The following is a 60,948-nucleotide window of genomic DNA, read 5'->3' as shown; positions in this document are numbered from 1 at the left end:
AAAACCAAACAATCTCTACATACGCAGGCAGGTGCATACCTTTTAAATAACTGATGCTCTGCTACAACCATGCCTCACTCAAAATCGTACACACACAATTTGCCAATTATTGACATATTGTGACTTTCAAACCAGCAATAAGGGTCATAGTTAAAGGAGGTGTGTTTGATAGGAAAAAATCAATGAGTTTCTGTTGGGGGAAAGGAGAGATGTCCAACTGCACATTAAGGTAGGCACCTGAGCAGGATGTCCAAAATTCAACAGATCTTAGTATGAAAGAGGAAACGCAGGATTTATTCATACATGGGCACCAAAATAAGTAAGATTTATCATAGCATAAAGCAGGCAAGTATATCTTTTGGGATCTAGAAAGACCGATTTATTTTTCATTTGTTTCTTCATGTTGCTTGCTTTCCTTGGGGATGGGTACAGAGGCAGGGGTCCAGAGTTTTTTCACCAAGAAAATTGCTCAAGTACTTGATGTTAATTGAGTAGGTCAAGAAAAACAAGAGCGATATACCCGCAATTTCTCATTTAAAGCTTCCTTTCCTAAAAAAGCTGGATTTGCTGTAGAATTTTTGGCCTAATGGCATGGGAAGTGCAGCTGTGCCAAATACAGATGGCTAGAATAAGACCTATTATAATCTGTTAATTCTAAATGCTTGACTCTGCCAAAAAATGTGTTGCCAAATTGGAACAAGAACAGCAATAAAATAGGGATTGAGGATTGTGTGTAAAACAAATTTATGCCAAACCTAGGCACTGCTTCATCTAGAGAAAGTAAGTGAGACGCTTTACCCGCATTTGTTTCGCTGTACAGGTTAATCAAGCGTATTTTGGGAAGCCTGGCATGTGACAGAATGCTGAGCAGAGGCCTTCTTTTATTCATTGTAATTCAGTGTCCTTGGCAAAGGGATTTTTTATCTCTAAAAATTTCCTAGTGCACTCAATGAATGAATTATCACTCAAATCAAAATGGGAGGCAGCCCATAATGTGCTCCTTTTAAAGGTTACATCACTGACTGAGTCTTCGAAACCCACAGGTCAGCAGAGCAGAAAATCCCCAATGATATACACATCCGATTCTGACATGCAGAAAAAGAAGGAAGAGTAGAATGGTTTGCTATCATGCTCAGTTTAAACATCAAAGACTGGCATTATTCAAATGGTGCACACTCCCAACTTCATTTACCTACCAACCCAGTGCAGCTGGATGTCTTTGTGGGAGCACCATTGGTCACCATGCTTTGAATAGCTGTGATTAGTGGTAAGCAGTGAAAAATGTATCATAAATTCCTTTTGTGAGAGCTAAATTGGATTTTCTGTTCTTTAAAGGGAATTAGTTGTTCTTGACAGAGTTAATAACCACAGTTTGAGTGGACAGAAATTCTCAGTTAACCTACACTATATAGAGGGACACTGCCCCCTAGTGCATGTAATCTGCAATACCTGACTGTTAAGCAGCATATTTTCTCTCTTCCTTTCTTAATTTGAGCCTCAACTCAGAATATAATATAAAACTTATTTTATACATTTTTTTTAATCAAACTATACTTATGCAGCAAAGGGTTTTTATTATAGCTCAGGCCCAATAAATGAGAAAAATGATGACACTACATTAGAAAGAAGCTGATGGGTTCACAGTGTTCTGGATGCTACACATTAATTGTAATCCTGGTGTACTCCAACATTATAGTATTGCAACTCCATAAAGCAACACATTAATATAAGCTCTGTCAAAATTTAAGCAGAGGCTGAGATATCCTTTGCTCTCTAGTATGGGCTGAGCACCTAAAACACTGGATACTACATCAGCCTTAATACAACTCAACTGCATCTTTGATTAAATAGATGCCCCTGCTTCTAGGATCTCCATTCCAAGCTTTACTGACCCTCATGACAACATTCTAAAAGTAAATAAACTGGACTTTTAACATTGGTGCAGAATAACATTAACAACACAAACTGGCAGTAACAGCTGTTGATTTATATATCTGTTGGAGTAAAAAAAAAAACAAGGGAGGAAAAGTCAATTTTGCAAGAAAAAAAATGTTTATTCCTTGTAAACCTCACAGAGCGAGAGCACAGCCAAGGTCAGACCTGGGGAGAAACAGCAGTGACTGTGGGCATAGAAAACAAAAAACAAACAAAACACTTTTTTTATACTTTCAACAACAATCAGTTGACCCAACAACTGAAAAAAACCTGTAATTTTAACATTTTTTTTCCCAGGAGCCAATGACAGCAATCGGAGCGCAAAAAGCTTCACCATTTAAAGTAGGTGAAAACCACACGCATAACAATGACCATTTCAGATGATGGTGAAACCACATCAGACTCAAGCGCTTTTCTCTCTGCAGGAAAATAACAATACCAGAAACAGGAAGTTAAGAAAACTGCTTTTAACAGCCACATGCCCAACAGATGTAAATACTGTAACATTCACAAAAGAAATTTGACTTTCTAGTCCTTTACTTTTAACTACACAGTCTACTACAAACAGGTGACCACTTCCTCTACCTGCTTAACATAAACTTCCATTAAGTGATATTCAACTGGATATTTGACTAACATGTTGGCCAATGTATTTGCAGTACATCCTTTAAAAACACAACTAGAGAAACAAGCATTTAAGTCTTGGCACATGAACTGAAGTTGAGGATCAATAAAAATTTTTTTATAAACTGCTATATTTAAATTGGCATTTCAAAAACCTTGTTTAAATTGCACAGTCTGTCTATACAGTTTTCCCTTTCAAACAGCTTGTGTTCTTCTACAGTGCAACTTTTAGTTGAAATTCAAAAAACAAAGGAGAGGGCAGCAGCTACACCTACAGATTTGGAGATAAACAACAGTAGATATGAGCTGTGAGTGGACATGTGATGAGTCGGAGACCTGTATGTAGTAGACTCTGTGGTGGCTAACATCACATCAACATACTGACAGTAGGCAAATACGATTATGGTGAAAAGTCCTCTTGTCCTTCTCAGCTTAGCCAGATGCTTCGCCACTCATTCAGAAGGGTTGGGCCAGCTGGATGTCATTATCAAACTCACTCTATGTCTTCAACTCAAGGCACTGTGATTATGACAACTAATGAAAGACTATGCAGAGCATCGTCAAGAAGCTGGTACACTACACAGACTTCTATTACTGCACTCTTTCAACTCAAAAACTAAAGTAGAAAATACAGATGGAGAAACCAAGCTTGTTTTCAATGATGGTGAACAATAGGAGCTGTTTGGGTTCATTTAAGTTAAAGGTCTATGTCTCTGCTTACAACACAAGATCATTTCAAACTTGTTGAAAAACAACACTTGAATCTTAAAGTGAACAGACTGAACCACACAAAAATCTTTCGGAACCAATTACACCCCCCCCCAAACTCCAAAGCAGTTGAGAGCTGGAGTAATTTGTCTTAAAATAGAAATTAAATATATCAGGGGTAAGAGTCTGTGCCAACTTTGCACTACATTCCTCATGTTGTTCAGATGTTGCCATATTACCTTTGGAGAAACAATCTGTCAAAGGAATTGGGGTACAAGTAAGGCTGTATGATAAATAATAACTTTGTTTTGCAATTGTTAGGAAGGGGGAAATAATTTACCTAAAGTAGTAACAGTTTCCCCAAGACATAAGAGCAGAGAACTGGTTTCAGGTGGTTGCAGTGGTGGCAGAAAGAGAGAGCAACACCCTTGAGATGAAGATACACACCCGATTCTGTGAGGTTTCACTAGACACTTAGGAGAAGAAAAAAACCTGGGACTTCCTAGTTGACATGTGATGTCCGACTTAAGTTTTTTTTGTCTTTTGTTTTAACTACAACAAATACAGTCACACAGTACAACATCCTTCTGACCTAGCGTGGAGAAAAATAAAAACCCAACAAAAACAACGTTCTCAGCTGCAGACATGCCGAGCAAAATGGAAGGTGGTGGGCCTGCAGGGGAAATAAAAATGACAGAAGGATGGGGGGAGGGGAGGGGAGGGGAGGGGAGGGGAGGGGCAGGACAACACGTTCACTTTTTGAGTGGCTGGTAAACAGAGGCATTGGGATCAAGGCCAGAGGGATTGGTGTCCATGAACTTGGAGGAGTAGTGGGGGGCCACGGGGGTCATGCTGCTGGTGTCAGCTGTGTAGGAGATGCTGGGCATAACGGCCATCACTTCAGCTATCTTCTGCTTCAGATCTTTTATCTCCTGGTCCTTTTGCAGAATCTGACCTGAAAACGCATATCAAAAGGTTAGTAAAAAAAAAACCAAGGTAACCTTATAGATATGGCAGAAATGTTTGGAGGTGTGCTTAAACTCATGTGTAAACATTTTTTTAAAAATGGAAATCATGCTGACCTTGTGCAATCTCCAGCTGTCTCTTGGCATCTCCCAGCGCAGAGAAGAGGTCCAATTTGATCCTGGTCTCTGCACTCAGGCTATTCTCCAGGTGCTGGGTCTTGTCCTGCATGGCTGACAGTGCTGACATCAGCACCTCTGTGTCTTTTTCATTTTCCTTATATTTATGAAGCTCCTGAGAGGTGGTGGAGAAGAGATACAGTGTGGGTCAAGTCAGGTTAGATTGGATGGTGTGTACATCAATTGTATTTGTTTTTGTAACAATCGTAGCTTGTCAGATGTAAGTGCAAGGCACAGACACAATGGGGCAACTTGATTTTTATTTGTTTTTTTCAAAACCTGCACAAAGAACACTTGGCAGAGTTTAAACATCCCTCCTGTTAGCAGTAAAGTGCCAATAACAATACTCAAATTGCTCAAATTGCACAACACAAATTGCGTTACCATTATATTCAGTAGCTCCTCTTATGTAGTCTACACAACCTTCAACTTTTACTTTACTGCCTTATTCATGAGCACATAGGCTGAATATTGTTTAGAATCCAGCAATTCTGACTGCTTTCTGACTAGAGATGTAACAAAAAACTGATTCTGTTATTTCAGCAGTCACATGTATTGTGAGACTACAGAGGTAAGGTAAACAAATTCTAAATATTTATTTTCTACGAAGTCATGAACACGTTTATGCACCCCAGCATTAACTCTTTCAGGGGCACTATCACTACAACAATGCTCCAAGAAATACTCTATCATGATAAAGATGTGGACATGTTACATTTTGCTGCCAAAAAAACTTTACCTGAACTTTCAATTCAAGCTCTCTGATCTGGTCCTCCTTTAGCTTTATGTCCATTGTTAGTTTTTTACACTCTGTTTCTAATTCAGTGATCCGACGCCGCAGCGTGTCTGTGCACTCCCCTCTGAAAAAAATACAGGGAAAAGGAAGAGGTGAAATTAGTGCTAATAAGAAATCGTTACTTGAGCAACAAGTTAGTACAATGGAGTAAAATGGTTAATGAAAGCTGCATTTCAAAGTCAGTTGTGCATCTACCTGGATGCTGCTGCTAGTGCTACTGCTCTTGCTGCTGTGGCCTCCTCTAACTTCTTTCGCTTCTTTTCCTCTGCAAGCTGTTTCTCTGCTGTGGCTCGAGCCTCCTGTTCTGCTTTGAGCCTCTTCTCCAGTTGGCCCACTGCCTGTTTGTCCTTTTGCTTTGCCTGCACAGCATTATGGAGCCTACAAGTGCACAGGCACACATATGATAGAACAACACAGTTACAACCAGGAAATACAGGACCGCAGGGTCAGTGTCTCTTACCTGTACTGAATCATCAATGTTATATTTATACAGAATTTAATAGAGTAGTGCATCCAATTGTTTAGTATTTAAAATATCACCATGTTGTTGTTTTTTTTGCATTTTAAGCGAAAGTGTAAATAGATCGGAAAGTTTGAACCCGTGTGTGTGTGTGTGTGGGTGGGGGGGGTTCGCAATTACTCGCAAGTTTTAATTCACAATCTACTTTAATCTGATCACTTTGCTTTAGTTCCCCAATACACCTGCACCTCTGTTCTCATCCGCAGTCTGTTCATTTAAGTTACAAAAGTTAAATATTTTCTCCCGCAGTTCAAAACATCATGTGAGCTGCGTGTGCACAAAGGACGTTATTAATGACGTGGCGATCAAAACGATCGATCGATCGATCGTTACCAAATGACATCGGCGAGCGACTGTATATTTGGAGCGGACATATTTGTCGTTTAATTGCAACTTCAGGACACGTTATAGAAATCTGAAGCAGCGGCAGCAATAATTTTGCTGCGGCAGCCCACAAAGTGTATGTAGCGGAAACACTGGCAAGTGTTAATTGGATGATTTTAATGGTTACAATTTCCCACATTGTAATTTGTACTGATGGATAGCAATGAACACACCAATGCCACAGGTATTAATGATCCTAAACAGTCAAGAGTATCACAAGTGTGACCCTGCTTTAACCAATTGAATGGTATCCTAACTTACTTGTTCTGCAGCAGCTCATTCTCCTGGCGCAGTTGGCCCAGCTCAGTGCGTATGGAGCGCTCGGCGCTGCCCAGCGAGCCAATCTGGCTGCGCAGGTCTTGCTCAACCTGCCGGCTGGCCTGCAGGTCTGCCTTTAACTTCTTAACGTCCTGCTCCAATCTGTCCCAGGTGGGAGAGTGAACAGAGAAGGGAAACACTTGTGACAAATAAACATGACTGTTAAAATGCAATAACATTCATTCTCAAACTCCATAGTTATACATTAGTATTGATGGAATTTAATGTTTAATAAATCAGTATACTTTTATGTTGGTCTACACTGAATAAACCAATGACAAATCAGATTAAGAACACACGCAGGAAGTTCACAATGATTCCTAAGCTTAACCTTAACTTAAATTTAACATAATCTGTTATTAAGTCAACATTATATAAACATAAAGACAAAATATTACATTTAACACCCTAAGTCCAATTAAAATCATATGTGCATGAGATCCTCTTAATGATCTTCTGTTAGTAATATGTGGTTTCACAGCTCATGGTGTCACAAAATGATCAGATTAGGGGATGATTATGTAATTTTTTTAAAGGACCTCTTTTTTTTTGCTTGCATAAAGCACAATCATTTTTTGCTCCAGGTGAATAAGCTGTAGGTTGTGCATTTCATAAAAACACTACAGCCTAAATCTGTATCATACTTTGAAGGTACAACTATGAAATAAAAGGTTTTTGAGTATTCTGTTCATGCTGTAGATAAGTGGTTGAGCAAATCATGTGTAAACCTTTCTGCCACATCCGTTCCACACCGACATTTCTCTGTTGACCAGAGATACACAAAATACAATAGAACTATTTGGTAAAAAACGACGCAGATTATATATAATTGTGCAGTGGAATTACAAAGGGGTAAAAATTACATTGAAAAGATGTATGACTAAATGGGTCTTGTTATCAGTATCAAAACTAAGGCAACAATGTCATCAGATCATCCCTAACCTCAACATATAACTCAGTATGGTTCAGCATGTGGCTTAAATTAACTCTAGTCTTGCAGGTTCCTATACACCATTCTTACTGGTCACTGGCTGCCTTGGACCTGTTTGACCCCAACTGCTTCAATTATTGTCATTAGTAATACTTACAGTAGCAATGCCAATAATAATGGTATTAAATGACTAATATTAGCTACAACAACTGTGGTTGTTTTTGTTGCTGTTCGTATGTCTTCTTGTCTGTTAACCGTTTGATTGTCTCTATCCGTCTCACTTTTCTGTCTCTACCTCTGTCCTACTTGGTCCATCATGTTGCAGCAGATAGCAGTTCCCCAATGAGTCTGGTTCTGCTTGTGGTTTCTGCCAGTTAAAAGTTTTTCCTTGCCAATGTTGCCAGTTGCTTGACCATGGTGTATCAATGTTGGGTGTCTTTAAATAATAGAAGAAAGTGCATGTTCTAGACCTGCTCTATATATATGGTGTTACGAAGTACTTTTTGTTGTGATATGGCATCTTTTATTTTGAGAACGTATCAATAAATTTTTATAGTCTATTTCATAATATGTGACCACAATTGTTTTTGTCAGTGTCGCGTATTTGTTACTACAGTAGTTCATAGTATAGTAATAAGTATAATCTTGATGAATACGTCCGTGTCTGAGCTCATGCTTCTTACCTAACAAGTGCTTCTGGCTTACTCAGCTGGTTGTTGGGGATACAGTTGTCGGTGGGATCCCTGTGGGAGCCACCTGAATTCCCCTTCCCCACTGCTAACTTGTGCTTCTTCTCGTTCTTCCCTGTGGAAGAGGAGGCCGATGATGTAGAGGAGGGCACGCTGCCGTTGGTAGCACTATGGCCGCGGGGTGAGGAGTTGAGCGTTGCGGCATTGCTGCTAGCATTTTTGTAGTTTTTGGAGGAGGAGGAGGATGAGGATGAGCAGGAGGAATTGCTGTCCTCTTTAAGCAACAGGTTCTCTGTACTGCCAAGCTCTGTTGTCAGTCTCTTGTTGTTCATATGGTTCTCCATATATTCCATCTCCTGGAGTTTAGAGTCCACTGATGATGGTAGGATGCTGTTGTGCTGCTTTTTAGCTTCCCCGCCTCCCTTTCCCTCTTTCCCTTTTTCCCTATACTCTAACTCCGGTATTGGTGCCGATGTCTTTTTATTTGCTGGGGCCCCATTCTGTGATACTGGAGGCGTGTCGACTTCAGATATTCCTTTAGCTGCTGCTGCTGCTGCTGCTGCTGCTGTATCAAAAAGAGGGAGGTGAAGAGGATAAATATGCAATAATATGACAAATGTCACGATAATACAGAGATTCTACAGTAAGCAATTTCTCTATCCTCCCTTAACAGAATGTAATTCTTCATTTTTTTGAAACATGACGTTAAGAACGAGTATGAGCAACGACATAGGATTCACAAGTGTTGGTTAGAAGATTTTTTTGTACAGCGGTGTTACATTTCATGTGATAATTGCCTTTTACTAAACAATTGGCTAGTGTCAAGATTGTAGCTAGCAAAGTATTTTTGCATTTTACACCAACTTCCCTCTCAAACCCTTGCCTTATAACACCCAATGGCCAGAGCCCCTTTTGATCATCATGTCATGGTGTGATTGCTTAAATTGTGAGACAGGTGTACATACAACCACAGACTTCAAATAGAGACGGGAAGTATTACGTTCAAAGGAATAATGTTGGCTTGTTTGACAAAAGAGATTTATGACAAACCAACCAGGACTAGTTAAAAGCCTGTTTGTTCCTAAAAAGATAGTTCTGTTTCAATGGTCCATATTTAGTGTCACCATCCATGAAATCACATGAACAGGACCAAACTCTCTTGGAAACTCTTTGCTACAAAGCTTAGCAAGCTCTTAACAAAGCTACAGATGGTTTGAATTTTAATGTAACCCAAAACAAAATTCAAAAACATACTCATCTGTATGTTCATGCCTTCATTTACCATACGAGTTGTAAAAAGGAATAGCACCAGAAGAAGAAGCTACCTCATATCTGTGTCAACAGTCTTGACTAACTGACCCAAGACTTATGGTACATCTTTAACTACTTAATCCATATATGTGCCATCACTGACTGTATGCATAGCAACAAGATAAAACTACATGCCAACTTGAAGAATTATCTTTTTTTGTGATTTTTACTATCTAATAAATCACATGATGCATGTGTATTTGAATCTCACCTTCTTCGGCCTCTCTCTCTTGCCTCTGAAGCATTTGTTGCTCTGGAGGCAGAGCCTGTTGCAGGAGCTGCATGTAAAACTCATTCTCCTTTTGCACCTCCTTCTGCTTCCGAAGGCGCATCTTATAGCTTACATAGCTCTTGAAGCCAAAGCCGAGTGTGACCACTGGATAGCCAATACTGCAGAGATGGACACAGGAAGTACACTCATATGTCAACACTTTGGTGGTAAAATAAAAAAAAAGTATCACCAATATCTTAAAATTACTCATAGTATGATAACAATCCATCTTTTCAACATAATAAAGGTTAGCACAACTGAAGTCCAGCTTGAAGGTCTTAAGTTAGGTTTCTATGATAAAATAGCAGACTTCTCTTAGCCTTACACAGTAGAAATTCTACCTTAAAATTCATTCAGGATGTTTCAGAAGTGTGCAGACTGTATAAGTCTCTACATAAGAGTCTTGGGGAAAATCCAAATGATACTTGGCCTTTTTTTGTTGTTGTGCTTTACACAGAAAACATCAACATTGTGATGACAATAGGGCATGTTCTAAGACAAATATTGAAGGTCTATTTTAGCTCTAACTTGCAGTTACTATGTCTTTCTGCTGGTATACCCGTTTTACAAAGTGCCTGTGTTTGTGATAACTTGTTTCTCCTACATCCCATGTTATTCTAAATGGCAGAGATGCTGTTCTTTTGCTGCCAATTTGACACCCAATTTATGTGGGGGTAGTAGCTGGAGCTTCATCCGACTGGCCAAACACTGCCTGCTCAAAAGGTTTTCCTTGCCACTGTTGCCAAGTGCTTGCTCTTGGTGGCTTAAGTTAAGTCTTTGTCAATATCAGTGTCATTAGATAACTTTTTTGTGATTTGGAACTATATAAATAACCAAAATCCTTCTCATCGGCACCAAATCCACCTTATCTAAAGTTGACAGTTTCTCACTCTCCATTGACGACACCCCTGTTTCCCCCTCCCCTCAGGTTAAGAGTCTGGGTGTCATCCTCGACAGTACTCTATCTTTCCAATCACACATCAATAACGTCACCCGGTCCGCTTACTTTCACTTACGTAATATCAACCGTCTCCGCCCCTCCCTCACTCCCCACACCTCTGCTATTCTTGTCCACAGCCTCGTCACCTCCCACCTTGACTACTGCAACTCCCTTCTCTTCGGCCTCCCCCAGAAAGCCCTCCATAAACTACAGCTTGTCCAGAACTCTGCTGCCCGGATCATCACCAGAACACCTTCTTCCCACCACATCACCCCCATCCTTCAGCAACTCCACTGGCTCCCAATCACCCAACGGATCACCTACAAAATCCTTCTGTATACTTTCAAATCTATTCACAACCTCGCCCCTCCTTACCTCTCCGACCTCCTGCACATTGCCACTCCATCCCGCACCCTCCGGTCTTCCTCCTCCATCCACCTCACCGTACCCCCTGCCCGCCTCAGCACCATGGGGGCCAGAGCTTTCAGCCGCTCTGCTCCCCAGCTCTGGAATTCCCTCCCACCCGACCTCCGAAACTGCACCACCCTCCCGATCTTTAAATCAAATCTCAAAACCCATCTGTTCCGCCTCACCTACTCTCCCCAACTCTAAGCACTGTCCCTCACCCACTCCTAATGTATTTTATCTGGTTTGTTTTACCCTTGTTGGTGTTTTTACTCTTGTTTGTGTGTTTTTTTTTGTACAGCGACCTTGAGTGTCCTGAAAGGCGCTTATAAATAAATGTATTATAAATAAAAAGTGAAATATTGATTGAAATTTTTTTTTTTTAATTATTATTATTATATTATATTATATAGGAAAGCTGAAGAGAGATAGGAAATGTGGGGAGTAGAGAGTGGGGGATGACATGCACCAAATGGATCGGCAGACCGTGAGTCAAACCTGCGATCAGTGCGTCGAGGACTGTGGCCTTTAGACATGGGGCGCCTGCTCTACCAACTGAACTATACCAGCGCCCCAATATTGATTGACTATTGATGTGAATGTGTTGCTTATGTATCCAGGGCTCTATCTGATATGTCAAATATTTCCATGCCGAGTGTGAGTACATGGAGCATATTCATAAATGTTTTTTGTATATTGCCAGTCTATTGTAATGTGCTTATCACACATCTTCAAATCAGGAGCACAAGGAAAATAACGTTTATTGTGCAACCCTAATCCAGACACATTCATATTCACTACTCAGCATAGAAATGCATTTCAAACAAAGCAGGTCTGTCAAGGACAATATTTCACTGCTCCTACTTAAAACATGTCCATGGCTCACCAGTGTGCAGCAAAGGGACGGCACAGGTCCACATGGAAGTTCTTCAGGTCTTTGAATCTGATGGCAGCCTCTATGTACACAAACAGTATCCATAGAGACACCGTGGGCAGACAGACTCCTCGCTCTGAAAAAACAAAAAGGACAAAGGTGTTATAAATGAGCAGTGAACATCAGTACTATGTGTACAGCTTGAATAGCACCCATAGCAATGAATGAGTTCCAAAAAGTAGCACAGAATACCTACTTCATGTTTACTAATTCTTTGATAGAATAATGCCTACATTGTTTTCTGTGCTGTGATCAGGCAAAGTTCTTATATGGCCGTCAGTGTTTCAAAATTGTGCCTGAGCTATTTTTTTGTCAGAAAAGAAAAATAATAATCATGAGTAACTTGACTTGAAGAGAGTTGATAAACACAAACCCGCCCTGACCCTCTCACAAATGGTTAGAAAAAAGAAACCCATCCTTTAAACAAACATTTATTACACTCAGTATATATGTCCATTGACACAGCACTATCACTAAAAACAGGATAAGTGGTCTGTATAAAGATACTACTCATTGTCTCCTTGGCTGCAATAAACTCAAGACCCTTTCATCACCATGCTGTGGAGTGGAACGAGATATTTATACTCATGTGACATCCAATGGATGTGAATGTCACTGGTGAGTAAAGTCGGAGGGCTCAGAAAGCAACCGGGGACCACTCTGTGTTACTCCCTCCCCCAACTCAGACTAGGATTTCAATCCAACCCCTGGCCTATGGTCAAGACAGGGGGATACAGATAAATCAGACTGACAACTAATCTGGTGAATGCAGCTCACTTACACACACCATGCCAAATTCTAAGAAGCAAGCTAACTATTAGTAAATATGATAACACAATGTGCATGGGTACTGCACAGACCTGCTTTTCCCTGAAGCACTAAGAGGAAAAACAGCGCTTGTTCTGAGCATTAGCATGATCTTCTTAAAATAATTATCTTATCTTAATAGTTAATGTTCAAATATATAAAAAGCTTCATCCTTACTTCCTTTGGATGGTTATGGTTTGCTAAACAGAATTCATGTAGACTGGAAGTGGGTAGGCATAAAGATTGTTTTTTGTTTTGTTTTTGTCTGATTTATGTATGAGCCATTTGCAAAACATCAGTCAAGTTAATAAGTGGCATATGCACATTTCTCATGTGAAGTATTGACAGCAACAATTTTTAAGACACCTTTAAACTGGAGAAATTACCTGTGTGCCAAACATACTGCACCCACACATAGGTACTGGCAGCAAAGAACAGCCATTGCACTGGGATGAAGAGGAGGCAAATGATGTCCGAGGTAAACGCAACACACACAAAGAATACTGAGAAGGCCTGTAAGGGAGGGGACAGTTGGTTACAATAAACCAGCAGCAAATGCAGAAAAGGCAAATTAAGACTGTTTGTCCCTGTTAGACAGTTCCCATCAAAAAAGCTGAAAACCAGCCTTAGGAACTTGGATGCCAGTTCATAGAGGAGTGAGCTGCCATATCTGGATTTATTCTAAAGGGAGCCATCTGATTCTATGTTATTTAGTTAAATATTAAATGTCACTAAATATTTAGCTTACAAAGCATTTCACTGATGAAAGTTAGACCATTTCATAAATCGAGAATACTAATATCTTTATATTTATATTCTATTAATATGAGAAAATTCATTTCCATGTTATCTCTTTCTGCATCTCTGCAACACCAACAAACAGAAACCTATATAATGCATTAGAATAACAACAAACTCCTGAGCATCAACAATGGTACCAGCCTCAATAAAACTATGAAAGATAAACATATACACATGTAAGCATATGAGACATGTGTACACATTTTGTAATGCTGGATGCGTTTATTCATATTTTAAAAATAGCCATTAAGGGCCCGATCAGACAGAGCGCGTTTTGCAGGCTGTAAAACGCCCTATTTGTTGAAGCCTACGGTTAAAAAAGGAGCAGCTTTTATTTTTTTAACTGTTGTTAAGGCAACCACCGAATTATTAGCTGTCATTAACTTTACCGTTATATTGTAAACTGACAGAAGGCCCGTCTCCCCTTTCATCCCATTGGATAGTGAGAAAAAATGGCCATAATGTCGGGTGCTTCTCTGCTTTGAGTTAAGTTTTTTTCAACTTGAAGCGTTCAGAGCATTTCCTCAAAACAAAATACGAGGCACTTTGCAACGAAAAAGCAGGGCGCAAAAAGTGTCCCTCTCATTGAAAACAACAAAAAATAAGCCGCCCCCAGCTGCTAAAATGCATTTTGTCTGAACAGGCCCTAATAGTTCTATTATAGCTTATAGTATTGCGACTTTTTCTTTTTAGTGGGTTTCAGGTTTAGTCAGATTTTTAAAAAGGAATTACTTGGGACACAAAGTTACCCCACATTGATCGCCAATAAAAATCTATCTTGGCGCATTAAGGCAAAAATAGCCTGGTCACTTAATCTCACACAAAATCTGTGACTGTAGCAGCAGTGCTATTGTGATAAAGACCTGCAAATCTCTACATCTTAATTGAAAGATTACAAAAGCTTGACAATACCTACAATTGTATTCCAAATTATTGTAAATGTCTGTCTTATAGAAACATGGTTGACAAGGTTGACTGCTGAATATAGAAAAACTGAAAATACAGTTTTGTCTAACACCGAGCTGTTTCTCCACCCTAATGAAAGCATAATCAGTAGCAGACATTGCCTTACCAGACCCTGGTATCGAAAGGAGTCGTACACACTCCGGATGAAGAGCCAGAACGGCCAGAGGTACTCAAACCTGAACTCCAGTACAAAGTCTGCCAGTAGCACCAATGCCCACACCACCAAGAACTTCAGGTACAGGAAGGTACTAAAGAAAAATAGGTAGAAATTTGATGACAAAAGATGCTTGGAACAAAATCTACAACATTAACTCTTTTAAATAATGGTGATTTGTTTTTAAAAAAAGAATGTTACTAAAATTAATCCTAAACAGTCAATATGTAGCAAAACATCAGTATATTCACCTTTATTAAGAGTGGAAGATATGGGACTCAAGCCTATGGCTGCTGTTTGCCAGATTAAATTCCTGTGTGTACTGCTCTTTTTCTAACCAACTTTGTGTTACAATTTGCAAATGGGCTTATATACAAAACATGTACATAGAAATTAAGAGATTCTGTAAAAACTTTATGTCTGCATTTTGGTATGTTCTTATGTGATGTTGCTTTAGACATCTGGACATAACATAACTGCCAAAGTGTAGTACATGTATCTATAAAGGGTTATGATATAATGCATATACACATAAAGTGGTAATTTGTTGCTGGTTTATTCCTAGTGCATATTCATATTAACTGAATAGAAGGATCTTGTATTTTTGTTCACAGTCAGCATTTTGATTATGTTAAAGCACTGTGACCCAGAAAGTAACACAGTATGGGTTCTCCTTGATCTCAAAGCTTGACTGTTTAGTGTTGGGGGGCATCTGTTCAATTATTCAGGAACTGCCCCATATTTCTTGGTCCAAGTGCCACGTGTGTTAGTGGTGCCCTTTAAAGTTTGGTTTATCAGATACATTGGACGTTACATAGGGGGAGGACCTGGCAGGTGAGGCTGGGAAGGACAACTTAGCTAACGTTATAAGCTGCCCAACTCCTAACAAAATCTGTCCAAACTTGCAACACAAGCCCTTCCTCAGTCGGATTTCATGACCACAATCGTATTAACTCCCACTCTGCTAAGTTAACATTAACGGTAACATTGACATTGTATGACTGGATAACTAAGGCGAGTGTAAATAAATTGGTAATGAGTAGACAAAGCTGCTTTAACTTACTGTTAGCTAACACAAGTTACCTTAGCTAGCTAACAGTAAAGCTGCTCATTTTGACACGGAAAACAGATGACAACTAAAGTGGGAAACGGTAGATAGTCACGGTTGTTTATTTAGTCATTAATTAATCACAACAACATGTTCCAAACAGTATCAGTGCTGTAAAATGAACGCTGTGGCATAGTTCAACACAGGCTGTTGTCGGGCCTAGCGCTACAGTTAGCTTAACGTCTAACGTTACTTGCTAATGTAGCTACAACGAAAACATACCACTAGCCTACATCTAGCTATTATTAGCAGCTTGCTAGGTTAATAAGCTAGCTTGCGGTAGCAGTTCATTGACATCAATGATAACATTAGGAAGTTTCACGTCCCGCGGCTTACAAGCCACAAGGATCCCCATTCAATGGCCCCCATGATTGTCGTGAGGAAGATCCCTTCTCCAGACTCCATGTAACTTACCTGCCGTAGATACCCTCAGTGATTCGGTTCCGTTTTAACGGCCGTCGGAGTTTGCTGCAGTCCGCATTGCGCCGCTTCATCCTCCACCCCTTGGCTTTGGCCTTCGAGTAACCACTGTAATCTTATCCAGTTTTCTTGTGTTTACGGACAAAGATAATGAATGAAGTGACTGTGGTATATGTCGCTGTTATTATTTTTTTCCCCACTGGAAACAAAGAAATAAATAAAGGACTGTATTCGGGGACCTCCTCCTTTTCTGTTAGCGCAGACTCAATAAGCCCTAACCGCACTGTATCTTAACGTCCGCTTGTCAGACAGTTGGTATATCCAATCAATCCATCCGCTGAGGTCTCTCTTGTTGACGGACACGGAGATTGGCCACTTATGTTGCACCCTGGCCGGTAGCTTCGCTCTCCTCCGCCAAAGACAACAAGGGAACAAGCGGAGGCGAGGGACACGCTGTGTGAAACGTCCTGCCGTTTGACCAATCAGATTTCTGTGGACTAATCGGGCATCGCTTATTGACCAATGAAATGATCACGAAGGCGGGGTTTTTTTTCTTAGAAGGTTTTGTCTTTTGTTTATCATGAAGAGAAAATATGTAGTCTTTGGGGCAAAATTCCCTTTGTGCCTGATACAAAACAGCCATTCCACCATATGGGGCTTATTTATATCAGTGCCTTTGTCATTGCTTCATGACAGACTCGCCCGAAGGCCTTTGATGCCGCTTTTGTTTCCAGGTTAATCATGTGTGCATAATGTACGTGTGCGTGTGTTAGACCAAAGAAAGTGTTGGGTGCCGTTATGGTTGACATAGATAAGCCAAAATACCCCTTCCTCACAGTTAAGCATTGTTAGAGCCATAACAAAGTGACGAGATGAAAATAGGCTAAAAAATGTTTAGACATTTGGGCTTATGAAAGCTGCAAAACAATGTAAGCTATAAATATTTGCCTTGCAGTCTCGAAAGTTATGCTATGACATGACATATATTATGGTGAAAATACTTTTTATTTTCATAGTCTTGATGTTGTCTCAATATGGTGACATTGTATAGGCTTCTTAAAGGGACTGAACAAAATGCAGCATGCGCAACAGCATCTACAAAAAGTGGCTTTATTGACTTCAATAAAATGTAAGATTTTTAGACACATTTTTTGTATAATATGATCTTAATCCTTTTGCAAAGTTGTATTACTGGAAATAATTGACTCTATAATTACTCATTCTTGTCCTGTAGTCGATACAAAGGAAATTACGCAGACTTGAGGTTTGCGCCCTCTTCAAAGCGTCGGGGCTATGCGTCAGTTGGCACAAAAGTGCGCGGGGTACTTCTGTAGGCTAATGGCTCCTCGGTACGCACCAAGTCTTCGCTCCCGTCTGGCGCCTTTGCTGTTTTTTCTGCAGCTAGGCTTATTAGTCATATATGGCAATTACATTGAGATCGAAAGCAATGTAAAAGTTCATGGGATTACCGTCAGCCACATTTACCCAGGTAAGTGGTGAGTTTGGAAGAAGGGGAGTATGTGAAACAGTGGGTGTTAAAAATGTAGACATTCCATGTTTCGTTTAAAAATAAAATCATAAATATAGGCTATTTACATTCTTAGCAACGATTTACAACGTTTAAAAAGTAAAATACATATACTACTTGAATCCAGGAGGAGGGGGACCCTGAAGTTATTACTGCTTGGTGTTGATAAGCTCGCACAGTTGCTGGAGCTTCAGGAGAAGATGACAGCAGTGACTATTTTAACGGACCTATGTTATTTGAACAAGGTGTATTTGAAAGTTAAAAGCAAAAAACTTTTTCTCTCTTGCAGATTTCCAGGATGTGAATGTGATGGTGTTTCTTGGTTTTGGATTCGTTTGCACTTTTCTAGTGCGTTATGGTTTCAGTGGCTCTGGGTTCAACCTTCTTGTAGCTATCATGGCCACCCAACTGGCTATCATACTCAATGGTATTGAGTCTTGGTATTATAGAGGGAAGATCAGAATAGATTTAAGAAGGTAGGATTTCAGTGCGATCATTTTGCAACCCCTTTATTTAATGACACACATCTATTGAACTTCTTAATCAGTTTCCTTACAGCAAAAGAAAATTACTGAACATAGATGTATCAAACAACAACAACAAAATCATGAAAATGTAACAAAATATAGGCTACCCAATCAAGTTCTAATTTATTCAAATGTTTTAATGTTTTAATATAGCATAGTTGTTGCAGAGATGTGCACAGCATCTGCCCTCATTTCAATTGGAGCCGTGCTGGGGAAGACTAACCCTGTCCACCTTGTCCTCATTGCCCTGCTGGAGGTGTCTGGATTTGTCCTGAATAAATGGCTGCTCCAGACTCTCCTGAAGGTCAGCGACCTTCAATGCTTTGTTTCTCTTTTTCAGGCCCATCATATTCACTTCATTCATATGCACCCACTATTTCTTAGTGGATTTTCTCATTTCTTAGACATGTGCTTACTATAATGCTTTGTTACTCCAGGTCCAACCTTTGAACAGCATCATGCTGCTTCATATCTTTGGGACCTTGTTTGGACTCATGCTGGCTTGGATGCTGTATCGGAAAGGATCTGAGCAACAATTTGAAAAAGAGAAATCTGATCGCAAAACCAGATTATTCTCCATGTTGGGTACATTTTCTTGATGTTGCTGCTAGATAGGGATTTTAATGGTGCAGCAACTGAAATGCCTCACCTTTAAATGGAGATTGAAGTTCAACCCATGCATTAGCAAAGCAGAATCTCAATGTGAATCCCTGTTCTTTAGGTTCTTTGTTTCTGTGGATGTTTTGGCCCAGTTTCAATACAGCACTTGTGGATGTTTCCACTCCTGGGAGGAAGTTGGCGGCTGTGTGCAGCACCTACCTAGCACTAGCTGTCAGTGCTGTAACAGCAGCTGCTCTTTCTGTCCTCTCCAGTCCCAACGGAAAACTCAACCCGGTATGATCTGAAACATGACATGTTTACTTAACATTGTGCTCTTATGAAGTTATCTTTTGCTGTTGTAGAGTCCTTGGAAGCCAACAAAAAAGCCTGATCAATCATTACTCTAAATGTCAGTAAGGTAGGATTTTTATTGGCCATATATCTGCACTCCTTCGTCAGAACCATATGCAGTCATGTATCATTGCTGGTGGCGTTGCTGTTGGGGTTTCCATGTCAGTGGTTCATCAGCCATGGGAGGCCATGACAATCGGATTTGCTGCTGCTGTCATCTCAACCATTGGATTCCGATATCTCAAGGTTTTGATCATCACATGGACTCATACATACTGTGATTAAATAACATAAAAATCACAACAGCTCATAAGCTCTTATTTTCCAGTTCCACATGCTCCTTGCATTTCAATGCCATGACACCTGTGCTGTCCTGAGCACACATGGACTTCCTGGTCTACTGGGATGGCTTGCACATCTCCTCCTGCAGCTTAAAGACTGTGATCATCACACAATGTAAGAATGCAATTTTCATGGGATAGACATTTCACTCACATAGACACACAAAATGTGTTGCACTCTCTGTAATCTGTCTTTTATTTCGCAGGGCAATCCGGTTTGCTGTTTTCCACATTTGCACACTCCTCATCACCATTGCTCTAAGTCTGTTCATGGGATTCATTACCGGTAAGTTTCTCTCTAGCAAGGTTTCCATTATCAAAACCCTGCCAGTCATACAGTCAGGCCATTTGATACAACATAATTATTTTGCTTTCAGCATTGGGGTCAACTCTTTTTACATTTTGCAAATATATACTTGTTAACAATCCCAGGTTAATATCAATACAGTACACCTGAAAGCAACCCTAATCCCTTTAATATATATCATCATTTAAAAGGGCTTTTACTCAAGTTGAACATCTGGAGACCAACCCAAGACAAGAAATGTTTTGATGATCAGGCTTTCTGGGAGGTAGGAAATCAAGACATTATCTTCTTACAGGCTAACAAATATGTAGCTGAAGACAATTGTATATCAGCGCCGAAAATAAGTAATAATAAACTACAGTGACACTTATTAGTTATGCACTTTTCATTATTAGGTTTTGCTATGCATACTATAAAAAGTAAACTAATAATGCCGTACTGGACACATTTTCATGTTTTGCAGTTTCCCCATCTTGCAGTGCGCAAGTAGAATGTGGAGAAAGAAGTTGACGGAGCCTGATCCTGGGAGTAAAAAATATTTCTGGTGTGCATTCATATCAATGAAAAAATATCTTTTTATGAGTGCAGAATAAATACATTGCAAGGATGAATCTTGAAAGCATGACTATAAGACTAATTTACTGCTCATTACGTTTATTCAACATAGTTGTCAGAAACTGATCTTATGTTTTGGATGGTAGCAAAGAAAATTGATAATTGTTTGCAGTTAAATACAATTTTCCAGTACACATACAATAGTGTAGAGGATTCAAACATTTGTTGAGTTGAGGTCAGCAGTTTGTGCCAATTAATATTCAACAAAAAATCTGGATGACTGCAAAGTTTCAGAGCTGACAGTGTTATTTCAAGCAAGATAAACAACCCCATATGCTTATATCCAGTTAATGTGTAAAGTAAAATGAAATATTGTCCTCAATGATATCTTATGCAACAATAATATATCTCCATAAGACAGATCTGAATTAAAGGATGTCATAGAAGGGAGTATACCAAATAATGCGGACAGCTAAGGGAATTAAAGCGCCCAATATATAAATGTATATTTCTTTTTTTTACAGGACTTGTTAAACATTATAACACCATGGCTACACATTCTGAGTGCAAAAAGACACATTTAAAGATGTGCCAAACTTAAAAAGGTTAAACTTCCAAAGAATCTATGAAAATTTGTGCTTAGTTATGATCTAGCCGTTTTAAAGCAAACAATATAAATTAAACATGTTAACTGGAAAGCTAAAAAAGTGTATATAAAGTGAATAACCACGAATGCACATTGTCTAATACAATGTAGAAAGCAAAGTGTATAAACTGTAGATGTGAAGAACCACTGAGTCTACTACTGCCAGAGATCCTCTGTTCGTCCAAACTTGAAGACCAAACCCCTTAATCAGAAGATGGGAAGACAGTGTAAGCAAAATATTTCAACACAATACTTGTACTTAAGTGTAATCATGGTTTAAAGTAAGGTACCGCAAGGAACATTAACTTACCCAAAGAAAATGAATGCATTTTGGAAGAAAATGGCAATACCAGGGTACACAACAGGTTTTTCTGCAAACAAAGATTTAGAGGTTACAAAATGAGCATTTATAATTTTATACAAGTACCATGATAATTAAAGCCGCAGCAGCTAAGGAGCTGTACATGATTGGAATGTTTGACATTCAGCTAACTTCATAAAGCAAATGACAATTAAGTTACTGTATCCTACTCTTTAACCTCAACAATTTTCAAGACACTCTTATGTTGCTCAATATAAACAATCAATGCCACACCCCAAAACTGACTACTGCACAGTCAGTGTTTGTTAACTTACAATGTGCTAATCAGAAAAACAGGACTTACGAGGCTGTACGAATCCTCCAAACAGACTCCACATGGAGGCAATGAGGGAGCCAAAAGCCAGCATGAAGCCAATGAAGAGCCACACTCGAGCGCCTGCAAACAGAGATAAGACAGTGTCAGTTAGTTGTTGACTCTACACAGAGCTTCTTTATGGATTTGTCTTTCACTGCATGTATCTTGTAATGCCAATACACAAAAACCCCTCTGAAATGGGGGCCTTAGTGCAGTAAAAACCAGAAGTGATGCCATTATAATATCCAGTAGAGAAACCATAATTTTAAATAGAAAATGGTTAAGTGCTTGTGGGTAAATGTACTCAGAATATTGAGAAGTTCATCATGTCCAATAATACACACCAGTCTGTCCCATACAGCCTTCACTGTAGCTGTCTCCTCTCACTTGGCCATTTGAAACAGCATTTATCCTAGATTGGTCGAATGAAATAAAAGAACATTAATTACAAACACATCAGAAGCTACAGAGAACGTAAATTTTACCTTATTGCTTATGGTGATAGATATTACAATAAGTATGAATCATGTCCATGAACAAGACATAGCATTATGGAGGTCTTAAACGAAAGAATCCAACTACTCAAGGGTCTAGCTTGTAAATAGCAGTATAACAAAAACTACCATCACAAGGTCGATTTCCTTGGTTTTTAATAAGCTTTCAGCCCCATGTCATGGCACTTCTCAACAGATAGGGTTGCTCAGTTGTTATGGAGACAGCTTAGTCATCTTGTGACCAAATTCCATACTTTGGTCACAACCCCCCGCCCCCTTTCCAATACACAAACACTAGTTATCATCCAAATGTCACTCAATATTTAGGTCACTTAATAAAGTTTTAATATCACCATGACTATTAAGGAAATGTCATATAGTGTGGGAGGTAAGGGAAAGGAGATGGGACTTTAAGCTTTAGCACCATCAAATAATTGAACAGTGTGAGTAAACTGTTTTGTCAAACTGAAGAATATCTCCCTTTACAGAAACAATTTTCAAAGGCTGTCTTACATGAGAAAGGCCACTGTAGCAATGACTCCACAAGTGTGATATGCATGATGAAACACTCCCGGATCAGGATATTTCACTGCTGCATCGATGATGATCCACCAACCAGTGAAGAACTGCAAAGATCCAGAGTTAGCACGAAGACTTCAATGAGTACTAAATATGAACCTGCGTGTCAATAAATTTGTAATAAATCTGCATCCTCAATATTTAAAACAGGAATCCACAGCTCTGACTAAGCATTGGTAACTAGAGGCAGATACAAACCAAGAACACAAATCAGAGAGGCCTAAATTGCTCTCTGTAATAGCAGACTATTCGCCCTAAACTGAGGAAAACCTGTGACTTACCAGAACTCCAGCAGCTATAGATGCGATGGTGTTTCTCCTCTCCCCCCAGTCCACATTGCACTCGCAGTCTCCGCACCGGATTCCGTCCAGAAAACCTGACATGACTTTAAGAAAAGGCGATAAGTTAAAAAACACGTAAAAGTGAAAGCAACATGAAAAACATTGTAGACACAGCCATCACGACGGCACAGTTATTCAGTATCCATACTTAACTCCTCCACAGACAAATATCAGAAGTGAAACGATGTATATGTTTATACGCTATCGGTGGGACGTTTATGTTAAGAATGCTCTCCCTGTCCTGTAGCACCAACAATCACAAAGTCGTGGTTGTTAAAATAAATCTCTGTGACTATTCGACAACAGTGTTTTTACACATGACGTGTATCCATACCGTAGATTAAAAAAAACATAGCAGTGTAGTCCGAGCCTATTGTCCATAGCTTCGGCACTAGCAAACATTTCCTTAAAGGTTTCTGCTTGATACGAAGACGCTAAAATAATACCATAACACAAACAACGTCATTACAAAGCAAAAAACTCAGTCCCTAAAAACATTAATAGAATTTATTGTCATTTTCAAAGGAATTCCTACCTTTTATTTTCAGTTTTTGATGTAGACCACTTTGATAAACCCGATTTAGCCTCTGAGAGAGCTCGATCATGCGCATGCGCAGTTAATCCACACCCATTTGGTGAGGGTGAGACGCTGTTGATATTGGTGCTTTCAGGTGTTGAAGACAAAATGGGAAAATGTTCGACACCGGTTCGACATAACAAGCATTCGAACTAGTCAAAAAGGAAGTCGTAAAGTAGGGCTATTAATACGATCGATTTATACGTGTGAAAAATATTTGATGTTTAAATAATCAGGTAGACGTGGGGAGTAGAGTAGCCCATTGTTACTAAGAGTAATGAAATAAAAAAACCCCCATCCCTATAAAAAGAACAAACCACACACTACTACACGGTATTTCGGCTCATTATTTCGGAAAAACGAGCTAATAATAGTTGATGAAGGAAGCACTTTAAGAAGGCATTAGACTCTAGGCTCTACCGGCCACAAATACCCAAATATATTGACCCATAATGTCACACTAGGCAAATAAAGAACAATAAAAACTTCGAAAAAAAACAACATGGATTTGTGCGATGGGATTGTGTCCTTTCTTTCCTATAGCCTACAAGCCTATTTGCATCAGTGATCCAGTGGTGTGGATTCAGAGCAGTTAAATAAATGCTTTAAATGTTTATTTAAAACATTCTGATAATTGAAATAGAGAGAAAATGTGATCTCAAACTAGACAATGTTCTTGAAATAATTAGCTGAACATTTTCATCTGTTATTCATTAAGATGTCCTTTACATAATATTTTTGTACCATTTCCTTTATACTCTGGATGGAGACTTGTGCCTGAAACATCATGTGTGAGTCACATGGGGCTTTGATGCCTGTTGCTGATCCTTTTAGCACTATAGAGAATATACTGGGCTGCAGTATTTATTTTATTTTTGATGATTACATGGAGTAGGCATTCACAACAAATATTGGAATACAACAAATATCAAGTTAGTGGTCCATACAATTATTAGCATCACAATTTGAAAAAAAGTATTACAAGTATTTTGCAACTTCTTTAAAGTTTTGCATTCAAAATATCATGCAAGCCAGTATAAATGAGTCAACCATTAAGTTAGATGGGAAAATACAACATGGCAATTCTTTAAAAGAATCCAAGCAACTGCAATGCTACAGATACAGACAGAATGATGACACCAAAGTATCCAATGTAGCCATAGGCACCATTCATCCTCTTGGCTGGATCTGAAATAAAACATAAAAAAGGACAATGCAAACTTTCAACAAAGCAGAATTCTAAGAAACAACAATAAATACACTGCAAACAATACAATGAATACTTAATTTTTTCCAAAGGGAATGTTTTTGCCTGACTATGAGAGTCTTAATAACTAACATTTTGCAGATAATGCATGAAATGACACTGAAGTGAGTAATCTGTTACATCCAATTAATTTCACCCTAATATAGACCTGTCAAACTTTAAATAACATTTCTTCTTCTTTAAATTATTAAACAAAACTTGATTAGAAGAAAAAAAGAACGCTTACGTAATCCTTTATAGCTGGACTGTATCCATTAGCCTTCTCATGAAAAAATATTATGAGGAATTATTAATGGAATTTGGACTTGAATTATTGTGAGAGCAAGTTCTTACAACACTGATAGGATCAAACTACACCGGTCAGTTCTGGAGTAATTTTATCATCTATGTAAGAACTAGCAGTGCAGTTGTAGATAAGATACCAAACACATTGTGACCTTCGGCCATTGATTGTTACGAAACAGATCAATCATCATTAAAAATGATGTTTTTTCTTCAGTGCTCCTATGCACCTTTGACCAATGTAGCTATTATTATATGATATCTAACACTAATTAAATAATATTGATGTCTGTTTTAAATGTATTAAGTTAGCCTGGGAATGTGTGTAAAAAACGTTTTTAATTATTAAAACAGTGGGTTAACTGACATTTAACTGGTATTTTGCCCTCCGTTAAATTCTTCTTTTACACTAACATGTCAGTCTTACCTCCTGTGTAGTAGCCCCAGGCGTATGAAAACCTGCTGGTCACCCAAATTGCACCCAACACAGATGCTGATAACTGAGATTATGCACAAAGAAAAAGAAAATTAGAAAATATGTAGATAACACAAGGATGCTACGGTCTATTAAAATATGCCTAATAATTGTGACACTGTCTCTTTGGTTTGACAGCGCCAGAGATCATGAGGCTTGCTTGCCCCTTCCACACGTCTGTTATCTGTGTCGTTACGATTTTACAAGCAACTAGCCCAACAAGTACAGCTAAACAATATAAAACAACACACACAAACATATAAATGTTTAAGTAAGTATAAATTAAAAACATACCGGGTAGGCAAGCGCTGCAATGGTCTGGAAAACAAGCCACTGTGGGTAAACCTCTAGGGTGTTCTGATGTGCTCTCTGGATACAGTTGAACACCTGCTCCTTGTCACTGTACATAGTAGGATACTGCAAAATAAAGTGGAGATCACACACAGGACAAATTAACCAGAGACAGACATTAAAAACGATTCGTATACACTTTTGAGCGTCCAGTATCGCCCAAATTCATACTCAACTACCTTAACATCGTACTTCTTCCTGGCACCCCCAACCTTAACTGCTAAATATCCCAGCATAATCCCGCTGTAGAGGTAGGTAAATATAACATATCCAAAGCTGGACGGCAATACAGTCAAAATGTCCATGTCTACTCGGTGTTCTTGTATGCGCTTCAGGATAAGAGAGATAGCGGCGAGTCTAAGACAAGTTTAGCAAGTTCATAGACCTCAACAGTGAAAACAGGAAGCAATAAACTAAATACTATTGGTTAGATAAAATATCGCGAGATTGCTGGACTACAAGGTTATATCATACTATTTTATAGCAGCATCTATTTCCTTACATTTAATGTATAGTCGCAATTACTGCAATGTAACCTATTTTCGTTGTTTAAAGTGGATTGTAGATGACGTGGGTCCACGAACTTCTGCTTCTCTACTGGTTTGCACTAATGATGAGATTCTTTTGAATGACAGAGTCTAAACGAGTTGATGCAGAAATAATTATTTGATAACAATGACACATGAGACAATGTCAGATTAAATTAATTAAATATATTGGGCAACAACAATAGGCAACTTTCGCCCAGCGTAAATTTACTCTTTCTGTTCCTACAATAAGTTTGGTTGGTTCCTACCAAACAGGACCGTTGAGCCGTTCTAAAGATTCAGATCGTCAGAACAACACGTGACCGGAATTTTCCAGGGGCTTGTAAACCCGTTGCACGACCAGCCTCGCTTTATTTGTGTGACGACGACGGAAGACTTGAAGGAGACAACGGTTACAGTTCCGTAATTATTTTTCCTCAAACCACCAAATCTGACCATTTGACTTCTGTAAGTTATTGCCTCGCGATACGTTTTTGAGGCAACTTTTATATGTATATATATTTTTTCTCGACGATATCGAAGGCTTCAAGCTGCAATTGACCTGGTAAGAATTAGCCTACTACGCCCTCTAGCATAGCTAACTTTGTTTTTCCAATCTGCAACGTTATGCATTTTCTTTTATCGGCTTTTGTCTTTTATCTTCATATTACGTCGTTATGTAAGTAACTGTTCGTGAAAGGGTGTTTTTTTTCAATTATATTTCATTAGCGAAGGACTAGGATATAAAGTCTTCTAAAGTGGTAACACGCTAGCCAAGCTAACTTTAGCTTGCGTCATAATGGAAATTTCCAGTTCTCTCCAGTCAGCCATTGCAGTTACACAACGTTGCCTTGATCGGTAGGGGCAGCACTGCTAAAACTGTTACACAACAACAACAACAACAACAACAACTATTTTAGGCTTACACATTTGACTGTGGCTGATAATTATTATTATTCAGGCATTGTTTTAAAAGATGTAATGACGCACCTTACTGCAACTATGACTAAAACTTGACTGATTTGTGTAAACAATTACGTTTCTAAACTACTGCACTTTTTGTCTCATTCCAGATTGTGATTTAAAACAACACTATGGCAAAAGGAAAATCCTCATACTCAGAAATGTCTAATGCCCGTCAGAGTGACGGCATCAATGTAATCTTTGACAAGAATAGCCCTGCCTCATCTCTTTCAAGCTCCGGATCAAGTGTCAGCTGTGCAAGCTACAGCTCTTCTGACTCTGAGCACTACAGGGGGCGTAGTAGCCATAGGAGACCATGCAGGGGTTCATCTTCCTCTTCTTCAAATTCATCTTCATCCACCAACAGGTCATCGTCTCGGTCTCGGTCCCGCTCTCACCCTCGTTGCCACAGACCTTCTTCACGCTGTTGCTGTGACAACCATCTCAATTATGGCCGTGGCAGGTACCCTCGCTCCCCACCACGCCGCCACAGGGCACAGTCTCGCTCCTACAGCAGGTCCCCTTCCCAAGACAAGTACTCCTGTCACAGACGATACAGGTCTCGTTCCAGGTCTCTCAGCCGTTCTATCAGGTATAGAAGGGCTGTGAGTCGGTTTGGATGCAAATCTTTCAAACCCTCATCCAGAACCTACAGGAGCCAGTCAAGGTCCAGATCCTCAGGAAGCTCTGTCAGTTTGAGTTTGGATGGTAAGTGAATTTAATGAAACAAGGGAATGGTAATCATCGTATATTTGTATTCATTACTTAGTGGATTTTGGAGTTGGTGAAACGCCTACAAAACCTTTTGTTTGTGTTCCCCAGATAAAAGGGAACTCCTCAAAGCTGCTAAAGCCAATGCTATGAAGATCCTAGGCGTGGAGAATCTGGACCTTCCTGAAAGTGTGCAACCAATCTTGTCAGAGCAGTCGGAATCCAAATGGGTGTCACCAGTGCCCAAAACAAGGGTTATACAACACCCCAAAAAAACTCTTTCACAGGTGGGTTTTACAATGTTAATATCAGCTTCACACTGAACACTTCGAACTCTTAAGATTAGGCTTTGTAACACTGTAATTAATAGCTTTTTTCTATCTTGAACTAGATGTAAGTACAGAACAAGGAGTTTTAGCATTTTATCAGAGTTTCAGTAGATATACACTGTGTTTCTACAGTTGAGGTCTATGTTATGTTGAATTTCCTATGTCTTGTGTCAACCTTTGGACCCCTGAGGGAACACACATACTCTCTGTATTTATTCCTGTCTTCATAGATAACATGACAGTGGTCTCCTTCACTCATCGGCACCTGGGATTAAAGGGCTGTCATGTGACTTGGGTGACGACAATATGTGTTTGCGTGAAAGGTTAATTGATAACTCTTAAAATGTTCAATGTGTTTAGTTTATCAACTCAAGGTTTGCAATTAAACACATGTAAATCCCCCACATTTAGACAAAATGCACACTTTCCATATAAATGTTTATCTTATATCTTATCATGATGTTGTATAATCAGTTCACATATTGTATTATGATGACTACTATTCACACAAAACAGTAAAATTCTGACATAACAAATGTATTCATGCTTGCAGTTGAATTGGGTCATTGTTATTTAGCAGAATCCTCCACTTGCTGATGGTGCGCAGGGGTGTGGACTACGTTATAGTGACTTTTCCTGTCAAGAGAGCTAAAAACAGATGAAGAACTCCTCTCCCTATGCCAAAGATAAGTTGGTACACGGGCCAAGAGCTGAGGGGTTGGGAAACTTACCTCGCCATCATTCTGCCGCTGTAGAAAGTGAAGGCATCCTTCTTTACTTGCATTTTTTTTGTTTTATTATGTTTCAAGGTCTGTCCTTGGAGCATTCTTGTAATGGTTGAGCCTAGCCTTTGACAACAGTGGGAAGAGGGGAAATATGCATGCGAGCTGCAGTTTGTTGAACATTTACATTGTAATATATGAAATAGAAGCTATCGACCATCTTATGAATTTCACAAACTGTAAAAGCTCACCTTAAGTTTCAGTAGTTTATCTGACTAGATCTGTTTTTTGTCTCCTTTTGAAACAGAACACTGAGGAGGAGCCTGATGATGTGCTAAGCCCAAAGCTTTCTCCAAAAGGGAAAATCTCTTTCAGCATTAACGTAAGTGACCTTAATTGTCTTCTCTTTCTGATTATCTAAACTGTTGATGTTAAAACCCAAATCAAACTCTGCTTTACCTTACTTCAAGTATGTATTGATATGTTCTTATATTTTTGTTTTTGTCTCCTATTCTTGTCCTCTCAGAATTCTGTGGTCAAACCAACAGTGGTAGCTTCATCTTGTGCTAAGGTGACTCCGAGAGTGGACAGCTATGAAAGCAGGAAGCCATATGGCCACTGGGTTCCAGTTAAAGCAGGCAGAATCTTCAACGCACGCAAACGCACTCTAGCCAAGTCACACTAGGGTGGCAAAATATATGGACCACTGTAAATACTGTAAATATGTTGTACATATGTTCAGTGATTTCATCGCCAATGTTTTCTTTCAGATGTTAAGAGTTAACTCGGGAGAAGTGAAGAATTCATTCAGGTTGGATTATTTTTCTCCACTTGTTTTCGTTATTTTCATGAATTTCAATAAAGATCTATTTGATCAAAAGCGTTGTAGTCTTGTTGATCTATTGTTTTTAGTCTCATAAATCACTGATATGCTCCTGGTTACTCTGTCTGGAGCAAACTGTTAGGGTATACTTTTATTTGCAATGCAACAGCAAGTTTCATATACTAAGATTGAATGAATGCTCCTTATTACTCACCTGTAACTTATTTGGGTACATAAATAATAATGCATGCATTAAAACACAACTGCTACTTGAATTTACCTAAAATAAGTATAAAATAGTTTTTCTGCTCAAAAAACACGACTTTGCTAACCCAGTGTTGAGCCAAAAGTCTCAGTAAGTGTCATGCACTTTAGTTTGTACTGGCCCTTGAAATGTCTGTAAAGGTGAGTACATGTACAAACAGCTGTTTGAGAGCAATCCGCCCAGTATTGAGAGGAACTTTTGTTCATTGGCCATCTCAGAGGTTCATCACAGTGCTAGCTGCATGTTTACCTTGTATATGTGATGCTGCAATTAATCTAAAGACCACATGGTGTCAGTGTCATCCCAGACTTGCAAACACTGACTACTTGTATGTTTGTATATAATGTTTTTATCATGGCATTTTTACGGCTTCTATCTATTTATAAGCTACTTAACAGTTGAGCAGTAATTATTCCTCAAACAATTCTACATTAGAGCGACATGGTTTCCCATGATTTGCAGTTAACTATACTCTGCCTAAAATTACACAGAAGCCTTTTTCCAACAAGGCATTTTTAAATGTCAATGTATGGTGTGCAAAGGTGTAAACTGTTTTTATGGCTGAATTCCATTTAGTTTCAGGGTCCAGTAAAGTGCATCAAGGGGCAGTCTGGGACTCTTGAAATTAACTTAGCCATCTTAAATTTTGTTTGTAAAGCTACGGTTTTTCTGCTGACAATTAAAAATGTCTGCTATGATAAGCTTTGCACTAAGGTATTAATCTCACAGACTCAAATTCACATAAACCTCCTGATGGGACTCAGATGATCACCTTCCACCATTCACCATGAGCTGTCTGCTTTCATAATATTAGAGCATGTTCCTGCTCGTGTAACTTGATGTATCCTGCTGCTGTGGCTGCTTTGCTTCTTACCTTAAAGCAAGTGTATATTTAGTTTGACGGGTTCTTGGCATATGTTAAGAATAATAGTGAATTATTGCCAGAAGGTAACTTATCTATTGGTTTTGATAACTATCGATGATAAATTATAGTCCTCCGAAGATTATCAGGCTGATCTTAAGATACATGTCACAATCTGTTGTAATAAAAGGGTAAAAAAAACACGGTTTTGACGGCCAGACTGTGTGTCTCCTGCTGTAAAGTGATCTGTAATTCTGATTAATTACTTCTAAAAGGTGTAAGACATGCAAATGCATAACAGCGAGTGTAAGTGGAGGTGAAGTAATTGAGCTACTAGAGCAGGGAATAGGTACCGTTTACTTGATACACATCAACATCATTAGTTGCATTGCATATATATAATGCATTGTCCTCTCCACTTAAAGGCAACCCCCCCCCCTTTTTTTAAAGCTTTAAAAATAAGAATTGGTGTCACCCAGTCAGAGGTTTGTGGACACCCATGGTTATTTATCCGGTAATTTAATTACATTTACTTGGTTTAAATCATACCCATTCTGCTTTAAAAGGGAACACTAAGTGGCATTTGGCCCTGAAAGAATCAAAATTGTCATATTATCTGTGAGACACAACATGAAATTTATTTATGCAATGTTATTCCTTATACAACTCCCACCCAGTATCCTCAAGCTAATCAGATAAGACTACAATAATTTCACTATCATAAACCTGAACACCACATCCACTCCCCAACAGCTACAGAGCAGAGTATTAAACATGTGACATGGCGGCCTTGCACACTATCCTTCAAGGAAAAGCCTAAATTTATGGTGTGAGGAGGATTGACACGCCCTTGTAAAATTCTACAAAGTATAACACCTTATATAAATATCAATATCTTCAATGTTGTAATGTCAGCCGACACAAAGCTGTAGCTGTGTCCCTGTAGAGGGGGCAATGCTCCTATATATAAACAGCGAGGAGTTGCATGAGTTGGAGACTTGCATGGGAACCTGTTTTCATGTCTTCTCTAGTCACAAGGCTTTCCTGCTCACGTCGCAGCTTGGGGCAATGGCATTGGTTTAACAGAGATGTAGATGATAATGAATAAAACTGAATGGCTCAATTGTTGGTGCTTATCTCTGTGTGCACCTTCACTGACACATTCTTCTGGCTGGCATCTTCTGCTCATCATGCCCCGAGGTCAGATGGTAGTTAAAGTAGTTAATTCTCACGCTCCATGTCTACATCATGAGACCACACGCAGTAAGGCCACAGAAAAACCAATAAGTGTGCAAGATAAATGGAAAATTGGAAGTGGTTTATTTAAACAAAATGAAATGGATAAAAATAATCACAACATTGCTGTTTTAACTTCTAATACTGTATAAAGAAGACCACACATTACATATCTGACAAATAATTGTATCATATTTTAGCTCAAAATAACCTCAGCATGGTATAAGAATGTTGCCATACACTACAGAATCGTTAGCATTTACTACATGTAGTCTTGTTTGCATAAAGTACTGAAAAGAAAAAAATGCACCCTAGACTCTTGAATAAGGACAAAACTGAAGCAACATGTCCACTTAGGTAACTCGACCCATTAGACAGCTGTGCCTCTCTCCAAGTTTTGTTTGATCTCTGCAGTGTATTTGCCGTAGAAGCGCTCTGCTTTCTTGTTAAACTTGGCATTCCTCTCGTTGATGTAGTCGATGTCTGCGTCGTCATTGTATGCCCTGCGCCGGCTGTACTTGGCGCGCTTCTCGATCCTGAGAATTGCAAATAAAAACAGAGGATTCTATAAATGTTATGGCCACTATCCATGTCTAATAACAATAACTGGCAACAGGCAATAATTTTGGAGTTTGCATTTAAATTTGGCAAGGAGAGTGGCAATGGAAAACTAAATGCACATATAAATACTCCTTGACAGGAAAATACTGTCAATTTGGTAGCTCCCAGACTTCATTCACTGTGTCTTGAACATAACCTGGGAACTGAATCCTTTTCTAATGCCCGACAAGCCTCTAACACAAGCCTTAAGACTGTCTCAAGTAGAACAGCTCAGGGAATCACGAGGGTAATCAAAGATGTTGGGGATCTCTTATACAAAGGCAGAAAACTTGAAGAACCAGTGGAAGAACTGAACTGTTTGAAGCAGCTGTTACTTGAATGTGAAGGACACAGAGGGTACAGTTTGATCCCTCTATGCTTGGACTTTAAAGTAGTTATGGTGCTTCCATAACAGTTAGCCAAACCATCTAATGCCACCTACCCCACCCCTAAACACCAATTATGGTATGGATCATAGTTCAACACAAGGCCATATACATAGTCTGCACCCACTGCCCACCCCATTCAGAATCACCCTATGCAGATAATAATAAACTGCCTTATTCGAGCAATTTTTAATCAGGACTTTCCACTGTGGTTTTAATTTAGATAGACACTGAAAACACAAAACATCTCCCTATTCCAAATGGGAAATGTGGTCATAGACTGTGTGTTCCTGTGAATGTTGGAAAAAAACAGGCTTACTGAACACAGTCTTTTTAAACTAAAAGAAAATGTTGGGTTATTTAAATTGCTTATAGAAAAGTAAAATGGACAGTAAAATTATATTTTACATATATTGTACATTAATGACCTGCCTTACGTATGTACAGTTCATCATTTTGTATACGTTTGTCATTATCAGCATTTAGCTTGTTGGCCTAGATGAGAGCTTGTTACTTTTCACACGCAGCAATAAGTTTGAAAAAAACTCCACCACCTAAAACGTAGAAGCCTTATCAAGTTAACATCACACAAATATTTATACAAGAAGTTTACTTACTACTTTGACTACAACAACAACCTGTTGGTAAATGGCAGTTAATATTTGGTGTTTAAGTAAGATACACTACTGCCAAATGGAGGACACATTAAGTGGGGGTATGGGGGACCTGCCATAGAAAATTTCGAGTATCAAACACTTAAATTCCTGTATTTTGGTGGATTTTGGAGAGGTAGTGTAAACGTAGTGGTACATACAGCGCTTCTGAGGTGCGTTGGTGTTCAGATGATCAGTTCAAGTATACAAGTCTTATACTAGAAGCGTAGCTCTGTTTTGGGGAGAGCTAAGTGCATGAGAGTGGGGTGGTAGAGCGAGTGAGAGGGAGATCGGAAGTGTGTATGCGCGTGTTATGTGAAGTGTCGGGGACCGGAGCAGCGGAAGAGCAGAGAAAAGACTGATCGGTAGCTGTATAAACAACAGAACCAATGTACAGTTTGGGCGGTGTTTATGCATAATAAAGCCTACGACTCCTCAAGACTCAAGCCGCGCTCCCGTGTCTTGCTTGCCAAATGCTGCTCATGTATTAAAGTGATGGGAGTTAGCCCCAAAGCTAGCTACAGCTTGGGCCCTGGAACAGAACAACAATAAGTCTCCCCTGTGCTTTCTGACTATGGCAACGTATTATCGGTATCTGTTTGAATACAACGCACACTACTTTAAATGTTATAGCATTCTGGGACTCTGGATATTAATATTTCACCAGCTTTCAACGATATATCAAATTTCGATTGAAAAGTGACAGCCCTACAGCCTATATAAGGAAAACATGAGAAAACACATGCTTATCAAAACACTTATTTCAGTTGCACAACTGTGTGGTTGGCTGGCGGCTAACGGTCACTGGTACTGTGAAGTACATACACAGCTCAGCAAATAAACAGCCAACATGGCTAATTGCTGTCCTTTTAAAATCACGGTTCACGTGGGTCACCCCCTGAGGTCAGACAATACTGAAACCTGGATAAAACCAGAAAAATCACATCCCTGTTAAATTTAGTGATAGAGATTCAGGTTGATAGTTAGACTGAGAGCGAGATTAAATTAGTGGATGGTCAGTCAAGAATATGTCTGTTTTTGAGTGTGACTTACTGTTTCTCAACATCCTCCACCATGCGGTCAATGCCGTCCTTTGTGGGAACATGGGTGCCGTGGATTAGGCTATTGGATGTGGGGTGGAAGTCCTCACCACTGTGGAGCACCAGCAAATTGATTAGAAAAGCACAACCACAGAGAATCACAATTTTAACATAATTAAAGGGACTTTTGTATGCCATCGTTAATGAGAGATGATGATGATGCTGCTTCAAGGCAAAATGTGTCGGTGTATCCGTCATGGTTCTGCATGGGTCATCTTGTAAGTAAAAAACCTGCATGCAGCAAACTCCTCTTCGACCTTGCCTTACATTTTAATATTTACATTTTTTCGGGAGTGAGCAGCTTTGTCAACAGTAACCCCAGGTGGTACATAAATTAACGTAATCAATAAAATGCTTTGTGAACATGTGATGGGTGATGATTACAGTAAGCGAATGGTTACAATTAATTTTACGTGACTACAATTGTCACAGTTTCGGTCTTAATAGCAGGACAACCTAAGTTATCATTTTCATGCCACTGTAAATGGGAATGCACAAAATTATAGTAATTCTAAAGGCAATTCCTCCAAAGTTGACCTGTCTATCTTCCTGGATTAAGTATTAAAAGGACCAAATAATGTACTTTTACAGCATAGGAAGATGGGATTAATGCTTATCTCACCATTCCTCTCTCTGCCTCTCGTAGCTTTCCAAGTCTGGTCTGATTTGCTTGGTGAGCCTCTGGTACTGTCGGAATTGAGCCTCAGCATAACCTGCAGTCCATTGTGAAAGAAGGAGAGAAAAAAGTGAATAATAATGAAATTACCGGAACAAACAGTATGCAGGCATGACGCTCAAACCTGCACCTGGTTAAGGAGAGATAATGAGGCAACTCATCTCCTCCCTTTCTTTCTCTAAGCCCCTCTGGTGAGATAATTTTCTCCCCAGAGGTTTCAAACCAGAGAAGGTTTTGATGAAACAGTTGGCAGCCATATTGAGAAGACTCCCTTTTTTTCAGGAAGTTAAATTGGGACCAGTTTGAGGTGACACATTTTCCAAGAGGTCCTTACATGCAACTAAGGATGGGTAATGTTAGGACTTTGATACTTGGTCGATACCAACACTGCTTCAATACAGATGCTTTTCAATGCTTCCATTGATACTACTCTACATTATTTGGTACAAAAAATAAACATGAAAATATTTTAAGAAGATTCAATTTTTTTTTTTTTTTTTTTATTATTGAGCAAAATCTGTGACTGCTGCTTGACTCACATCTATGAGTATGATGTAGGAACATAAATTAGAAGTGCTTGAAACCAATAATAACTGTGTCCTGAGTTAACAACTACAAGTCGAATCAATGCACTTGTTGTAACATACATATATTAAATCACTTCCTTGTTTGAACAAGCTAAAATAAAAAGCATATTGCTGTTCCAGATTGAAGTGTGCTGCAATTATCTGTGTGTGAGATGAGCACACAATCCTTCTTTAAAACTCTTTCAGCTTATGTTCAGCACTTTGTAGCCCTCTTGTATGTATAAAGAACGAGTAAAGAACCTTTTAAGATAAAGTAAAATTGTAATCTTTAATTGTCTTTATACTTTCCTAGTTATGGCATTTTCTTACCCTTCTTATAAACTGTAGAACCTATAACTATTGTCAGGGCTAAAATGAAGGTAATATAGTTTCTTTGTTGATTTTATTTTTTGAAAGAAAATTAGACTGGGCTATCCACAACTGCTTTAGTGCTGAGTGGACTTAAAAATCTGTTCTAGATTTGGTACTGAAAAGATTTCTCCAATTGATTCATTGAGCTTTGTAATGTTAGTTAACAGCACTGATCAGGCCAATACTCATTCCACCCAGCCACCAAGGGCCACACTTTAGGCTCAAATGTTAGCTGGCTTACATTTACTGCCAACTTGCTGACACTGATGTTGTTACTCACAGTAATGTTACTAACCATAAGCAGAACATTGATGCTCGTTGGTGTGCCTGAATAATTCAAGATTTAAGCTGTCCATGGCTATGACTGTAAGTGAGCCCTACATGCATTACAGGAGTGTTGTCTTATTCACCCTTTCAACACTAAGCAAGCAAAATTTGGATGCTATTATTTTTTTCTTGAATCGTTGCTCCATAAGATGGTATGTAGGATTTTTGGCAGCCCCTTTCCATCTGTGATAAAGAAGTGGAACACTTCTTGAATGCTCACATGCCATGGCACAGCGGAACAGAAGAGTAGACCAAAATCACAAGTTGTTTACTCAAATCTAACCTGTATTAAAGTACTATTTGCTGAATAAACAGACTCATGTTCTACTGTCTGACAGGTAAGTTACTCAAGTCTAAAATACAGCATTTTCATGCATTTCCATGCAACTTCCCAATGTGATACCAGAGTTGATGACATCATGACGTGACAAACACTTAAGTGTGTTTAGCAACAGCCCTGTTTACACCTAGTATTTATCATCTTTGCATATTGCAACATTCTTTCAGCAGTGTGCAAGTTAATGTGTCCTGGGCCACATTTAAGGACCACCAACTCTCTGTACAAGGTGCCAACAGACAGACTGTTTTCCAGTCATTCTTGTGTAATTAAACTCTTCTCACTGTGCCCTGTGAAATTCTTTTGGTTTTATTATTTCATTCTGTCATTCCAAGCTTTAGAAAACATAACTCATGCACCATAGTAGGCAGTAAATGAAGGAAAGTTACACCACATATTTTATTCTTAAATATTGGACGACCCCATGCAGGAAGAGGGTAAGCGGCAAAAAACGTCATTCACATTCATACACTGATGGCAGAGGCTGCTAGTGAAGTACCCAACTGTCAATCAGTCATCACTGGTGACTATGCCACGGGAAGTAATTTGGGGTTAAGTCTCTTTCAAGGACACTTCGACATGTAGACTGAGGGAGCTAGGGATAGAACCTCCAACCTTCCAAATGAAAGACAATCGACTCTACAACTGAGCAACAATGCTGATCTCTCTCTTCCGTTTTAACTGGTTAAAGAGTCCCCAGCATATACACTCACTGAAAAACCACGCAACTGAAGAGATAAATTAGGCTTTATGATCAAACCAAATAATGTAGTCAGTTCAGATTTCCGTTAAAACGTTGAATTTAGATTGCATTATTTACCGCTTGCCCCTCCCCCCTCTTTCTGTCTTGCTGTCTGCTAAGTTGACTGGTTTCATCAGTTTTCAGTCTAAAGTCACAGAAGAGAAATATTTTCACTTGCGATTCAGTTTTCACAGCACTTGAGCCGTGTGTGCACGAGGGATGTTATTAATGATGTAGCGTATAAAAATTATCGATCCTTTAAGTCCTTTAAGTTGCGAGGTGGGGTCTCCATGGATCTGACTTTTTTGTGCAGCACATCCCACAGATGCTCCATCGAACTGGGATCTGGGGAATTTGGAGGCCAAGTCAACGCCTTCAACTTTTTGTTGTGTTCCTCAAACCTTGTTAAAGTTGCTTGCATCCTTACGCTTGCTCATTTTTCCGGCTTCCAACACATCAACCTCAAAGACAAAAAAATACACTCATTGCCTAACATATCCTACCCACTGACACTGTGGGTGTCACTTTACCCATCAGTGGTCATAATGTTATGGCTGAAAGGTGCAGGGATGAAGTTGATCTTAATCATTGTCAAGTTCATCTGAGAATACACTTGACAATGACAATGTGTTATTTTCTGATGAATTGGCGAACACTTTAAATCATGCCACGCATCCTATAAACCGACTGCAACAAAAGCCCCTTTTACACTGCCAGTTCAAGGTGGGATTATTACACTTCTGTTACGCCTCGTTCTTTATGCAACATGCATGGAGGAGGAAGGAAGGCTTTATGCCGGCATTGCTTGGTGTAATGTATAGGCAATGGAGTGGTTACGGCGCTTTTGCGGAACTGCAATGTAAAAAGGGCTGAAGACTACACTAAAAACAACCTATGTCTGTCTTTACTCCAGGAACCGACCTGCAAATCCTGTATCTGGGTTCTTCTTCTTTTTCTTCCTCTCCCACCGCTCTGCATCATCAGCAGTGATTTCCAGCAGTATCACTCTGTCATACTCCTCCCCTCTGGCAGCACATTCCTAAAAGCCAAACGTTATTTTTCAACTGAGAAATGACACCTGACACATGATGACGTTTTGAGTACAAAGTGCTAGCCAACACAACTTTTCTGTCTGATCTCTGCTTCTAGACGTTATAAAGACTTAAAATCCGGTTATTGACAGCTTGACATCATGCTTAATAATATGTGGAGTACATCTGAATTTATGTAAACTATACTTCAATACCTTTTTCTTTTCATCTACTGCAAGCTCCCACTCCAGACGGGCTTTCTTAGCCTCCCAGTTAGAGGGTAGTTTTAGTCTCTTGTCCTCCTCCACAACTTCCTGGTGATTGAGCTTACGTGCCTCATTCTGCAGTGGAAATAGATGCATGATAATATGTTGTTGTTCAAGAAGCTGTTTGCAAGTGGGGTCGTAAAGAAAATACCCATGCGGGCAACTAAGGACTTCGAACAGCGTTGGTAACATAACTGAAACATGATTTCTTAGAATTGATTTTTTTTTCTTGAATGGACAATATAACCAGGTAAAGGTCAAACACTCACCCGTTTGAAATGTAACTCACGGAATTTTCTAAGTCTCGCCTCTCTCTTCTGGGACGGAAGAGTTTCAGTCGATTCTCCTTCGGTGGCTGTGGCAGACTCCTAAAAATAACGTCAGTTATCATTTATTAAGCAAAACACGGTATGAAACGAGCAAGCGCTCGGCAAGTTAAGTTGTTAACAGACAAGATAGCCTGATATATCAGGAAATAGACAACGAATGGACGGGAAATATGTCTCATTGTGTGTGACGAGCTAATGTCTACTAGCATTCGCTAACATCGGTTAACATTCTCCGTCAGCGTATCCTTAAATAATATTCACCGACTTTGATCTGCCACAACATCATATATATTGATCTGAAATTCAAATGGTAAAATTACTCACTTCATTTAAGGACGCCATTGTTGTGTTTGCGTTGAACGAAGGGAGAAGGCAGGAAGTGTGACGTTAAAACCGGATGTTACGGAGAGGGTAAACGTAAACGGTTACACTTATTATTCACACACACAAAAAAACAACAACTTATTATTCACACATTACTATTTTTTCAGAAACACATGAAAATAGAGTTGGGGAAATTCAATCTGCCCCTTTACACAAGACTAAATGCAATAATAAACATGTTATTTTCACACAATTTTTGGCCCAATTTATTTAAATTACAGGCAGACAAACTCCCCCAAATCACCAACAGATTGTCCTCTATTCTGAAATATTTTAATCAGGCTACAGAAATGCATCACTTTGTAATTCTTAGTGTCAGTATAAAATGATTGCAACACAATTATGTGAACTGATTTTTTTTTCATATGAACTAAATATTTTATTCATTCATGAAATATTTTATTCTGACTTGAAAAGAAAAAATATTTTTGTGCTATTCTTACTGTTGCTGCAAAAGCTTTGTTTACTCAAAGTGATTCCCTTTGTTTATCATATAGCATCAAGTTAAGCCTCTGGCCATTATTTTAACATTATATGACTTTGTGCATGGTTCCTGGCTGTCATTTTATGTTTTACTTTTTAAGTGCAAGAGTAAACGGAGTGTCCTGTAAGAGCTTGAGAAAAGAGAAACGAGAAGTAACATAAAAGGGACATAACAAGAAGCTACATATTGAAACTATATGAGCATAAACTACAATTTGAAATGTTTGCTAGAGGTAATTACGATATCCATCAGTCCATCACAAAAATTAATTTTACTGGTATAACTTAGTGTTGTTACTTGTGTACAGTAAGTACAATAAGTGGAAAAGTTTTGCAAATAATTTTGACTAGTGATGACAATAAGAATATGCAACTTTTTATATATATATAACTTAAACCCTTTTACAAAATAATGTAATGCAAAGGAAGTTTTTACTTCTTCTCTAAGCTGGGGGCTTTTTGTTTTTGAGAGGATGGAATTTGTTGATTTACCACAACTCCTGTACATGTTCTCATGTAATTTCAATAAGATTCCCCTGGAGTTGTTATTGAACAGGGATATACAATATTTTTATCTGATAAACGGCAACCCTGCAGCAGTTGGGTGTCATCAGATGCAAGTTATTAGACATAAAAATAATGTTAACCCAGCTATTTCTCCACAAGAAACTCATAATAATTTGCTGTGATGTTCCTTTGTGTTTGTTGGACCTTTTTATCAGGGCACCGTGAAAAAAGTATTTGCCAGGCAACTAGTACTTTACAGTATGGTCTTTGTGTATAATTTTAAACCAGGCCATCTTGCTTTCTTTCGATGTCTAAACTCTACGAAAAATACTGCTAGACTGGAAACTGGCACAACACACTAAAGCAGAGCAATTATAAATATGACTGGAGGTTAAAATAGAAAGGTCAAGCATAAAGACATCATTGTGCCACACAGAGACTCCACTAAACATAATTGTTACGGTTGTTTTTGCTGCAGAGAAATAGAAACTCATTTGTATTACTAATGAATCGTATTTTGACCCACAAAAACGTAGTATGAACCTGGACCTCGGAACATAACTTAAGACCCCCAAATATGATTCTACGATCTGATCAGAAGAGGAAGGTAAACACTTTAAAGAACCATTTGAGCATGTTTGACTTGACAAAATGGATGTGCTCCCTGTTTGATTGCATTATACTAATAGAGCTCTTTTGGAGGATGTAATTAAGTGGAGTTTATAGTCTTAGATTAAAGCATCCTCTAGATCAGAGGCAATGTTAATGGAGTGATGCATTTTCACTGGGAACCAGATGGGAGAACATCACAACAGAACAAAACATCACTGGCTACAGTAATGGGCAGGGCCTCAACTATTGCAAAGAGAAGTCATCTTTATAATAAATTACTCACATACATAAGAGAAAGAAAAACAGTGAAGTAACAGTGGAACAAAAATCAAGCAAATTACCATTTTCGTCATTTAAATTTAAATTTACAACGGAAGTGTGCAAAACAAGAGGAACAGGGACTTTTAGAATTGTGTAGTTTGTTCATCTTCCATTTTTTGCAACAATCACTGAGAATACAAATACGTCAGGAAATGGTTGTTATTGTTGACTTTATTCAGTCAAAAGAATATCAAATATTTGCACAGCACCCAAACACAGTATGTGGTAATATTACTGCAAGTTTAGTTACATATTGTAACGATACTTAAGGTTTGGCTTTGGCAAAATGAGTCTTTACATTATTCCTGTGCCAGTGCTTTTCATGTGCCCCTCCAAACGCTTCATAAGTTACAGTAGAGATTGGTATGATCTAAATTTGGAATCCAAACAGCTTTGTGACATGCAACATGAGAATCTTAGCAATGTTGTCGGTGCCATTTAAGAGTTTGTGAACTTAGGGCAGTAAATGTGATTCTCACGTGTGGGGCCCACACAAAAATGCTGAATGGCCACTCTTCTATATCAACTTTTCGAGTCAGGAAAAACAGGGCTGAAATAATGTAACGTTATATCCGCGAATTAGTTGCACTTTAGGGGGACATTCATAAAAACAGAGCAATTCTCATGGCACTGTACTGTCTCTTATTAACCAAACCAAACATGATATCACTCAGTTAACTACATGCTGCGAATCACATACCATGTTGGTTGTACATAGAGACATACATTTTACTGGCACTGTTATCTTGCTCTTAATAAAAGTTAATCTAGATAGCTCATGGTGGGCAGGGCCTCTTGCCACGCAAGCAGCTGCTTCACATCTGGAACTTAATATAAACATCATGGCCAATAAAATCATTCCATTTCCTTAATTACTATTCCTGTCATTTCCGCACTAAATGAAGAGTTATTAATTCAGGGCCAATACAAACAGGCTTCTCCAATACAAGGAGCTACTCCTAAAGAATTGCCACCCTGACTACATGCTGCTGTCACTGGACTGGAACCGCAAGCTCCTACCGCGAACTGCCAGTGTATGCTTATGTGTGAATGTTTATATGTGAGTGTGTGTATGTATAGGGAACAGAGGCCAAGGCACTGAAGACATGAATGGAGCACAAGATGGCGTTTAGTTTTCCATCGAATCCAAATGTTCCCACTAGTGCCAGTATAATTACGACAGGCTCAACCCGTCCTGTTTCATCTCTCTCCTTCCTCCTCCCCTCCACACTCCCGCTCATGTTCTATTTTGTTGCTTCTCCGCGTGTTCAACACATGCCCTGCCAACTTTTCACCACTTATTTATACAACTCTTTCTCTACATCCATGCTCTCCCTTTCCTCTGTAATGTCGGCAAAATAACTACAAGTAATTACTGCCGCTATAAATATTCTAAGTAAGAAATTGCAATCTCGTACAGGGTCATATGTCACAAAGCAAATTTTCAGCTGAAACATTCCTTACAGCACGTCTTTATTAGCTGTCCACTTAATTCAAAATGCACGCCATTGATTTAAAAGCTGCTACTGTTGTTAGACATATCCAGAGGGCATGGATGAATGGAATGAATATAGTGCTATTAGGATGGAAATGCTTGTGAAACGCCTCTTTCCAAAAGGATCTTTGTGTCAGCACAAATACCAGTGTATGTGTGTCCTTATTGAGCTTGACTGACCCATTACCAACTTCCCCAGTAGGCAAAATAATGCTAATATAATGCAGATCATGACATATATGATTCCAAATGGTACTAGCTGCTCTGATTCCAACTAAAGCCCTTCACAGGCCAAGAGAGGAAAAGGATTTGGTGAGCGACACATATACTTACACAAAAGGCGCATGCATGCACTCAAATACCACCAGTTTTGTAGTCAATGCTTTTGCTCCACCACACACAATTAAAGTCCCAATTAAAGGCCATTATGGGTTTTCCACTAGCAGCAACCACAGGGAGAGCAGCTCCATGGCCCGTACATTGTGGGCACACAGATGTCTCCTGTGTTGTCATCCAAAGGAACTCAGACTGATCCACAAACTTTATGATCATAATTACTGATCAAAATGAAAGTGCAACAACAATAAAAACCCAGAGGACGCAATAAAAAGTTTGCGCTGTTCCGGTAATATAGGCCAAGTGGGACTGTCAGAGGTAAGTGTTTGGGAGATGTTCACTCTGAGGAGGAAAGTACACGGAAGTGATGACAAGCAGTGACTGAAGCCAGTCTTCTTAAGTCCATCAAGCTCCTATTAACCACAAGAGGGAGGCATTTCCCTGATATTTTACCCAGAAACCACAATCCTTTCAAATCTGGGTTTGAATATTAAAATATTTTTTATGTCAATTCTTACTTGTGTATTTGTGCTTCTGTTTCCCATAGACAACACAGATTTATGTTCTCACTACAGATGAAAGCACTGGGCTCCATATCCGCTGTGAGGCATCCATTCACCACAAGACCCACACACAAGTTCAACACGAGTGTCTTCCCTTGAGCGGGGCCTAAAACTGTCATGGGTTTCCGTGTCTACTTTCCCATCCTCTTACCCAGTGACCTTAATGACAGAGTAAAGTTCTCACTTGGCCAAACAATACGCTGTTGTAGAGGGCTGCGATACGAGGTGGCTAGTCAACAGCCTCTGGACATGCAGCTGTGTAGGCGAACAGTCTTCTCTATCTGTCCCCAGCCTGACACAGATCAAATCAGCTGCCAGATCAAGTAACCTCACAGACAAACACACACGTGTCCAAAAGCATGTGGGCACACACAAAAAAGTGAATCCCATTCCCACCCAGTTTCCTGAGAACTAAAAATCTATTTAGTGCAAAAAGTGCAGTGGCTTCTTTCATCTCCACTTCAAGGCGCCAATGATCTAATTCCAAATCTGATGATTAACAAACCAGTGCCAAATACCCTAAACAAGTGTCAACAACAACACCACTGTGAACTGCAGAGTGATAAATGAGATCTTTCTTCGTGGTCAACATAGTTTATTCTCTGAACTATTCAGAACTTAAAAAGGTCTTTTATATTCATCAACAAACTTGTTTTGCGAGGCAGAAAATTTGAATTTAGTCATTTTCAAGGTGGAGAGTATTTTCCCCTGGGAATAATGTCAAAGTTGAATTTGCACTGTGAGAAAATGCGTTACTCTGGTACAGATGAGTCTTAGTTACATAAATTGGATTTGACTTTCATATTTTGAACACATTTGGCAATGGTTACACAATGTGAAATTGTAATTTTAAATTAATTCTTAACCCTGGAAACAGCTGTTGAGTAAAAACAAAAATCCCCACAAGGTCCATTAAGTAGCTATTCTGCAGCCTTTAGTAATCCATAAAGATAGGTATATATATAAAGTACTACTATTAAATGTGATTTTGTATCCGAGGGCTAAAACATAAAAGGATTGATTTCATAGTCTCATTTTAAATTTAAGAAAAATAAATTATAGGAGCTGTAATTTCTATACGGTATAGCAGGTTATTATAGCCTTCATGTTATGGTCAACAGAATGACCAATGGGTATGGCATGCAACAAAGGTCCATAGATTGAACTGGTGACCTTTGGATTTTGTAGTGTGTGCTTTATATCTTTATGCTATTGGGTCATCCTATTAGTTCTTAATAATAGTACAAAAATTGTAAGGATAGGAGCACTTCCTGTCTCAAACATAGCCAGTTTGAGATGCTCTTAGGATAAGAATCAAATCACAAAAGAACTCCAAGACACTCTTTTTAAATAATTAAAACCCTGACATGTTCCACTGGTGGGCCGGTGAGGACCAGCAGGCCAGAGACCACTGGAGAGGTTGTTATGCACACAAAAGTGATGAATCTCAACTACAGGCACAAGAGGAAAGAGAGGAGGGCAAGGCCATGGCTTGCAACCAAGCCATGAAAATTATTTAATAACAAAAGCAATTGCTAGTGAAAGAATAGGCCAAAAAAGGGCTTTTCCAATGCGACATAGGCAATTTCTAACCTATCTGGGGGTGACTTGCAGTCATCAAAACCAGACGCACACATGGGAGTGCTGAACAGGGCTGTCCAGGACAACTGTCCAGCCAGGAAATCTGCAGTGATGTAGAGTTATGTGTGAGAATGAATAAGGTGTTTCCTAATGTGGCCTATAATCTGACCCTTTTGGGAGGAGCAGGCGGACTTCTGTGGAAAATAATCAGTGCAAATTCAGACTGGCGGTTCATTTCTAAAATTGTGTCCACGCGGGGGAAAGATACCCTGTGCTGTCAACCAAGAAAAAACAAAAACACTGGACTGTCGAGAAAATAAGAAAAGAATGTTTACCCAAATGTAGGGATAAAAATAACTATAAAGCAAAGGTGAGCATTAGAATTAACAAGCATGAGCCATGTGTGTAGAGTATGTAGAAACAAGACACGTGCAATCCTAAAGGTAATATACAGAGAGAATGCGTTTAGCAGAGTCCATTAAAGCCAAAAGTCTCTGAGGGAACGCTTCTAGCCAGACATGGGACTCTGATGGCGGTAGCCAAGACACTCTACCTCCAGGTTAGCCTCTCACTCTGAGTAATGGACCAGGGTGTTTTCAGACTCCCATGGCCCCCTCGCAAGCTCCTCCGAGCCCCTATGATGAAGTTAGAGAGGCAGTATGAGCTCTACGGCACAGCGAGTAAATGAGCCATGCCCATCTCCAGTTGCTGTTGAATGTAATTTCGGATCGTATTGCAGCGGAAGCACAGCTGACAGAGGAGGAATCTATCGAATTCAGCTCAGACATCACAATAATATTGAGTCTTGTTTATAAACACACATTCAGGAAGCTTCGGGAGTATCATTCGTTTGAAAGCCCCAGTGCTGAGCATAGAGCTCCTGTGTCCTGAGAGCACACCCCAAAGAGAGGTGCTGAAATAGTGTCTTTGGATAAGGCTGTGCTAAAATTTTAGTTGGTCAATTAACCGGTTATCTGAATCAGTAATTAATTGAAGGAATTCCATGGATGTATTAAACCCCATGTAATATTTGTATTTAAGTTTGTATTTTTGAAGAAGACTATTAGTCTAGTAGGAAGATAGGGTCTTCGATTAATCTGTTGATTATTTCTACGATTAATCTATTATTAATCGGATAAAAAGAAAAAAAAAGATCAATTTTTGTATTAGCATTATATTCAAAACAAAAAAAATATGATATCTTGTTTTCTTGAACAGTACAATGTTAATATATCAATTATGTAACTCAATTAATATCTCCTTGATTTACTTAATAATTTCACATGAAAAAGGAAAGTACAGACAAGGCCACCACAATAAAACAGGACATTGGGGATGCAGCCATGAACTGAGTATAACAGGGAAATGTAACTAACCAATATATATTTAATCCGATATTGCTGATGTTTCTGTTGTGAATAAATAAAAGATTCACTTTAGGCTGTCTCTGACTAATGGCATAAAATATTCAAAAACTCCATAACGTTATGTTACACTCCAGTGTCTGTCTGACCGAATTTCAACTAAACACACGATTACAAGTTAATTTAAACTCAATGTTACGGACAGAAATACTTTCCATTATTTCTCTCCATGTTGTGACGGTTTAATGAAGCCGTTTAATGAAGCTTTATCAAGAGTTAGTGTTAAATTAGCTTCACCAGTGCTGTTAGCTTATCAACAGCTTTACTACCAGGGTTTACTGTCCTCTGCTGCTTTATCAGCAGCCCGGCTATGGGCCCATCACAAAATGGAGAGGAGAGAAAATAGACAGAGTTTCAGTGCGTTATGTTTGTTTTTAAATGATCGAAACCGTAATCGTGCGTTTGTCTGTGTAAACGGACACTAATCTACACTAATCTAACTTCCTGTAATTTATCACAATTTTTTTTTAATCACGTGAGCTACACAAGCCGTGGCATTGGCTGGCTTCCCCCAGTGACGTTTTCACAGCACATGCCGTGCATCATAACAGAGACCCAACTAATCGATGATGAAATTCGTTGCCAACTATTTTAATCATCGATTTTAACCGATTTAATCGATTAATTGTTGCAGCCCTACTGTCATCATCACTGTCATCATCATTCCTGTCATCATCTCTGTATATATATAAATACCCACACACAAATAGAGAGAGAGGGAGAGAGAGACAGAACAAGAAAGTTGTCATTGTTCCTTTTAGTCAAAACATTGAAATGGGGTAAGAATTTTGTAAATTAATCTGACTTTTTCATATTTTTCAAGTTTTAATACACCAAACTTGTTCGAATCGTGATAATAACACTCTCAATCAACTCCTCATGCCAATTAATGTTGTCAGAAATCCTAGATGGCTGCAAAAATGGCTGCCAAACAGACCCTAGGGACAATATTTTGAGATGGGAACATTGTTTACTAGACACCATGAGGATTACAAAAAACTAAGTAAGAAAAATATATCCATGGGGTGCATGGAGACTACTAGACTATATGAGTCTACGGTCATGCAGTGTTTGAGACTGTACTTACTTAGGAAGTGGTGCAACTGAATCCTAATGTCAAAATGCTATTATCCTCACAATGTATACGCTAACATGCTGATATTAAGCAGGTATATTGCTTACTTAAAGCTATAATCTCGAAGTTCTCAGTTTCGTTCTATTTGGTGGCACCTTATGGCGATAAAAGGTATTTGCAGATATATCCCTGATAATCAGACATCTACGACTGGCTCCCTTTGTTACGGCTGTAACTCTTCTTTATTCTTCTTTATTAGACTGCCTTCATCAGAGCGTCAAATTTGTTTCTTTTTGTTTGGATTTTCACTTTTTTTTTAAGTTGTATCTGTAGCTATTGATCTTTTCTTTGTTTGTTCAGCCATAGTAGATTACTGTTTACTCACAACCCTTGCAGAGACTGGAAAAGCAGCTGCTTAGCTCTGCCTACCCTCTCTGGCAGACCAACCACTGCTGGGTGATGGAAAATGTGTCACTAACTGGGCGCCGCTTGTAATTTTTTCCACGAATGTCACCATAGACTCCTAGTCTATAATAATACTATATACTGCAAATGCAAAGGCTTTCATCAGTGGGCCATATGCTCAATCGCCATTGTGTTACTTCATCCAGCAATAGATAGTGACTTAACAAACATTTATTTAAATGAAAATCTTCAAGATTATTACTTTAATGTAAACCACTTTTTAAAGCATTTTACATGCTTACATTAGCTAAGTGGCAAAAAACATATATTAATAAGGGGAATGTTACTGGTTTATTGCTTAAATTGTTATAAAATAAAGTGGACAAAGTAAAACTACCAAATATTAAAGACAAACACAATTTTTATCCTTATGTTCACATGACATGAAATGTTTCGGGATAACTAAAGTCATAATGATTCATCCTATTAAATGTCTCAGCCAACAACTGTTCAGATATTTAAGTCTGGACTAACTGATTGATATTCCCTACACCAATGCTGCTAGTGTGGCTACAAATAAGACCAATTAACCTTCACCTGACAAACAACACAAACAACAACCTCCCTTCTCCTTCTTGTCATTCATTCACCCCTATGTCTTTTCCACAGCGGTTAACCAATTCTTGGCTCATTCCTCCAGCGCGACGCCATCGCTATTATAATGCAATCATCCCTGCCTGCCAAGCCATAGAGGGTGATGTCACTTCCACCCTTGGTCATGGTGGTTTGGGTTTGGCCACTGGTATATGTGACAATTTGTGCCCTACTAGGAAGCCCCGAAGCTTCCAACTTGGAAACCAGCCATGACATCCGCATCCTCAATTCATTTCACAGCAAGACCTTTACTGATGCAGCTGAATGTTTTAATTCACAACAGAGCCTTTAACTATGCCCTTATTAGTTGTGCTCTCTTTAATACTTCCATGTTAAACATCCATCCCCATCTCTTCCTGTCATGCTGTACAGCGTCTCCACTGTCATTTAACCCATGGCTTTGTACTCATTTTGCGAGGCAGAAAGGAGCGGGGCAGGGCGAGGTGCAGGCCCAGCAGTGGCTGATGCATGGCTTCTGTAGAGGAAACACAGCCCAGGCGATGAGAGAATGTGGAAATGTAGGCATGGCATGATGCCTGCTGGGCCCAGCCTACTCTGCACTGTGTTTAGAGGCTGCCTTTCTTCTCGTGCCAGGTGGGTGGGAGATGAAAGAGGGCACTGGAGGGCTGGTGGGTGGACGCAGGCCTTGGATCAAACAGCAGAGAGGCAGTAGAGGAGGGTGATATTGGGCTGGTGTGGGTTGAGTGTAAGGAGTGGTTATTTGCCTGGGAAATTTTAATTCATACTTCTAAGCCCATTAATGACCCATTCATAAAATGTTAAATGCTGTGTTCCTTTCTGATACCATGCAAAATGACACACAGCATTTAACATAGAGTTGCACCATTTCCCTTATAGATGAAAGGCTGAATAAAAGATTTAAATGGACTGATGGCAGAGGCTACTGTGCAAAGTGCCAATCTCCAATCAGGATCTAGCTAACCATTCACGCACAGTCACACAACGATGGCTATGCCTTCGGGAGTAATTTGGGGTACAGTGTCTTGCCCAAAGACACCTCAACCATCAGATTAAAAGACAGCCGACTCTACCACTGAGCCGCAGTGGCCGCATATTTAGTTTAAAAACAGTTGATATGGTTATTATTTAGGATAGCATATCTTATGAAACACATCACTTTTTCACAATATCCAAGTCCAGAACTTGCCCCCGGCGTCATGTATAAACTCTGAATATGCATTCTGCATCTGAGCTTGGGAATTTCACATACATAGTTGCAATGTGACTAAGAGCGGGGGCAGATGCCTTTGTTGTCCCCATAGTGTCTCATTATCCCAGCCCTTCCAGCTGAGGCGTGTGGGTTCTGGGCTGGGAACCCCAGCCCAGAAGTGGTGGTGAGGATGGGACAAACCAACCGCCACTCACATTCTCCGGCCGGATGGGGAGGGAGGAAGACGACACTCCTCAATTGGAGGTTTGGGACTGATTGCTTCCCCTTGTGAGGGACTTGATTGTCCCTGCTGGGAATGCGGTCTCTTTTACACCAATGGCTTGAGACAGAAAGAGAGTGAATGAGATGTTAAAGTTAAAAAACAAGTGAGAAATACACCCCCAAAATACACCCAGTGAAATCCCCCACAAACAGAATGAAAAATGTTTGAATTAAGTTTATAAAAAAGAGTAATAGATTATATTTTTAAAAAGTCTGGAGGAATTGAGAGAAATTGAATGTCTAAATTATAGTTGAGGTCAAGTCAGTCAGGGGAAACTGTATAAAAAAGCATTTCAGCTTGAACTCTTTATCCAGTTCAAACATTAAAGGAGCTACAATAAATAGTTTTATAATGACAATAAATCACATACACACACCATACACTATACAGTATGTATGCAAAAGAGTGATAGGGATGAACTTCATGAGATATATCGCCCAACTCAGCAGTTTCCCCCTAAACATTCAGAGCTTTACAGCATCTTTGAGCTTAATGTTTTGGTTTACTTACCAGCAAGTTTATTATCTTGGGTCATTTTTACCACTCATGTTTTTGGCTGCAGTGGGTGGCTGTTACCAGAGAAAAACAGCCAACTGTACCCTACCTGCCCAATACCAAATGGCAGACAAAGTAATGAGTTGCTGGTGAACATAGAGAAGCATTTAGCTTAAAAGCCTGTATAAGAGTTAAAACAGTATAAGAGTTAAAACAGAGCTAAAGTAGAGGGAGTGTTGGTCTTACATCTTCTGTAGTCTGGATGTCTAAAGAAGTGAGTTTATAACAACCCACTGTATGTACTTGAAATATAATAATATGTCAGTGTTGCGTACATGGCTTGTTTGTATTGCCCTAAGTGCCCAAAAAGTACTTACTAGATTTTTGAAATGTGTACATTCTAAAACTTGCTTAAAGCAAACTCAAAGCATTTTAGTGCAAGTTAGATGCATGGCAGAAATGTCACTGTCAATGATCAAACCACACATTCTTTAGACAATATCTCACCATGTTTAAAAAAAAAAAACTGTAATTTTTCTCTTACCCCACCCTGTGTTCTCATACCTTCCTTGCCTGCCTGCCCACCCCCTGGTTGAATGCAATGGCTTTTTTGGCTTAGTCGTTCCTTTTCTTGCCAGTCTTTGTGATTATATAAAAACTAGTCATTTCAATTTCCTGTTTCTTATTTCGTTCATTTACTTTAATCACAGTCTATGGGAGGCGCCAATGTTTCCCCATGAGTGGCGTCTGCTAAAGGAGCAGAAATGTAGAGCTGGCGGTTTTAGGCTTGCACTGAGGCAAAGACATCTATACTATGTATTTAATGACTGTGCTGAGTTCAACTGATTAGAGCTCATCTTAGAAGAGCTCCATGCCCTTCTGATCTTTGAATCCTGCATGAAGTCAAGGGGAGAGACAGAGACAAATCACCTGCGGTTTAGGAAATCATTTAGAACTGACTGGCTTTCCAAAGTGATAGGCGGTGAAAAGGGTTTGATCTTTGTTAGATCTGCTGCTTCAGATTCCCTGTCTCTCTCTCTCTCTGTTTGTGTGAAGTAAAAAAAGAAAGAGAAAGAGGGGCTTGGGTTTCACAGAAGACTTACAGACACAAATTCTTTGAAAGTGAAAAAATTGCACTTAAACACTATAAGCATGAGGCCAGTAGTGGACTAGTGTGTATGCTGAACTCCTAGGCACTGTGGCAGTCTTTGGCCAGTGAAGAATTATGGCCTTCGTCTGCGCCATTAATTAACAGCCGTTCAGACAGGAAACCAGAGCCAGCTCTCCAGTCAGCTTTCATGTCTCATCCCATTTGCCTGCAGAAACCTCATTTTTCATTATTTACTTTATCAATTCCAGACTGATGATCACCAATATGGAGTAAATGAAGGGAGGCAAAACCTTTTGGGAAAAGGTTTGAAGTCCACAACTGTTTGTGTTGAAATATTGGCCTGTGGTACTTGTTGTTAGTGAAACCCTCAGTGGGCTGTCACAGTGTGACATTAAAAAGGCAGCCTTGTACAGCCACACATCCAGGCGTAACAATAATGAACCTCAGGGACTTTGAGAGCAAGAGGAAAGTGGACGCAAGTGTTTTATGATCTGGCAGTGCTGCGGACAAAGCAAATAATCGCCAGACACAGAGGAGCAGGTATTTTCACTTAACCTCTGCTCAGGGCTGAGCGCCAGCTTAACTGGAAGCACATGGCTGCGGTGCACATCAGATAGAGGGAGGGGGACACAAAGAGACAGATTATTCCTATGAACTGCTCCACCAATTAAAGATCCTTCACTGTGCAGAGGTGTAACCCAACAACCAGCCTTATGACACTATTATCGCACAGTAGCTGGCCTTTTGCTGTTTTATACAAGCCTGTTGTTGACAGTAACTCATGTTAGTCTGGCCACACAGCGAGTGCTAACACACAAAATACTTGAGAAAGTCACAACTCTGGTTGGTGCCTTGGTGTACCTGCACGGTCAAATGGAGGAGAGAGCATACATCTCGCGGACTGTGGTCTGCTGTTTACTGGATGTCTGTGGCCTGTGGCTTTGTGTCCCTCCCATTAGTGAGTTTGGTGTTGTTCACATGCCGACTGGCCCTACGGTAAATGCTCCGTATCGGTCGGCCACTCCTGAGGGCACTGAAGCCGCAGAAAACCCCTGAGAGGATGTAGGATGGATGAAGTGTGTACATCAAGTCCAATGAGAAAGTGAGAAACTGTCTGTTCCTGCATGCCATTTAGCGTACATACATACGTGTGCATGTATGCTGACATTTTATGATGCTATTTTGCATTACTCTGTAAGCTTGAATGCTGAATGGTGAGACCTGGGGGCAGGGACGATCCATCTCAAAGGCCTGGAGCTGCCTGCCACACTGCCCAGGTTAACTTCTTCTCTGGCCAAGCACCACTATCAGGTTCCCCCATGTGGTTCCACTCAGACCGCCAGGGGCTCTAGCTACAGACTGGAGACAACCTCTCAGGCCACAGGCTGGGAGTGGTACAGGGCGAAGGCCCATCTGACTGGATATGTAGCAGACTTAATAACCCACATCATGGTACACACCTCATAGCTAGCAAATGGTGCCTTTTGGCCTCCTTGGTGCCTGACTGCTCAAAATGAATGTGTTAATGTCCCCTGATTATTACTGAGTTTCTTTGCTTCTTTGACAATAAGATAGGTCATAATTTGGATGAAGAACTTCTTTACCTTTAGAAACAGCAGCGTAGTTAATATTCATTCAAGTATAGTTATGATTAATGAGAACAGAACACAACTTAGTGGTGAAATTAAAGCTTTCTTATGACAGCCCTCTAGTGTACACACCCAGCTTTTCCTGCCTCAGCAAAGTAAAGCCTGTCCTTCTGTCATAGCGCTCCTCCATTCCTCCTTGTCCCCCCTCCTCTACTTACAGTCTATCTTAGTATATTTTTATTGACTAGACGTGACAGCGCCCCAAGTCCAATATAGCTTCGGACATTTGATACATGCACCCCACCCACAAAAACAAAAAAAAGAAAAGAAAAATATTCCTCGGTCTCCCTCTCCCAGTCCTGAGACTCCACTCCATAACAGCAGGCCTTAATTTCTCCTTCCAGTCATGGAATATGATAATTTTCTTATTTGCAAGAAATATCAATTGCTCAAGGCGGACACATAATCATTGGGGATGAAAGGAGAAGCTACCTGTGTAATGTGCTTAACAGGCTAACCCATTTAGCCGCAGGCGCTGTTTGAAAATGAGAAAGTGCTGATGGTCAAAATCAATTTTCTCTGTGTCCAAATTACTCCTTGCCCGGCTTAGAATTTCACCTAAATGGCCAAACCTTAAAACACTGATACTAATTCTATAATATTAGAGCCTGGTGATATAGTTGAAGTTATTGCTAATGCTATTTTGCTGTATTTATTGATGTAGTGAGATGACTCGGAGGCCTGGGGGCGGAGAGTTCTGTTTCTGCCTTTGTGTTTGTCTGTGTAGATCATATCAGTACAACTCAAAGTATGCACTGTACAGGAAGCCATCAGGCCTTAATACTATTCAAGGATGTTTGGTGCTTATGAGTCACAAATCTCACATAACACGGAGAAAATGATATAAAAGGTTCCCTTATAATATAACTTTGCTTCTTTATAATCATCCTCATCTTTAGTTTTGTTAGTTTGTTTCTTAGTAACTGCTAAAAAATGTTTGTTTGTCGACAGTTATGTGTTATGCCACTTCCTGGCATTATGTGTGAGTTACAGTGAACATAAATACCAAGTACAGCAGGCACATTTGATTAATTATCCTTAAAATTGCTATGAACAGCCATTAAATCAAATCGTAGTGGAGCTACACAGAAAATGATAGAGAAGGGTTTATTAGAGTTTATGATGGACTGTAAATTTTGACATAGTCTATTTGGAAATTATTTCAGAAAGCAGAATTAATTTGTAAAATTCTAAATTATTAGGGTCTATGACAGGTCAGTCTGTATAGGGCCTTTAAAGCAGTGGCCAAGTCAACTTGTCAAAAAAGAAGTTTATCTTCCTAAGTGGTCATAACGACAGTAACTGAGGATATGGCTTTCTATGTTTTATAAGTTGCCTCAGTAAATTAGGCTAAAGCTCTCTGCCAGCAGTGTCCAGAGTCACAAGGGAGGAACAGCACCAAGTCAAGATGGTGGGGAAGATAACAAAAAGAGGACGGCAAAGATAACAAAAAAGTCGATTCGGGTATCTAATCATGCATTACGTGAATTATAGAATGTTTATAAAGAATAATTACCACTATGAAACACAGCAGCTAACAGAGGTTATTGAGCAAACAGGCATGAATGTGTACAAAGAATATAAAGGGAATGGGTTCAGTAGTATGTGGGTTGCCACCATAGACTGTATAAAAAGATGGACAACATGACAGCTCCCTAAAAGTGAAGCCAAAACATTCCGAGGGCCCCCTGCTAACTGGCTGCTGTATAGGTTATAAAGCCCGCCTCCTCCATGTTAACAGATGGGACATGAGTCAAACTATAAAATCAAAATACACGCCAAATACATTTTTCTCAAACATGATTTCTGTCATTGTAGTTAGTTATTATCATGCTAATTTTAAACCAAAGTGTTCATTTTTCTGTTCATTTTTAATTAGTTATTTGATGCTGTCAAAAGGATGATTGACAGGTCTGTTGACAAATCCGGCTCCTGCAGCCGATCTTTTCCGAAATTGGCAGAGTAGAGGAGGAACGGCGAGAGGAAACGAAACAAAAAAAATCACTATAGTCACTGAAGTTTCCATACCTGGAAACCTTAAACTCAGACCAATACAAAGAAGTTGTTCTGCTGTTAAATACATCGGCGTGTGGAATCCTTGCTGGGTTTTTTTGGTAAATGAAGTGTGTGTTTTGGTTAGCGGAAATGGTTATGGCCGTTCCCCCCGCCAATCTCTACTGTGCAACTCTGGCTCCAAATGACCTCACCATCACAAGATGGCAGCACTTATTGTGGCTATTTTTGGCTTTTTTGGTATCAATTTCGTACAATGAGAGCAGTTGGAGATCCGTTGTCCATCTATATATACAGTCATTGGTTGCCACATTCAATGTAGAGGACACCTTTCCCATGGCCACATGCCTGAGCGATTTGCTTACTCCTAGTCTACATTGCACACTGCAGCAGCGAGTGTGAATCGAAGAATCACTTTTATCATTTTGACACCCATGTCAACAGGCTTGAGCCGAAACACAGGCCGCAACACACATCTAGAGAATAGAAATCTGGTCTGTTTTTATGTAATTTTTTTCTCTCAGCAAAAATAGAATGTGAAAATGATAAATGGACAGATTAAATATTTTGAGAAAAGAGCTTATCTGCTATCTAATCGACAATAGGAAGAGAAGATTGATACCACTTTCATGTCTGTCTGAAGTTACAGATTTAAGCTGGTTAGCTTAGCTTAACTTTAAGACTTGAAGCAAGGGAAGTAGCTAGCCTGGCTGTTTCAAAAGGTTACAAAATCAACATACCAGCACCACTAAACCACACTGATTAGCCTCTGATACCTTTGTTTAATCTATAAAAAAACAGAGCCAAGCTAGCTGTTTCCATTCCCTTCAGTCTTTATGCTACACTAAACTAAAGTAAATTAAAGTAAAGTAAAGCAAACTTAACTGAACTAATTCTCTAATGGCTCCAGCTTTGTATTTAGAGCCATACATGAGAGGTGTATTGATCTTGTTTAACTCTCTTGGCAAATGAAGAACTATGTCTAAATGCCAACCTATTCTTCAACATTTTATTATACTGGAAGGCCTCTGGACTGTATGACAAAGATTTTCCCATTGTGGCTTCTACTCTGGCTCAGCATTTCTAAACAGCTGACTGGAGTATATTTAAAACAGCGTCTAAAAACCCTTACTGTGCAGACTGGTCTGTCATTGATGTTCTTGTGAATGAAATCTGTCTGTCATTTATCTGTCTGTTTTTTTTAATAACTTGTGATGCTGATTCTAGAAAGGTGCTACAACATTTAAATAAACCTAACTCAACCACATGGATTATCCAACAGATCCCTGCCTCAATTTTTCCAATCACGAATCCACTAATCTGACGTTTTTTTCCAAGAACATATTTTTAGACAAAAACAGCTTCCATGGAACTCAATCGAACAGACCTCTTGTATTTGAATGTTACTATAATTACTGGACTTTTTCTTAGAATTATAATTAAATGGGAAGCCTTGTGCACTTTTACTCCACCTTCACTAAGATATAGTAATGGCTCCAGGAAACGTCTTGGTGAATTACTGGTTACAAATGGGCTCCTTTGTTGAAATTGTAGGGAAATGGAACCTGGAAGCAAATTTGCAGCATACGTTCCATTTTTAATTTTCTGTAAAATTGTTTTGCCAGCCATTGACAGTATTAGAGCCTGAAAAGGAAAAGCTGAAATCAAATAAAAACTGAAAAGGATGTGTTGTTCCTGATGATAAGATGTGTTTTTGACCCACTTGAAAGGACACAGGACTTTGTTCGAGTCCTGCTTGGACAGACCTGACTGACTTCTCTTCCCCCAAAAGGCCTAAAAAGAGCTCTGGTTGGGACTATAGATCTGTGGATTCAGGGTTAGGTTGGCTTGTGGCCGTGGCCCATGAACCTGGGCAAGCCACATCATAAACAACAGCTGTGTGTCGGGTCTGCTTCTGTATCAACATCACCACACTGGCCACTGGCTGGAGCCACACATAGGTATTATGTCCATGAGACTTCCTGCTAGAGGACAGCCCTCTAAACACCAAGGCCACTGTCCAGGAAGTCAGGTATCCTACTCTAAAGCAAGAAGTTATAGGACAACTACAAAGGGAAGAACTACTGAGAATTGTCTCATATGTTTCGTATTCTAGATTTAAAGATGGTTTCAATTTTCTTTTTTCTTTTTATAATAATCAATCCACTTCCATTATCTGATGGGCCCCCACACTTTCTTTCCCTGAGCATTTTTCAGGGCTTGGTATTACATGTTTAGCTGCTATGCTTTATGATTGTTGTCATGCCCGCTGCAGAGATCAGCCTAATAACCTTTGTCAGCTCTTTAGGCGTGAAGAAGGTATATTGTAACCATTTGGGCAGAAACGGGCTGGCTTTCCCGATATTGACTCAAAGACACTGAGGGGAGAAGGAGGGGAGGCGTGGAATAAAGTGACACTAATGGAACATTGATGACAAAACAAGGCGCGCACAGGGACCACTTTCTAGCGTTTTTAATTCTTAATGCCGTCGCCTCTGGTTTCACATTGTCTTGGGCTGAAGCAGCTGTGTGCAACCGGACGGATCTGGCAGGATTAGAATTTCTTCGCGAGGAAATGGTCACATGATTTACTGTTGCTGGAGAGGCGCTACAGGTGCCAGCGCGTGAGGACGGAGGGATAAGATGACCGAAAACTCGTCTCTTTGGAACCACACTCACTCCTCACCCCGCTCCGGAATCGGCTCTATCGTCACTGGTCTGAGAGACCGGAGCGTCACCCTATACTTTGAAAACACACTTTGATGGCAATTAAATATTAATATGGGAAATCATAGCCTGAGAGCTGTATCCACATTACATGGAGCATGCAAATCGCTCCAATCAGTGAGCCAACTGAAATAGTATCTGGAGAGCTGTGCAAATAAGATTTTGTGTATGTTTTATATCATTTATATGGAATAAACCAAATGCAGAGTGAAAAATGTATATGAAAATGGAAAGCAATTACAAAGTAATTACTTAATTATTATTTTGATTTACTTTGCATGTGAACATGTTGTTGTGTCAGGTTGCTTGAGCTTGTGTGTCAGGGTAAGTGGATCACAATAATATAAAAACATAAAACTGTGTGAAAAACGATAACGGTACTTTTTCTTTTTCTTCATTAGATCTATGTCAAATATAAAGCCTTTTCTCTCTCCTTCTCTCATCTTCAAAAAACATAAATTCACACACACACACGCACACACACACTCTGTCACACACCCACACACCCACACACACACACACACAGTCATCTGCCTTTTCTCTTGGTGTCTTACTCCCCTCCATAATCAGGCCTGGTTTCCTCCCAATAGGAAAACATCCTTCTTTCCTTCTCGCCTGCGTCTGTCAGCGATTCTGTGTGGGCCTGGACTCAAGTCAGCCCGTGGCCAAAAATATCCCCCCATGGCTCCCCTGAATGGGACAGGCCACTGAGACCACAGGCACACAGCCCTAAAAATACAGAGAGGCTCAGCCACAGCTCAGCTCCTTCGTTCATTAGCAGTGAACAGGCCCAGGAGCTAACAGAAGAAAGGAATCACAGCGGCCCAGGAGACGGCCGTGCACACGGGGTGATGCAATGTTGAAAAATCCTTTACAGTAGCTGTGAAAAAAGCAATGGCTGTCTCCTTTAAGAGGACGTCCCATCTCATCAACCCAAAAAAAGTTCAGACTCTTAAACAGCACAAATTTAAGTGCCAGATAAATGCCTTCATATTTCAGCCTCGAGACAAAAACTAGCTGTGATTGAATATCAAGCATTGGTGGTGGCGTGGGAGAAATTCATTAGAAGTCATAAATGTGTCTCACCAAAATGATTGATTGCCCTCCGGCTGCCTCTCACAGATAACCATCGTCTCGTCACATAGTACCACCCATTATCTCCGCGATCTTATTATAGAGAGAGAGAGACAGAAGGTGAGAAAGAGCGTGTTTAATTGCAGCAGAATTGTTTAATAATGACAAGTTATTTGTCTGCATTCCTCTCCTGCTGTTCACTCGGTACACTTCCCCACTGTGTGTGATGCCAACTTGAGCTTTGGGCGGCTGCTCGATGTGTGGGCACTGTTTCTTACACATTCCGTTCCTCTAACTCGCCAACAGACGGAACAGGTCTGGGCCAAATCACATGATGTGTGCGTGTGTGTTCACGGCCTGAGTGGAAGAGTCTATTTGTGTGTCCACATTTTCAAATGAATACATTTTGATGCAGACTGGGTTTATATAGATGTGTTCTGTGCTTGAGTGTGTGTCTGCGTGTGTAGCAGAGAAAGCATGCCGCATTTTTGTGTTGTGTATGAGAGTGTGTGTGTGGGTCTGAGCGTGTGCGCGCATGTGTAAACAGCTGGCAAGCCTGCCTGTGGTGCTGTGTAAACAGAAGTGAAGGTATTCTGGTTGAGGTTACGAGGTGGGTGGGGGGCTATAGCGGGGCTGAATGAGGCATTTAGTGCTGACAGTTAAAAATACCCCGAGCAGGACTAGCAGTGCTGCTGCTGAG

At 39.6% G+C, this 60,948-nt stretch overlaps 6 protein-coding genes across 9 annotated transcripts; 2 read left to right on the top strand and 4 right to left on the bottom strand.

Annotated features, from left to right (window-relative positions):
• Positions 1-2,029: 2,029 nt before the first annotated feature.
• Positions 2,030-16,411, bottom strand: maco1b (macoilin 1b). 2 transcript variants are annotated; one of them, XM_069661976.1, is made up of 11 exons: positions 16,159-16,411; positions 14,589-14,730; positions 13,102-13,228; positions 11,861-11,984; positions 9,570-9,748; positions 8,042-8,612; positions 6,371-6,529; positions 5,401-5,583; positions 5,149-5,269; positions 4,350-4,524; positions 2,030-4,222 (listed from the first exon to the last, which is right to left on the bottom strand). In XM_069661976.1, exons 1-11 carry the CDS (start codon positions 16,236-16,238, stop codon positions 4,020-4,022), a joined length of 2,064 nt encoding a protein of 687 aa, XP_069518077.1. In that variant the 5' UTR covers positions 16,239-16,411; the 3' UTR covers positions 2,030-4,019. The 2 variants fall into 2 exon arrangements, with proteins under 2 accessions (XP_069518077.1, XP_069518078.1); XM_069661977.1 differs by having other exon boundaries at positions 8,042-8,609.
• A 1,078-nt stretch (positions 16,412-17,489) lies between these two features.
• rhd (Rh blood group, D antigen) lies at positions 17,490-20,421 on the top strand. Of its 3 annotated transcripts, XM_069661765.1 has the most exons (10): positions 17,490-17,653; positions 17,982-18,168; positions 18,373-18,523; positions 18,657-18,804; positions 18,941-19,113; positions 19,279-19,416; positions 19,499-19,626; positions 19,718-19,797; positions 20,010-20,083; positions 20,282-20,421. In XM_069661765.1, exons 1-10 carry the CDS (start codon positions 17,503-17,505, stop codon positions 20,306-20,308), a joined length of 1,257 nt encoding a protein of 418 aa, XP_069517866.1. In that variant the 5' UTR covers positions 17,490-17,502; the 3' UTR covers positions 20,309-20,421. The 3 variants fall into 3 exon arrangements, 2 of the variants coding, with proteins under 2 accessions (XP_069517866.1, XP_069517865.1); XR_011308076.1 differs by having other exon boundaries at positions 19,718-20,083; positions 20,282-20,303; XM_069661764.1 differs by having other exon boundaries at positions 20,010-20,421.
• tmem50a (transmembrane protein 50A) lies at positions 19,692-23,728 on the bottom strand. Its single transcript, XM_069661766.1, has 7 exons — positions 23,646-23,728; positions 23,051-23,154; positions 22,704-22,816; positions 22,041-22,108; positions 21,685-21,777; positions 21,330-21,390; positions 19,692-21,221 (listed from the first exon to the last, which is right to left on the bottom strand). Exons 1-7 carry the CDS (start codon positions 23,719-23,721, stop codon positions 21,176-21,178), a joined length of 561 nt encoding a protein of 186 aa, XP_069517867.1. The 5' UTR covers positions 23,722-23,728; the 3' UTR covers positions 19,692-21,175.
• Positions 23,729-24,535: 807 nt separating this feature from the next.
• On the bottom strand, positions 24,536-26,447 carry mgst3b (microsomal glutathione S-transferase 3b). Its single transcript, XM_069662004.1, has 4 exons — positions 26,242-26,447; positions 26,006-26,128; positions 25,664-25,736; positions 24,536-24,875 (listed from the first exon to the last, which is right to left on the bottom strand). The coding sequence occupies exons 1-4, from the start codon at positions 26,365-26,367 to the stop codon at positions 24,775-24,777; spliced, it is 423 nt and encodes a 140-aa protein (XP_069518105.1). The 5' UTR covers positions 26,368-26,447; the 3' UTR covers positions 24,536-24,774.
• Positions 26,448-26,942: 495 nt separating this feature from the next.
• On the top strand, positions 26,943-30,198 carry rsrp1 (arginine/serine-rich protein 1). Its single transcript, XM_069661098.1, has 5 exons — positions 26,943-27,154; positions 27,663-28,260; positions 28,375-28,550; positions 29,622-29,696; positions 29,841-30,198. Exons 2-5 carry the CDS (start codon positions 27,684-27,686, stop codon positions 29,997-29,999), a joined length of 987 nt encoding a protein of 328 aa, XP_069517199.1. The 5' UTR covers positions 26,943-27,154; positions 27,663-27,683; the 3' UTR covers positions 30,000-30,198.
• A 2,369-nt stretch (positions 30,199-32,567) lies between these two features.
• Positions 32,568-40,282, bottom strand: syf2 (SYF2 pre-mRNA-splicing factor). Its single transcript, XM_069661606.1, has 7 exons — positions 40,210-40,282; positions 39,826-39,924; positions 39,506-39,631; positions 39,181-39,298; positions 35,862-35,952; positions 35,193-35,291; positions 32,568-33,036 (listed from the first exon to the last, which is right to left on the bottom strand). Exons 1-7 carry the CDS (start codon positions 40,225-40,227, stop codon positions 32,871-32,873), a joined length of 717 nt encoding a protein of 238 aa, XP_069517707.1. The 5' UTR covers positions 40,228-40,282; the 3' UTR covers positions 32,568-32,870.
• Positions 40,283-60,948: the final 20,666 nt, after the last annotated feature.

Source organism: Semicossyphus pulcher, unplaced genomic scaffold (genome assembly GCF_022749685.1).
Source record: "Semicossyphus pulcher isolate SPU_LCO1_2020_fin unplaced genomic scaffold, fSemPul1.0.p SCAF_14, whole genome shotgun sequence".
Lineage (NCBI taxonomy): Eukaryota > Metazoa > Chordata > Actinopteri > Labriformes > Labridae > Semicossyphus > Semicossyphus pulcher.
This window is presented reverse-complemented; position numbering and strand designations above follow the sequence as displayed.

Excerpts from the sequence above, each read along its gene's own strand:
- rsrp1 (XM_069661098.1), top strand. The coding sequence starts at position 27,684 with ATGGCAAAAGGAAAATCCTCATACTCAGAAATGTCTAATGCCCGTCAG. Across the intron at positions 28,551-29,621 it reads CCAAAAAAACTCTTTCACAG|AACACTGAGGAGGAGCCTGA; the intron begins GTGGGTTTTACA and ends CTTTTGAAACAG. Across the intron at positions 29,697-29,840 it reads AAATCTCTTTCAGCATTAAC|AATTCTGTGGTCAAACCAAC; the intron begins GTAAGTGACCTT and ends TTGTCCTCTCAG.
- syf2 (XM_069661606.1), bottom strand. Across the intron at positions 39,299-39,505 it reads CAGTAGATGAAAAGAAAAAG|GAATGTGCTGCCAGAGGGGA; the intron begins GTATTGAAGTAT and ends TTTGGCTTTTAG. Across the intron at positions 35,953-39,180 it reads CCCAGATACAGGATTTGCAG|GTTATGCTGAGGCTCAATTC; the intron begins GTCGGTTCCTGG and ends AATGGACTGCAG.
- maco1b (XM_069661976.1), bottom strand. The coding sequence starts at position 16,238 with ATGAAGCGGCGCAATGCGGACTGCAGCAAACTCCGACGGCCGTTAAAA. Across the intron at positions 14,731-16,158 it reads ACTGAGGGTATCTACGGCAG|TACCTTCCTGTACCTGAAGT; the intron begins GTAAGTTACATG and ends ATTTTTCTTTAG. Across the intron at positions 6,530-8,041 it reads AAGCCAGAAGCACTTGTTAG|ATTGGAGCAGGACGTTAAGA; the intron begins GTAAGAAGCATG and ends CACCTGGGACAG.
- mgst3b (XM_069662004.1), bottom strand. The coding sequence starts at position 26,367 with ATGGACATTTTGACTGTATTGCCGTCCAGCTTTGGATATGTTATATTT. Across the intron at positions 26,129-26,241 it reads GGAAGAAGTACGATGTTAAG|TATCCTACTATGTACAGTGA; the intron begins GTAGTTGAGTAT and ends TTTATTTTGCAG. Across the intron at positions 25,737-26,005 it reads TTGCAGCGCTTGCCTACCCG|TTATCAGCATCTGTGTTGGG; the intron begins GTATGTTTTTAA and ends GCATAATCTCAG.
- rhd (XM_069661764.1), top strand. The coding sequence starts at position 17,503 with ATGGCTCCTCGGTACGCACCAAGTCTTCGCTCCCGTCTGGCGCCTTTG. Across the intron at positions 17,654-17,981 it reads CGTCAGCCACATTTACCCAG|ATTTCCAGGATGTGAATGTG; the intron begins GTAAGTGGTGAG and ends TCTCTCTTGCAG. Across the intron at positions 19,627-19,717 it reads GACTGTGATCATCACACAAT|GGCAATCCGGTTTGCTGTTT; the intron begins GTAAGAATGCAA and ends TTTATTTCGCAG.
- tmem50a (XM_069661766.1), bottom strand. The coding sequence starts at position 23,721 with ATGCGCATGATCGAGCTCTCTCAGAGGCTAAATCGGGTTTATCAAAGT. Across the intron at positions 22,817-23,050 it reads CTATAGCTGCTGGAGTTCTG|TTCTTCACTGGTTGGTGGAT; the intron begins GTAAGTCACAGG and ends GGATCTTTGCAG. Across the intron at positions 22,109-22,703 it reads GCTACAGTGGCCTTTCTCAT|GATAAATGCTGTTTCAAATG; the intron begins GTAAGACAGCCT and ends CGACCAATCTAG.